Source organism: Leiobunum rupestre, chromosome 3 (genome assembly GCF_980474605.1).
Source record: "Leiobunum rupestre chromosome 3, qqLeiRupe1.1.hap1, whole genome shotgun sequence".
In the NCBI taxonomy this organism is placed as follows: Eukaryota; Metazoa; Arthropoda; class Arachnida; order Opiliones; family Sclerosomatidae; genus Leiobunum; species Leiobunum rupestre.
In genome coordinates, this window is record NC_143386.1 from 16201715 (window position 1) to 16267500 (window position 65786).

Consider the following 65786-nt stretch of genomic DNA (forward strand, 5'->3'; position numbering starts at 1 on the left):
TCGAGCCAAAAAAAAGCTGAGCTTCGTGAATGGAGATCACGTGATACGCCGGAGGGAAACCGTAACTGCAAGATAAAGAATATTTTAGGCTTTATATCCGACTGTTGGGCCGACAACCAAACGACTGTAGGCCGACATATCATTCGATAGTTGAGAAAGTAACGTTTTAAGGTCGGCCAACTGAAACATATTGCATAATCCCCTGTAGCATATGAAGTCGTTTTCGGGTCGGGGTACGGTCGAAAAGTCGCTTTATAGTCGACGACCAAATGCCGACCTAAAAACTTCCGAACGTTTTTCGACACTAAAACCGTAAAGCCTTTTTGGGACTAGTTATGGTCGGTATGCCGACCATTATCCAACTTCAAATAGACCTTACATTTAATTATTACCCCTGAAGCACTAAGAGTCGATTTAAGGTTGCGCTTTGCCAATTAATCGCTCAAAACTGTGAAACTTGGGCGACTTAATAAAACAAATTTAAATATTTTTCAAATAACTTCCTTTCTGTATTATATTTTTCGAAAAAGATTATATATTCAATCTGAAAATGTTTCCTTATTAAAAATCTCTCAGCTCAAGTAAGTTACATTCGTATAGCTAAATATGGTAGGCTTAGATAATATTAATGAAGATTTATTCGTTACTTTTACAAAGCCCCAAGAAACTCTAGAACTCTGTATTCTAGATTCAAGAGCTTTCCGATTGACGGAAATAAACTCATTGTTTCACTCCCGTTCATGGGACTTGACCAACTACATACATGTATATAGCTATTTATATAGCTATATTTACGGTTTTATTTGGTCATTTTCAGTCACTTAAAATCCATATCAAAAAGTAAGTCGTTTTGACTTAATTATATACAGTACATTCTAAGTCGGGATGACGTCGTTTCGGAGTCGGTTATTAGGTCTATTAAAAGGCGGTAAAGAGTCGACGTTTTATAGGCGGCTGACCTTTTTACCCCTAGGACATTTCACCCTAAATCCAAAAGTCGGCCGACGGTCGGCCGACTTTAGTGTTTAGTACCTTTTGCCGACGTCGGCCCGAATCTAATTTGCTACAGGGGATACCTATTGTAGGGCCGACTAAAAAAATTGATAATTTAAGAGGTTGACCGACTGGTAAATTATAAGTCGGGCCATGGTCGGGCAATGCGCAATTTATCAGTCGGCCAGCTTTACGACTAAATAAAACATGGCCGACTGCTTTTAGGGTAGGACATCCCGACTGAAAAAAGTGGTGTTGGTGCACATAACCTTCGACCGTGTTCCGACCTCGTCTCCCCCGACGAAAATCGCTGCCGTCGGGCCGACTGTTTTGTGATACATGGGAAATAGGGCCGACTGACATAGTCTTGATGTTTGGTCTACACCATTACTAAAATTTTTTGGTCAGGAAAGTGACCAAAAATTGGTAAGCCCGACTGATGTAGTCTTAATATTTTGCTAAGCAAAGTGACTCAATATAGGTAGGGCCGACTATTACACAGTCTTGGTTTCTGGGTCGAAAAAGTGATCGAAAATTGGTAGGGCCGACTGATATTTTGGTAAGCAAAGAGGTTCAATAAAGATAGGGCCGACTAATATTTTGGTAAGCAAAGAGGTTCAATAAAGATAGGGCCGACTAAATATTTTAGAAGAAAATGCGTCTGGAAAGTGGTAGCGCCGATCTATTGCCAGGCTAAATGTTAGAGATTTGGCGGGCTATACTATTTTGGGGTGGGCCATTTTTCTAAAAATTAGTCGGCGCCAGAGCGATGCACAGACTCTTAGCCAACCATAAAACACGCAGTCGGTGGACGGTGACATTTCGACCAGTTTGCCGACTACTACCAACCAGGGCAGCCGACTAAGACCCGACCATCGGGCCGACCAAATTTTGATACTGGGGAGCGTTGGCGGGCTTTATTATTTTAGGTGGCCCATCAGTTCGGAACTAAGTTGGGGTCGTAGCGATGCAAGTACTCGCGGCCGACTATAAAACTCACAGTCGGTGGACGGTGACATTTCGACCAGTTTGCCGACTACGGCCCGACAAAGACGGCCGACTACGACCCGACTTAGTGGACCGACTACGACCCGACCAAGTCGGCCGACTCGTCTTATACGTCCAACGGCCCGACCAAATTTTGCTACAGGGGTACAAGTATAGCATCGGCAATTTCTAAAGAAGGCAATCCATTTTTTGACGAAGATCTTCACAAATTGATGACATTTGCTGTACCGTCGTTGGAAATTGCCAATAACGTTTTGAATAGAGATAATTTAGGAAAGCAGCGTTTACCAAATTTTTACAAGAAAGACTTATTGACAGCTCCGTTTAAAGTATTCCACTTTTTCATTATCATTAAATTACTAAGATAATGCAGGAACGATTTAATAAAAAAAAACTTTTCCTAAGCAGACGATATTTCTGGAAATATTTCAAAGAACTCTGGGTAAAATGCGATTTCGCATGATTCTCGGAATAGTTTGAATTTATTTCACCAGGTGTCGTATTCAAACGATAAAGATCTATTACCAGTGTTTTGGTTCTGCGCGGAAATATCTATAGACTTTCAAAAATTATTTAATAAACATAATATATTTAATAAACATAATATATTTAATAAACATAATATATTTAATAAACATAATATATTTAATAAACATAATATATTTAATAAACATAATATATTTAATAAACATAATATATTTAATAAACATAATATATTTAATAAACATAATATATTTAATAAACATAATATATTTAATAAACATAATATATTTAATAAACATAATATATTTAATAAACATAATATATTTAATAAACATAATGTATTTAATAAACATAATAAACATATATTTAATAAACAATAATATTTTAATAAACATAATTTATTTAATTAACTATAATAATTTAATAAACATAATATATTTAATAAACATAATATATTTAATAAACATAATATATTTAATAAACATAATATATTTAATAAACATAATATATTTAATAAACATAATATATTTAATAAACATAATATATTTAATAAACATAATATATTTAATAAACATAATATATTTAATAAACATAATATATTTAATAAACAATAATAATTTAATAAACATAATATATTTAATATTTTAAAAATAAAAAACCCAATAAAACCCATAAATACCCAATAAAATCCGAAAAAACCCTAAAAACACACTAGGCTGGGTATTTAAAACAAAACCCCGGGTTTTTTTAAACCCCGCTTCTTGGGGCCTAAAATTCATTGAAAAGATGACAAGTTGACTACTAGTTTTTTTTTTCCTGAACGGCCGGTAATCTATGCTTTCCACTTTAATAAACAAACACCCTGAGTGGCCCCTGCAGCCTAAGCGGTTTTAACATTCCGAGTTTATTTGTAAAGGGGGGTCATTGTTGTCTCCTCCCACAAGATGAAAATCGAGAAAGGGGGCCCCGCACCTGACACCTGTTCGTCCAAGACCTACCGTGTTGTCAAGAATGTCGTTTGTTGATAAGCGCAATATCGTCCTAGAAGGGGTGGGCCTCCACCATGGGGGTAAAACTGGAAGGCTCCAGCTTTTTTGGCGGTTAGTGATTCGCCCACTGGGTCACGTGTTCGAAAGGCCGGTGGTCACTCTTATCATAACGAAGTTAAGACATTATTTTACCAGAGATTCATTTCATTTTGTGCGCTTCTTCAAAGCAGGTCTCTACATTTCGAGTCTTTCTCAGTCAGTTAATTTAGTGTCCTTTTTGTTTAAATATTTTTGGCAAGTGCCGACTTCTACCTCCTAGAGGTTTAAAGAATCCGTACTGCGCTTGTTTTAAATAAAAACATTTCGGGCTAGTTTATATAGTTAGTTGGCTTTTTTCAAGCTTTTTATTTAGTACCTATTTATTTTATAACAAAACTATATTAGTGGATTTGTAGAGACTACAGCGCTTTCCTAAACAACATTTGTTTAATAAGCATTTTCCAAAACAGCGCTTTTCAATTCAGCGTTTTGTCAAAATAGCGCTTTGTCATAACAGCGTTTCCCAAAACAACAAATTGTTCAAACGGCGCTTTGTCATAGCGGCGGTTCTCAAAACCGTATTTTGTCGAAACAGCGTTTCCCAAAACGGCGCTGCTTTCTATAGCACTAATAATATAGGCCTATTGTAATACATATTTTCTGGAATTTCGGCAAAATTCATTACCTAATGGTTTCTGCCGATAGTTAGTATTGCAAACTTACCTAACCTAACCTAACCTGACCCCTGAAGTTCATATGTATGTTATACAATTTCCATCGTCAATTCATATAAATTTTAAGAAACCGCTGTCTTGACCAAAACCGCTGTTTCAAAATCGCTAATTTGAGAAACGCTATATTCAGAAACGCTGTTTATGGAAAACGCTGTTTTGACAAACCGCTCTACTGAGAAACGGTTAACCAAAAAACGCTGACTAAACAAAACGCTCTTTCGACAAACCGCGGTATTGAGAAACGCTATTTCAACAACCGCTGTTTTAACAAAGCGCCGTTGCAACAAAATGCTGTTTTGAAAAACGCGCTTTTGAAAACGCTTATTTAACAAATGCTATTTTAATCAAGCGCTCTATTCTCTTCATACCATATTAGTGGTGTCGGTTTTGTTTTAATATTTTTGGCAATAGCCGACTTCTACCTCCTAGAGGTTTAAAGAAGCCGTACTGCGCTTGTTTTAAATAAAAACATTTTGGGCTAGTTTATAAAGTTAGTTGGCTTTTTTCAAGCTTTTAAAAGCTAGATATTTTGAACCAAACTATTGGTGGTGCCGATGGTTTTTTAAGACTATAGTGGTACCATTTTTAAAAGGCGTAATATCTGGAGTTTTTACTTTAAAAACTAAAATCAGAATGAGTTCCCGAAAGTTTATGTCGGGGGCCCAAAAACGCCAAAAATGTAAGAGAGAAGCGAGCATAGTTAGTAGTCAGAAAGACGCAATGGAACGATTTCTTCAATCGTTAGTTAAAATAAATAAACTGAATTCAGAGGAGACTCTAGGTATTAGAGAGACTGAAAACAGATAAAAAAATGTTGTTGACTTTTTACCCAAAGTCGATGTCAGTCCGGCTAAGAAGGTAGTTCTAAATTCTGAGTTATCGGAAATTTGGGTTGAATCCTCTTATAGAGCCTCGAGCGCAAAGATAGACAATTCAAAAGTAAGACGATTAATTGCTTTAGATATAAGTTAAGATAAGGATTGTCTGCCCGTTCAACCTAACCTCGCGTCTTTCCCAAAACCCTAATGGGTGGTTAAAACCAAGGCTTCAATTCTTCTTGGTACACCAAATACCAAATAATCGACATTTTTCTTTTTCTCCTTTGGGTACTAGTGACCACGGTATTATTTTCTTCAATTTTGCACTGCTTTGTATGGCTCCCATTTTTAGACCTAAACCTAATTTCTACAAAGGGAACTATCACGCTTTTAATGACTTTCTTTCGCGTATTGATTGGTCTCTGACGCTTTCCCGTGATTCCCTCGCTGACTCTTGGGTTGCCTTTCATACCCTCTAAACTGCCGGGATTTCCTCCTTTGTCCCATTTAGTAAGCCGAAGCAACTAACCGCCGCTCTGCCTTAAGCAAAAAAGCTAAATCTATAGCCAGGTGTCGCCTAAATCAATCTAATTAACGACACGCTTCCCAGTCAGTTATCTCTGGACATGTTGCCTCTTATCGTAAGGCTCGCAAAGGCCACACTAATCACTCGCGTAATTTGAGGAAAAAATCTGAGGCAGCTCGTTCCAGTCTTGTAAAGGTCAACCTTAAAGCTTTCTATTCTCACGTCAATCGATTTCGCGTTTCTCGCGATAAAATAATTGAAATGAAAAAATCTGGTGGCTCCTCTACGACTTCTTCCTTGGAGGCCACCAATGTTTTTAATCAGTATTTTGCCTCTGCTATTCAACCTCTGCCCTTTGTCCCGTCTCCTTCTTGCGCTGCCTCCCTCTCTACTTTTGACAAATTTACCTGTACGCCAGCTGATATTAGTCGTATACTTGGAAAACTAAAAATTGACAAGTATCCGGGCTCCGACGGTATTCATCCACTCTTATTTTAAAATAGTAAAAAGTCAAATGAAGAATAACTATATAGTCTTTTTTGGAATATTAGATTTGTTGTTTCGTTAAATTTAATGTCTATATTAATATTTAGTATAGCAATTTACTCTTAATATAATAGTATTAATAAGAATGTTTTTCCTCCCTGTATCTCTTTTGCTTGTGGAGTTTGAGATCAAGTTTTGAAATAAATAAATCATTAGGTTATCTATATTTTGCTTTCAAAGCAAATTGCTTTTACTTAGCTAAATGATTAGTTTAGTCTATTATCTTGAGTTTTTATAGCTAGGGGGTTTAATAAGAAGTAGGCGAAGTATGCAATTGTAAAAACTTGTCCTAAATTGAGATAAGGTTCCTCAATCGGGGAGGCTCCAATTCATGTTAATAGATTAACTAGGGTAAGAAAACTGTTTTTAAGAATTTGGATATGGTGAAAAATTGACTGTCTATCCTTCTCTGAAATTCTCGAGTCATTCTAAGAAAATTCGCTCCATTAATGGTGTTGACGGTCGCAGTATTTTCTTCCGCTCTCCTAGGCTAATTCGTACCCTATAATAATAATAATAATAATAATAATCAGCTAGGCTAATACCCAGGCAGCAAGGGCAACGTTTCAGATTGGTAGATTTTTCATGTTTAAGTAGAATAAACGTTTAAGGTTTTATATTAACTACCAAACTACGTTGATATTTATAGGGAGCAAACTACCAATTCCATATCACTTAAGTTTTTTAAGAATACCTACGTTGAAAAAACGTTTAAAATAATTTTGTTAACGGTATAGGGAATTTATTTGTATTTAATCAACGTTTATTTATTCTTGTTTAATCAACTAATATTTTAATTGTTATTTGTTTATAATTTTGTTTAATTTTTACGATGGCGACAGACGAACTGTTCTTTTATACAGCCTTGATTTTGTTATTGACTATTTCATTTTAAACTTTTCTATTTATATCCAGTATTTTTTATTGAATGTTTAGTGTATAAAGGTTAAGCTTATTTGTATCTACGTTGTGCGAGCACAAGTTGGCCGTGGTTTATGAGTCTGGCAGCTACTAGAGATGAGTCGGGCCGGCTATTTTTAAAACCCGACCCGACCCGGCCCGTCAAAATTCTTTAAAACTGAACCCCGACCCGGCCCGGCCCGATAAAATTGAAACCCGACCCGGCCCGGCCCGATAAAATTTGTAAAATTTTAAACCCGACCCGCCAAGGCCCGATAAAATTGAAACCCAACTTGCACTTTTTACCTCTCCGAGGGGACAAAGTCCCCTAGGAGGGGTTATACAACGACCGTGTCTGTCTGTGGGTGGGTCTGTGGGTGTGTCTGTCTGTCAGGACTGCGAACGCGTTCGCATTTTCGGTGCAAAGTGTAATCACTGCGTACGCAGTTTCTCAAAGGGTTGGCAAAACCACCGTGTGACGGTGAGCGTTAACGGATGCATTTGCGGTTTGGTTTGGATGGTGTTTTTTCGCTCACCGTCGTGACGGTTTGGTGTATTACGGTTTTTGTAATGTTTATGCGTAAGTTGTGAGTGTTGAATTTGTTGTGTTTGTGTTCTGATGGATGTGCATGTTGAGTCTGTTGTGTTTATATGGGCGTTTTCTCTCCAACTTCTTCTTAATGACTTTGGGACGGACCGAGTGCTGAGTGTAATGCTACCTCTCAACGTCCAATGGCAGGGTTTCCACCAGTTGTACACGGTATTCGTCTTAGTATCAATTTGCGATCGCATCGGGCGGGATTTGAACCCGAGACCTCCTGATTGACAGGCGGACGTTCTACCACAGAACCACCGACACTTGTTACGCCTTATTGAAAATTAGACCTTCAGCTTTATCGGAAGCGTATTTAATAGAGTACGAAATTTTGGTTTAATTGAAATAGAATTGAAATTGAAATTATTGCATCGAAGAAATTCTAATTTAGCGTTTCTCTATTGATTAAAAACAAATGCGCCACCCAAGTTTCGAACCCAGACCATTCGGCTTGGCAGTCGAGCGCTCTACCACAGAACCACCGATAGCTGCTTAGAGTCACTGAAATTAAGACAGGCATCGTAAGCATAATAGGTAATAAAGTCTTTTTTTATTAATGAATTTATGAAGGCCTAATCTGGTATTTTTTAAAGGTTAAATCTTGTTTTAGCGCAGTCAGCCGAGATTAGAGGGTTAAAGGGTAGACCCTGTGGGTGGTCCACTTTCTTAACGACCTATATATAGTTCTGTTAATTCAAAGGAGATAATTTAACGTTAATTGCTTTAAGAGGTGGCGGTTAGTCAAGTGGCTCTCTGTGCTTTGTTGATGGTAAGGTTTTTGCTTCTTGTAAATACATTTGGTGTGGATATTTGGATATCTACGATTTCTAACGCAGTCAATGATTTCTTGGGTGTGCGAGTCATTATATGATATTGGAAATTGGACGGCATTGGTCTTTTTCATGTGGTATGCGTCACAACGTCAACAGGAAGTGAACGAGTCGTCCACTACCAGATATCTACGGTATCTTCATCAAGGGCGAGTGTTGAAATAAAATGAGCGTTAAAGATGCGGCAAGTATTTCGTAAGCGAGTAATTCCAAAAAGCCTCTGTAGATATTTCTTTCATTAAAATTTGCTTCGTATTATATTTAACTGATAAACTTGTTCTGTAAAAGGGTTTAATTCAATTGTGCATTGTTATAGTACGTCTAACTTACTGTTGTAACTACTTAACTTATGATATTCTGAATAAATTAAAATTGGTCGTTTCGTCTCAATTATTTTAATTATAATTAAAATTTTATACCGGGCGGGATAGAAATGGGTTAATATTTTTAACAAATAACTCTAAATTGCGGAGATATATCTTTAAGGGTTATCTCGAGAAATTAATACCACTAGGGACAATTCTACCGAGGAGAGGTATATTTTGGCTTGCCAACTTGTTATGGTTATAGTATAAGCTTGTACTATATGCTAGAGCAAGCTCCCGAATTCAAAATTTCAATTGCTATGCCTAGTTGACTACCTAAAGGCTTTCAAAACTCATTTAATTAAGTTTTAGCGAAAAATATAACAAAAATATATCGATTCTACGTACAGGTTATTTAACCAAATAGTTCTTGTGTTCAAATGTTAAGGACGAAAGGGTTGAACCTTTCAAATTAGTTCTGCGTGGCCCGAGAGTTTCGCCAGTTGTCGAAAAAACTCGTTCGTCAGTAGCTTCTGATGCCGGAATTCCCAAAACTCTTTGCGCAACTATTTTCAAAGCAGGATACTGATTTGCGCATCGCCAAAAATCCAGTAGCTGTAGATTAGTATCTAAAATAATTTCTATAATAAATTTATCATCAAATTATTTAAGGTTGCAAGTTATTTCTTACTTGAATTAAATTTAAATTTCATTTTCATGTACTTTTCAAACTCGGCTTCAGCTTTTTGTTCGCTTGATTCGTCTTCTGTTTCCATTTCATCATCCGAAGTATCTTCCAAATCGGCTAACTTGGACACCTTAGGCTTGTATCTTCCATAGCTAGATGTACTGGAAACCGAAGGGGTTCTGCTTCTAATCGTCGCGGCGCTACTTGATTTGAAATTGTCGTACTCCTTGATTAATAATGTTTTTACGGTGGAATAAGCTTTTTCTCTGAGATTCGAAGTTGCAAATTTCAATTTACGATATCTAGTTAAGAAAAATGTAACGTTATAGCTTCTCTTGCAATTCGCAAAAAGTCATTCTTACTCAGTGGCGTAACAGAAATTCGACAAGGAGGGTGGTCGAAGTATATGAATGTTAAGAGGGAGGCAGAGAATGGGGTGAAAATTTAGTACAATCAAAGGTAGGCCAAAGGGGAGTTTGACCCGGAACCTCCCCCCTTGCCTACACCACTGTTCTTACTTTGGATTAAGCATGCAGGCTACGTAATGGAAGACGTCAATACAACAATATTCCTCGTAACAAACTCTCGCTTGGAATTTGAGATTTTTCATTTCTTCGGAATCTAAATCATTTACTGTAATATGATCCTTTATTTTGTGCCACCACGGTGCTACTTCGTTAATAGTTTGCACCTTTTCTTGACTAAAAGCGTCAGTCGCATCTTTAAATGGTTTTAGGAACTTCACAAACGTTTCAAGGGTGTCGTCGTTAATTGTCGCTAATCTTTGTAGCTGGTTACTTTGCAGCAAAATTTCTTTCACTTGCTTTGCGGATCTAAGATACGACTCTAACATCTATAGTTGACTGTTCCAGTGTGTAGCCACTTCTTGTTTTAAAGTATGTTCCAATTTAGAATTAAGTCCAGATCTTTTAAAATATGCTACAATTGTCTTTACACCTTGTAAGGTTTGGTTAATGTTTGGACATTTTACTGCAAGAACAAAAGTTTTCTTATTGGGCATAGATTTTTCTGCCTGGTCCTGTACCTTTTTAACTTTTTCTGAGTCCAAAGCTGTATTATTGAGCATCCACGTAATCATGAGGTTCAATTTATGGCATTGGCAATTAAGTTGGTTTTCCAATGGAAATATTTTTATCATGTTTGATCCACCATCTGTAACGAGCCACGAGGAATTAATTACCTCACTTGTGAGATCATGGAAATGTATCTTTAAAATCTCAGTTAACTGAAATCTGATGTTGTCCGTTGTCTTCTTTTCAAAGTTGAATTCATCTACCGCCAGCATTTGGCAGACTAGATTCCAGTTGCAATCGATGTAATGAATGCAAAAGGAAATAAAGCTACGTTGTTTAAACTTGTCGGACCACATGTCTGTTGTAAATGAGAAGCAGGGAGTTTGTGGTGCGACGTGTAATTCAGCAGCAATCTCCTGTTGTTTCTCTCTAACTAATGATGGAAGAATGTCTTTTTTTAAGGTTGTTCGGTGGAATATTAATTTACTCGCGTCTTGGTGACCATACTTTGCACCAAAGTCTATTAGAGATTGACTAATATCTAATATAACGAAATCCTACGCACTCGAATGATCTCAGAGGACGAAGATCTTTTGCTAGTCCAATAGTTATATTTCTGTTTAGCGATCGTATTTGTTCTAACGGTACTTTTTTCAAATAAAAATTTGACATAGTCGGTTGGTTAGAACCGGGATTTTCGTATTTCCTAGAAGTAGTTTTCCTACAATCATTGCTTTGATGTCACCGTTGGCTAGATGTTCCCCCCGTTTTCACTTGATAAGAAATTATTGTTTGGCATTTGATACACTGAGCGAATGGTTGTTCTTTCTTGTCGACTTTTACAATGTTGAAAGTACTCCAAATTGCAGACTTCCTACGTGGCGATTGGTTTTCTTGAAGGTCAACTCGAGAACTATTATGTGATATTAACAGTTCAATAACGTTTTTTGTCAATGGTTCTAAAAAAGGAAAAAATAACTTGATAAAGATTAAATTAAATTATAATTAAAAGCCTAGCCCCATTGACTAAGATTTGACATATGGAAATAAAACGATTATTATTCAACAGCGAAGCAAAGCGTGTCCTGGCTCTACTCTGCGAGAAAATTATCTCTAAAACAGCCTTTTAGAAAATTACTAAGGAAATCCTTTGTGCCAAAATGAGTAATATGCACTTTATGCAGAGTAGACACACCATTATGATGTATTAAATAGCCAAACAAAGGCGACCTTACTTATTTTGATATTGTGCCATTTCAATATAAAAATGCTAACTAAAATTTCAAATGAACGAAAGAACGTTAAATAATTAGAAATCAAATTTTTCAAAATACCTTGTTTGTTACTGGTTGTAATGTCTTCAATTATTTCATGACTATCGTCCATGATTGACTTGCTTCAATCAATACATGATGAAAACGAACGAACTCTCTGAATGCCGCGTCGACTAAACCAAAACTAAAACTTGAAGTGATAAATTTGAATACCGCATGAACTGTGAACCTCTCAGTTTCCCACAACAACGCTTGTCACGAAGTGAAAAGATAGAGTCACGTGGGAGACTCGGGAGAGGGGGGAATCTTAGGTAAACCAAATTTAAATTTTGGTCCACTTGAGCGCCGCCAAGTGAGGCGTTTTAGAACGTATGTCTCGCTACGGGCGAGTCAATCTAAAAGTGAAAAGGCGCCAGGGTATATAGACCAAATATTAAGCATTTTTTCCAATTATAAACTGGTTCACTTTTCGTCAAAATAGGATTCTAGCGGCATTTTGGGTAACATTTGGCCAAATGAGTTTTTTTTACTAATTCGGACCTCCTGAACATGGATTTCGATGTTGGCACTCCCGATTTTGGACCGGAAGCTCAGAATTCAAGATGGCGCCCAATATGGCGGATGTTATTCCGTAAATGCCGTTTTCAGGGTTATTTACGTCATAGAATGCGAAAATAATTGTTATAGACTGTTCAAGCAATTTATAAGCCCTGGTCCGAAACTTAAAATTCAAGATGGCGTCCATGATGGTGAACATTTTCTCAATTTTAGGACTCGGAGCCAATTTTTTTCGTTTTTTATTGTTAATCGGGTTATATTTTTCAAATAGTAAATAAGTAAACCACGCTGTCTGAAGGTAATGACGAATAAAATAGACTAGAAATTATACAATCATTTAATCATCATCCTCATCATCATCATATTTTTATTATCACCGTGTAGATTTAGTTGCGATTCATCGTTTTGAAATACAGTATTTCACATTTCGGGGGTCATGAGGCGTGGCACTCTTTTTGAAACCACAATCTGGCTCATTTAGCTATTAACTTTTCCTATTAGTTTTTTTAATCTAATAGGCCTGTGATTGCATCTAGTCGTATTCAAAACCTATTTTAACCCTTATAGTAGTAGGCTATGTAGTCTGTACTCTGTTGTGAAACTAGCTCTCAGTAAAAAAAATTGTGATGGCAACGTTTTTGAGTCTTATCATGTCGCTTTTGTTAACAAGCAATAATGAAATAATTCGCTTTCTGCATGTAGAGATTAGCGGTTGCGAATAGAATAGAAACTCGGAAAGCCCGATCATTAATATATAAAAGCCCGACCCGAGCTACTGAGTTTCATGTAAAGAGCCCGGCCCGAATAGACCCGTAAAAAAAAGACCGACCTGACGCGGCCCGAAAAAAGAAATATAAAATGAAACCCGACCCGACCCGACCCGCCAAAATCTTCCATATCGAAAACCCGGCCCGCCCCAAGGCGGGCTCGGGTCGGGTCGGGTCGGGTCGGGTCGGGTCGGGTAAGCCCGCCTTTAGCGGGCCCAAGACTCATCTCTAGCAGCTACGCACCGCGCACGTGGTCATCGGCTTTCTCCGACGAGTTTTCGGTTGACTCAGAGAGTGTGATGTGACAGTAATTGTTTTGTTTAACGTGTGTAGGCAAAATTAAGTTTATTTGAAAAAATTCGAAGTATACAATATGACAAGTATAATGTACTATGTTATTATTTAATATCAGGTTAATCATAAGGCTAATAAATGATGTACACATCTATTTTTTGGTCAAAATTAAGCCTACACAACCTTGGATTTAAAATTTTACGCGCTTAATAGTTTAGCCTTGGCATAATCAAACTGGATTCCGAAGTGACATTTTTGTGAAAAAATGTTTGAAATGACCTCCCCCAGCCACTTCTTAGCGTTTTTAGGTGGAAATGTATTACCACCAATAATTCTGAGGTTCAGTCGAGTGTGAATTCTGATTCCAGAGTGGGTCTTTGCGAATAAATGTTTGAAATGACCTCCCCCAGCCACTTTTTAGGTGGCAATGTAATTCCACTAATAATTCTGAGGCTCAGTCGAGTGTGAATTTTGATTCCAGAGTGGGTCTTTGCGAATAAATGTTTGAAATGACCTCCCCCAGCCACTTTTTAGGGTTTTTAGGTGGAAATGTAATTCCACCAATAATTCTGAGGTTCAGTCGAGTGGAAATTCTGATTCCAGAGTGGGTCTTTGCGATTAAATGTTTGAAATGACCTCATCCAGTCACTTTTTAGGTGGCAATGTAATTCCACCAATAATTCTGAGGTTCAGTCGAGTGTGAATTCTGATTCCAGAGTGGGTCTTTGGGAATAGATGTTTGAAATGACCTCCCTCAGCCGCTTTTTATGTTTTCTAGGTGGAAATGTAATTCCACCAATAATTCTGAGGTTCAGTCGAGTGGAAATTCTGATTCCAGAGTGATGTCGTTGCCACTTTTAAGGTTTTTTTAGTAGAAATAGATGATTTATTATTTAACTCTGGCAAAATGATTCCAGTATATTTACAATTCTTTTGCCAAAATCTAAAATTATTAACTATTTGTGACATATATGGTAAATAGAAATGATAATTTTTATTAGTTTTGTGCACATTTATGCTAAATATTACCACTTGATCCAGTATAGGAAATTTTAGTTAATTTTTTTTGGCAGCCACCCTATATAAATTTTTAGGAAATTTTAAATTTTTTTTATTTGCAATCACAATTTAATCATAAATTAAACCAACTTGGGTGATTCTTCAAAGCTTAACATTCTTGATAACAAGCTTTTTTAATTTTTGAGTAAAATATTTGGGATCTTAAATGAAAATTTAATATATTGAAGTCATTGCTTTGAAGCTACGCTTTAGTTTTCCTAGAGTGAAAGTTGTATTGAAATTTTAATTGAAATAATTTTTAAAGATATAGTGTCAGAATGGAAAATTTTGAAGAATCAGAGCGTCAGAAAAGGCGACGTGTTTCTAGGACAGTGAACTCGCAAATGCTAGATATATTTGCTGCACAGATTGAACAAAATGTAGACAATACAGACAATGTTTTACCAGAAGCACCATTAGTTGAACCACGGCCGTCTCGAGATCTGCTTCGCGCTCATAGCGGCCCAGGCAAAGATTTCCTCTCCTATGTATTTCCGCGAATACCTTCTTTTAACACTAGGAGCGCTGTCTGAGCCCCCCCTTAAATGTAAAAAATTAGCGGGATATTTAATAGTTTTCTATGGCGGTAAATTCAACTAGTTAATCCTTTTTGCATTGTTGTTCAAAAACTTCTGGAAAGTTTGGGATATACATCTTATGATTTGATCTTTATCTAATAAGTTTTCATTTAAAACATTTATTTAATTAAAGTAATATGCTTATATTGAGTTTTATTAGTTAATTGCTAAGAATAACCAAAGTTTCTTTTGTTTTTCACAATTTTCAAACCAGTATTCGCATTTTTTATCAGAATTTTAAATAAATAACCACAATATTATTCATATTATTTAATAAATACCTTTATTATTCTTTAAATTAAGTTCACATTTCTCAAACTTAAGTTTTAAAATATTGCCTATTTTTAATTTGCAAAAATGCCCACCACAAAAATTTGTTGTGTTCCATTCTGTGAATCTAAGAAGAATATCAATGTATAATTTCATCAGTTTCCAGTTGATGAAAGTTTATGCAAATTATGGACTAAGAACATATCTAGAAAAGATTTTGGGGTCAATGAAGCTTACGCATCACGCAAGATTTGTTTGTAGTGGGACATTTTAAGGAAAGTGATTACTATCAAGGTCTAAAGATCCGCAAATTAAAGAAAATATTGACAAAGGAAACATATGAATCTATAATATCTATTAGAATAACTTCATTGTCTACAATATCTTGGGTGTCATACCTCCTTAAATCTGGTTTCCAGTTTGTCTTGACAAGAAATTTAACGAGCAATGCTATTGAAATGTTTTTCAGCATTCTCAGGAAAATGGCTGGAGGGAATGACATGCTTGATGCAAGATAAACTATATTCAGTTTGGAATACTACCTTAAGAGAGGCACTATATCATTAACAAAACCTAAAACATCTAACGTTCCCCAAGACAGCTTCACAGATCTATCAGCCATGATTGATACTAGACTCGATGGATTTTCAACTATTTTTAACGGCAATGAAGTTACGTTACCATCTGAAGTTATGAGTACCCAGATACACAGAGATGCACCTTACGGCTAGCAAGTATCGCATACTTGGCTGGTTATGTAGTACAAATCCTAGAGGAAAAACATTTTTGCGAATTGTGCCTTGAAAATGTATCACAGCCTAATTCTGACTCACCATTAGTTGGATTGATAAAATTGTCCGACAGAGGAAACCTTAGGTATCCGCAGCAAAGCTTTATCATGTTAATGGCTATAGTAACAACATTCACCTGCCATTTTAAAAAAACATTGAAATCCACTTGTGGCCAAAAATTGCTCTATGCCCTTACATCCAATGTGATTTGAATAATAATCACCGAATGAAATTGCTGATTTAATTTGTTGAAAGGTCGTACTTCCAATTATCACAAATATTACAAAAACTCTGTCCGCAAAATTTGAGAAAGTGAAAGAACTTGTGCATAAGCCTCTTTCTTGAAAAGTACTCAAGTTGTAAATTTTAGTTTTCTAAATTTTTAGTTGTGTATCATTCAGTGGGAAATTCACATTGGTTTATTATATTTATCAGATTTAAATACCTTCCAAGTTTCCATCACTATTTTCATTCATAGTGATCTTCCAAGTGTCAGTTAGTTAATTAAAATTCATTTATTTCACTACTTTAATTAAAATAAATTTTTAAACATTAATACAAAACAAAGGCCTCTGGAAGTTACTACATAGCAAAAATACAGCTGTAAGGAGAACCACGTGTTTATGTTTACATTTATACAGAAAACGTCGACGGCGACTTCTGGCTCCAGAATGACCAAATTTTAATAACGTTTTTCAAAACTTTACTTTGCGTTAAAAAATCTCAAGAGGTGTTTAACTTTTTTATTATTAATTAACTTAAATATTACTAAAAAAATATTTTACAAAAAATTACACATTACGCGATAATAATTGAAATTCCAAAGTTCCGCGCAGTTCCTCCCATTCGATAACATGGCTGCGAATTTTCTCAAGGGGGGGCTAGACTAGCGCCAGAAAACGATGTGAGACGTTTTTGAACTAATTTCCCATACGCGATTTTCGTACGATCACCTGGGCCGCTATGAGCGCGAAGCAGATCTCGAGACGGCCGTGGTTGAACCAAATATAGTAGATCTAAATTTTCCATTGGAACCATTCGGTAGCCCCGTAAATCCAGAATTAACTTCAGATTTTAGAAATTCCAGTAGCTCTTCGGAGGATAGTATAGAAGCTGGAGACCAGTAACTAGTCAATGACCTTTTTCCAGTGGAAGATGAAAATTTGGAAAACCAAAATCAACCTCAATCATTAAGGAATGATTTGCAGAAATGGGCTCTCGAACATAAAATCAGTCACGAAGGGTTAAATGACTTGCTCAGTATTCTTAAACCTCATTACCCTAATCTTCCGCTTAATTCAAGAACATTATTAAAACATAACCCCTTATCCGCATTAACTGTAGATGTTTTAAATAATGGGGAGTATCACCATTTGGGAGTAAGAAATGAGCTTATTACAAAGATTGAATCTGGCCTGATTAATCCGGAGTCAGATCAAATAACAATCTCGATTAATATTGATGGGTTACCCATTTATAAAAGTGTCAGAGGAGAGTTTTGGCCCATTCTTGTCCGTACTACTGATACAGTTGACTCTACACCCTTTCCAGTTGGAATATTTTAAGGTCCTGGAAAACCTGATCCACTCGAGAAATTTCTTCGTAAATTTATTGAAGAAACTCTCGATATACTAATTAATGGAATTTATGTTCAAGATAAGATTTTTACTGTGAAAGTGGAAGCCATTATATGTGATGCTCCTGCACGAGCATATTTAAAATGTATAAGTACCACAGCGGATACTGGGGGTGTGATTTTTGTGAAACAAAAGGTCAATACTTAGATAAAGTTATTTTCGATGAATTTGATGCTCCCCTTAGAACTGATCTAAGCTTTCGTAATAAAACTCAAATGGAACAACACACGCCTCAACAAGATTCGCCATTTTTGGAATTACCAATCGATATGATTTATAACTTTCCCCTTGACTATATGCACCTTGTGTGCATTGGTTGTGTTAAGCGGATAATCAAGAGTTTATCACAAGCCAAATCTAAAGTAAAACAGCCATCTCATGTAATCACTGAACTCTCCCTCAAACTTTTCGAATTTTCTCACCACACACCAGTAGAATTTTCTCGTAAACCTCGTAACCTTAAAGACATTGACATTTGGAAAGCCACGGAGCTCAGACATTTTTTATTGTATACTGGTGTTTTGGTTTTCAAGTCAATTCTACCTGACAACTTGGTGCAACATTTTCAACTTTTGCATTGCGCTATTTATATTCTATGTATGCCATCTCCGGAAGATGAATTTATTACCTACGCTGAATCGCTTTTAGAACAGTTTGTCGCGAGTGCGCACAATTTTTATGGCCGGGGCATTTATGTGTATAATATACATAATTTGGTGCATATTGCTAAGCACGCTAGAATATATGGTAGCTTAGATAATTTCTCCTCGTTTCCATATGAGTCTTATTTGGGAAGACTAAAAAAACTTATACGAAGGCCCCATAAGCCTTTGCAACAGGTCGTAAACCGTTTAACTGAATTGAGCCAAGTGAAATTTGAAATTTCCTCCAAGAAGAAAATTGAGCCGAAAATAGAGCATAATAATGGCCCACTAGTTGATAATATTCGGGGTAAACAATATAGAAAACTATTACTCAATGGCTTTGTCTTTTCTATTAAAAATGGTGACAATTGTTGCAAAATGCAAGATGGAACTATAATTTTACTTGAAAATATAGTCAAAGAGCATACCAAATATTTTTTATTGGGAGGTCTTTTAAAGATGTTGCTGATGCATATACATATCCGTGCAATTCTTCTAAACTGGGAATTCTGAAAGTTGAAAGACTATCTAGTTTGAGGTCTTGGCCATTAGAATTGGTTGACCAAAAATGTTATTTTTTGCCTCTTGGAAATTCATGTGGAGTCTCAATACCTTTATTACACACCTTCTGACTATTGCATCAATCTATCATATATGTTATGATATTCCAATTATCAGTGGTAAGGAAATTTTCTAGATTGCTATTTAACTTAGACAACCCCAGCTGCACGGGCTTGAAAGTATTGTTTCAGGTTTGCGGTACATTATGTTCTATGGACAAGATACACTTGCTAGCCCGTGCAGCTACAGAGACAACTACCAATTAAAAAAACTTTATCCTAGAATAGAGTAATTAATAAAAGTTTCCTGTAATCTTAGTGGTTTTTTTTAGCTTTCCAGTGTGATTCATTTCATTAAATAATTATGTTTTGGATTTAGAAACAGTTTTTGGTCGTTGAGTTTAGGGAGCTGTCCGATACGGGTGAAAAATAAATAAGTATTATACGTTCTTCGTGGTATAATCCTGTAAAAAACAATGTTTTTGGCCACCATTTGTATCAAACCAGAAAATGGTAAAAGCATTGTTAAATAATGAAAAACCAACTTCAAGATGGAGTATATGATATCACAAGAATGTTTTACGAAACGGGTAGGTCTGTTTATCTACGTTAATTGCTAATATTATTGTAACCAGGCCAAATGTTTAAATTGCAGATGACTTTAAAATAGCCAAAGACAAAATGATTAAATTTGAAACACAGTCAGACGTAGGCACAGAAAATGAAGGTGTTGATGTAGAGACAGGAAATAAGAGAAAGCCCAAAGTTCCTGATAGGTATGGTAGGGAAGAAACGGACGAGGACTCCAGTGATAATGGTAAATTTGCCAAAAAAACTAACCACAATGACATTTCAATATTTCAATTTTATGGGCTTTTACCAAGGCAAACAAAAACACAAGAATAAAAGATTATCGAAGACTACACCCTAGAAGAAAACAGTAAAGGACACTACACCGACTAAGCATCTTCCATTAGTTCCGGAGTTCCCAACGTTAGGTAAGTACTGGTATCATTAATTTTATACATTTTCCAACACATAACAATGTTATTTTGGGAGGAAAAGGGAAAAACTTAATAGATTGTACATGCTTAGTATTAGGGCTACATGTAGCTGTACTGTTTCATCTGCCTGTAATCGGTGTAAGGGAATTCCATAGACTAGTACCCCTGAATCGCGGGCTTTGTTTGCGGATCGTAGCCGAAATATTTTCAAGGTAAAACGAAATAGCACTCGCGCGAGTCGAATAGTCATGTACGGTAGAGACACGATGAAAATGATTAGTGACATACGGCGGCACTTGATGAGCGTGAACCTTAAACATGAAGATTAAAAGATTGAAAACATAGCGTTGCTTTAAGGCCAGCCACCTCGCAGTATCCCGGGCTAATGTAGCGGAGGAACGACGATTAGCACCAAGTATAGTTTTGGCTGCCCTATTTTGGAGAACTTGTAGAGACTTGAGATGGCATTCCGACGCGGCGTGGTAGAAAATGTCCCCATAATCAAACAGTGGTTGTACCAAAGACTTGTATAAAGTATTTAATAGTTTGACATCCAAAGCGGGTTTCAACGAGCGAATGCACCATAGGCGCTGGTTCACCTTCTTCAAGACATAGTCAGTATGGGCGACAAAGCTGAGTCCTTCGTCGAGGTGCACTCCCAAATACTTGACGGAAGCAACGCGAGAAACCGAGGGGTCGGACACTTGCCATTATTTTGTACGGGATTTCGGGATTTCGTAGAGATTTTGGCGATTTTATCATTACTTTTTGAAGTGATTTTGGGATTTCAATGTTAAATTACCATAGAGAGAGTTAAACGATTTCGCGATTTTAGACAAAGTGTACGGGATTTTGGTAAATGTCCGACCCCTCGCGAGAAACGCCACTTTCGGGTAGCTCTTTGATGTTTTGAAAGTGTGAAAGTCGGAACGAAGAGCCAAACAACACGAACACTGATTTTAAGACCTTTTAACCAGTGCCTATGGATTATAATGCGTAGGAGGGTGGTGGCAAGCCCTACATGCCACTAACTATTACCGTTAACCTCATATAGTTTTTATAGAAAGGGGAAACCCAAGATCTTTGGGGGAAAACCCTTAAACCAGTGGGGAGAGAACTTGCAATCTCTACTCAGGAGTTGTTCTGAATTTTCATCCTGTTCCACTAACTGGGTTCGAACCGGGCTCCTTTTGCTGCAAGGCGAAAGTGCGAACCACTACGCCACCTTATATTCATGGTCATAGGTGTGCCCAACTTTTTCATTTTGTGCCCTCTAATTTTTAATTTTTACCCCCTTATAATTATAATTTTGCACTCTTGTAATAAACCCTTATTCCAGATACCGTGAAACGGCGAGTTTACAACGTTTTATATTTATGATATAACCGTTAACAATGGGTTCTACACTATAAGTTAGCGGTCTCCATCTCTAATCAAGGCGACTCCAATAATTATAATAATCTACTTCCTATAATTATTGCACCTCCTATAATTAAAATTTAATATGATTTTGTAAGATGTGAAATTTTATCAATTTATCTACCAGGCATATTTAGGGAATTTTTCTACCCCTTTCCCTTACTTGGCAACCTAGTTTTCTCAAATTTTGTGTTCCTCTGTTAAATTTTATTTTAGGCCCACCTAGCCCTATCCGTGCGCGGATCTATGTTTATGGTGCATTGTTTCCCTTATAGAATCAACTTGTTTTAATGAGATTCAAAGTTCGGATTCTGAATCTGATGATGCTCTTCTTACCCAAAACCGAATTCGAAAAGACGTTCCAAAAATGGCTGATTTCAATGGTAAGAATATACTAGACAAAACATCACGCAACACATTTTCAAATTCATTTGCTGAGTCTCATATCATTTTCAAATGTATATAATTATAGTTAAGAAGAACTCTGCATCTTCTCTTGCTGCCCCAAATTTTTCAAGCAACTCCAACTGTGATCCTACTGTTAGTAAGAAAGGTAAACCAAACTTTATATTCTGACTTGGACTACCGTGAAAAAAGTTTTGAAAACCGGCTGGATAAGTCAGGGCAATTGAAAATTAAATCTTAAAGTAAGGAAAATTTATTATTCAATAGAATATATCGACTTTTATTTGTTTATTATTATCAACATAAATTACCCAAAAATTGTAATAAATTACTATAGTTTACTTAATGTTATCTTATTATCAAATACCAGGTGTACAAAATCTGTACCAGATACTATCCCTTATTATTAGTTAAGTTTCAACCAATTTGTTTGGTGTCTGGTTTTTTAATATAGCCTGAGAGTATATACATGTACTGTGCTGCATTTTTAAAAATTCTCTGAATTGGTTTGTTTGTACAAATGTAGTAACATTTACTATTTTTTTCTAAACAGTTATAGAACAAATTCTGAAAAATCAAGAGTATATTAAACATCAAGTTGATTTAATCGCCCAAATGCTGAATAAAACTCTTATAGAGAAGTGTACCATTTCGAAATACGAACTGCAGATACCGGCAAACACTATTGAGGATTTGGATGCCATTGAAAGGTTTGCCAGTTCTGGAGTCAATAAAGATACATTGGTAATAAACTTTCAAGATTAACGTAAAAATGTTTTATTGAAAGATTATCTTTGGGGTAGATATCGTATTTAGGAGGTCTTGGGGGCAAATCAGTTGGTGATTACACGATTAAAGTAATGTCATCACTACTGTCTGACAACCTTGGTATTAATTTAAATTGGGCGGGGCGTAACAAAAAAGGATTTAAATCTCTAATTCTGAAAGACGTCATTATTGGTAATTTCAAGCTATTTGTAGTTGTGAAATCATTAATTAAAATTCAAATGGTTATAGCTGCAGTACGTTCAAATAAAATTTTTAATAATGCTGAAGAGCTTCAAATTGCCAATGCAGTAAAAGATTGGCTGAAGTTTTCAAAGACAAGGTTGAGAAGTAGGAAGCAGTTGAATTCAGATGTTTCTTCTGAAATATCTCCAGCCGTTTCTACTGGACAAAATAGCTGTGATGATTTAGAAGCGTATACACTTCTGACAAATATGTCACAGTAGAATTCCAAGATAGTATAAACTACCTTACGTGCCTTCAATACTTTTTACATGGTTACTTTAAAATACTTGTTCATTGTAAGCCAAGTAGTGTTCATACAAAATTTATTTTCCATTTTTCTTTATAATTGAAATCCTGTTAACATCTACAAATGCATGTCACAGTATAATTCCAAGATGGGATAATTAATTCTACTACTTAAAGTTCCTTCAATACTTTGTACATCGTTACTTCAAAAAGATTTGTGATAAATAAAGTACCCGATTTTAATTTTTTATCCATTGTAAGGCAACAATGTGTTAAAATAAAGTTTTAAATATTTTAATTTTTTTATAATTGAAATAGACGTTAGTGTTCATGCGTAGTATAAAAATAGTGAATCACTCTAACATGCAATTATAGTGCATGAAACCATCGTATACTGTCAACTAATTTAAAAAACTATTTAAAAACGTTGAATGAAGGTTTTATATATATTCATACACAAGTATATAAATGTTTATTAATCGTTAATTAACCGTTTCAACAACGTTTTCCTAATAACGATATAAAAGCGTTGTTTATAATAAAGTTAGTATTTGGAAGATTATTATGGGAAACATAACGTTTTTTATACGTTGCCAGACTCGTTCTTTCACCGGGCATCGTCAACGTCGCACTCAACGTTTAATCTCAACTTAAAATTAACCGTTATTGAACGGTTAATCAACGAGTTTTTGCTACATGGGTAATTCCCTTATTCTTCCCCACCACTTGGATTTCCAATCGGATATCCTTGCTCTCCAACAAGCTCAAAATGCCTTCGCTAAGCTTCCCCACAACATTTCGTCTCTCCCTGCCCCATCTCGCTTGCAGTACCTTCACATTGATCCGGTACGTCTTCGACACCGTGTTAATGATCTCTGTTTGCTCCACGTTTTTTTCTATAATAACTTAACTCTAAATTTTGACGATTTCTTCTCTCTTAGTTCCTCCCAAACTCGGGGCCATTTACTCGAACTCTCCAAGCCCCGAGTTCGCACCGCTCAGCGTCTTAATCATTTTTCCTGTAGTGTTGTTAATGACTGGAATTCCCTTCCCCAAGAGATTTTTTCTATCCCCAATCGCCACACGTTTCGCCGCCACGTCTCTGCCTTTTTAGTTTTAAAGATTCCTCTCGCGTTACTTGATTCTTAACCTCTATTTCCTAATTTACTCATTTGTTTTCGTCTCTCCCTTTATTTTTTTTTCGCATTCTCAAAATCCCATGTCTTTTTGTCATAATTTTTATTTTATATCGGTCTGGTTTATTTTGCGTCTTTCTGTAAAGATGCTCAAACAAAAGCCCACCTGAGGCTTATTGAGCAATTATTTTGGTCATAAATAAATAGCCATGAGCATATCGCCATCTAACTATTGGTTTCAGTTAAAGTAAATAGTAAAAGGAGTCATTATTTAGTCAAAAGGTACAATCATCGCGACTAATAAATGTGTATTGACCAACTGTTACATTTTGACCAGTCATTGCCACTAGTTTGATGGCTGTTGGACGTCAGCCTGACGTCGTCACCGCCGCCCTCATGGGATCGACGCCACTGTGGCAAAGGAGGTTAATAAGTGGAAATTGTCCGTAAGTCCATTGGTATGCCCATCGTTTAAATTTAGTTTTGGTTGAATGCTGCTCCAATATAGTCGCGGTTAGGGAATTACTCGTACTAGTTCAAGCGATTTATAATTTCCAAAGCAATTCAGTTATTAGGAGTTAATGTTTTGTTAATTCTCAAAAAGAGCTGGGCTACGAAATAGTTCTTAAAATGCCGCAAAGCTGCGACACTAGGTGGTGGAGCAAAATAAAGGTCTTCATTACTTTAGAAGTAGATTTGATTCTGTTCTATTAGCATTGGAGAACTTGGTAGAAAATGGTAAGCATGAAGAAGCTGCCGAGTGTCGAGGGTACATATTGCAATTACAAAACTTCACTAACTTGATTTTGATTACGGCTTTAGATGAAATATTAGATATTACCATCTCCTTGTCGGAATATTTACAAAGTTCGAGAATTGTTCTAACTGAAGATATCGCTATTTGCAAAGCTACCATAGCTACCTTAGAGGAAGTAAGGAACCCCGAAAAATTCGACTTTATTTGGGACGAAGCTTCTAAGTTAGCAGAATCCGTTTTTATCACGGTGCCCGATCGCAATTTTGCACCTTTAGCTTTAAGAAATCGAAAAATAATCCCTAATCAAAGACTTAAGCATAGTGTGGTAACGTGTACAACAGGAAACCGAGACACTGAAGCAAAGACCTTAATTGAACAGTTGATATCAACTTACTACCAAATAATCTATAAATTTACATCAGAAATGAAAAACCCATTTTTAGAAAATAATAGCCTAATTAAAGGAATAACTGCGTCTGACCCCGAGTCGGAAAACTTTCTCGTAGAAAATGACGTCCTATAGCCCACTGCCAAATATACACTCGCTTTAATTTCGACCTAGATTCATTGAAAGATCAAATTAAAATAGCCAGAAATTTAATAAAATCGAAAAATTTGAAAAGCGTAACCGACTGTTATCACTAGCTAATGACGATAGAAGGTGGCTTTCCCGACTTAGTTAAGTACTATAAAGTTGTTCTGTGTATTGCCGTGGCCAATACTATTTCTGAAAGGAGTTTCAGTTCCTTGAATAGAATTGAAACGTGTCTACGGACAACAATGCGAGAGGATAGACTTTCCAACCTGGCCACATTATCCATTAATCGAGATTTATTGAATCATTTAAAAGAACATCCGATGTTAGTGGTTGAGGAATTTGGAAAGATCTCTAATCGCAGTGTCATTCATTGAGTAAAACGACTTTAATATTTAAAATAAGGGATTATTGGAATTGGGGATATTGGATATCTAAATGTTGGTTAAACTGGGGGACAAGTGAAAAAATTAATTTAATTTTAGCTTCACATATTTTTGCAATAAGAAACACGGTGAACTCTTTCAAAACGGAGAGTTTAGTTAAAAGAAAAAACGTGAAATTATCGATTGAAATTATTACGTAGAGGGGGCCTCTGAATTCATTGGTACCTACTTGGGAAAAAATCCTGGCGGCGCTACTGGTGTGTCAGAATTTATAGCCCGGTGTACCTAGTAACAGAGACCATATCACCGGAGGTCTATCATCATAGTGCCCACAAGCCCGGACAGGTGACAAATCCAGCATGGGTAGCAGTACCCCACTACTGATGGTCTCCCCTTCGACGCAAGCCACGCAACCAAGCAGAATTGGTGGACCATTTTCCACTTCGCACACAGCAGTGGATGATGTAGCAACTCCAGCCGACACCCTACCTACGGAGGTAAAGAGTCAAACCCTTTGGAGAGAGCTCCTAAAGGGGAACGATGAGCACAGAGCAGTCCAAGTAACCCGGCACAGCTGGCACCGGATATCCCGGTGGGACTCCAAAACGCCGGGAAACAGGACCGCCGTGCCCTTATACGGAGGTTCGCTGCCCCACAGCAGGCTACCCAATCCGCCGAGGCGGCCAGTTTGCACGGACCCTCCCCGTTAGCCTGAGCCGAAACTCAGTATCCAGCCCCTACCTGACCGAAGTCGGAGTTGGAGATAGGACCATTTGACCAGAGCTAACATCTCCCAGTGCGCCACCACCCTAATGGGTTACAAGAGCCGGACCCCGACTCCCCGGTAAAGCCACCAGTTATTGCACACTCTGACCCATTAAGGGCCCGGCGCTACTGGTGGTAGAGTGAGTGAGATTTTCCAACAACGTCACCCGGATAGAAGACCGTCCGTATCTTCTATGAGGGAAGCTGCCAATGACTCTCTGCAGTATGGTAGTTTAGAACCTAGACTTCGAGGTGTTGGTCAGCGTAATAAAGACTTGGAGAACACGGTGTTGGAGTACTTTGTCGCGTACTCGCGTAAAAGGTGTTCCGCGGCAAGTTCTGATTTAGGGTGTAGTAAAACACGTATATGGAAAATATTACGTGCACAGAAGTACTATCCTTACAGAGCTATGCTTCACCAAGGTTTAGTAGATGGAGACGCTTAAAGACGGCTTTACTTCTGCAACTGACTGCTGAATTCTGTGGATAACAAATCTCAATTTATCCGCAACCTTTTCTTCTCTGATGAAGCCTCGTTTTCGAGAGATGGGCCTTACAATCACCAGAATAATCGCTTTTGGCAAGACAAAAATCCACACTGGGGGTTTGAACACCATCATCAATTTCGGTTTGGACGCTTGAACGTTTTGGTTGGTTTAGTAGGAAACCGTCTTATTGGTCCTGTATTTCTGCCACAAAATCTAAATGAGCAGAATTATTTACATTTCCTACAAAACGAACTAGCAGAGCAGCTCGACGAACTTCCATTAGCCCAACGAGCCAGGTTGTGGTTTCAACAAGACTGAGCCCCGCCTCATTACCACAGAGAAATGAGCGCGTTTCTAGACAAAGAACTTCAGCAACGGTGGATAGGGAGAAACGGACGGATACTTTGGCCACCAAGGTTACCAGACCTTACGCCGTTGGATTTCCTTTTTTGGGGCTACATTAAGTATAAGGTCTGCGCCACTCCCTTTGAATCGCAAGAAGAACTTGGTCAACGAATTATAAGCGCCTGCCGGAATATCACCGCAGAAATGATTTAACATGCTTTTGTCTACTTGATTGTTCGCGCTCAAGCTTGTATCGCAGCTGATGGACTAATATTTGAACCATTCTTATCATTTTCGTCGCATTCTGTTAAATAAATTTATTTTCCTGATCTTTTTTGGAAATTATTTATGGTACGTATTTGGAAAAACGATATCTTCTTTAATAATTGGCTCTTCCCTACCTTGAACTTAAACAAGTATCCGACTTTTTCCAACAAACGTAAATTTAATTTATGACACTATGCGAATACAGTTTTAGCTAACCCAACTTGTCACATTTTCAAGCCGTGTTTTTCAGTGAAAAGTTCGTTTAATTTTTTCAAACCAACGATATTAATTAATTTCAGCGCCTAACGGTGAAAAATTAAGTTTGGGAAAAACGTGACAATAATTTCCGAAATCGATGAAATTTTGTCAACGAGTGTGCCCCGGCATATATAACTTACCATTAAAATGTTATCTTTCTAGAAAACATGTTTTTTTTTTAAATAACTATTTCGAGCCAAAAAACACCCCGTATAAACATGGAAACACACAAATTAAGACAAATTTCGAAATATATTTAAAAAAATACGACTAATATTAGATACACTTAATTTGAGCATTAATACAAAATTTTAGGTATGATTAATTGATATAGAACTAAATTAAATCAGTTGTTTCAAATTTATAGGTTAGACAAAAATGGGGTTACAATAAAATATCAAACAACAATAAAATCAAAATACAGACAATACAACGCAATTTATTAAATTTTCACAATTGCTAATCATCATTTCCTATTTGAATTTCTAGGGGATACAAAAGTTGAATAGGTCTCTTAAGAATCTTATTATTTGACGCTCTAATCATACACGAACTAACCTTATTGGCTCGATTAAATGTTTTGGCATTATCCGAGTATATTAGACCTAATGTGGTGCCTTGGGTATTAGCCTAGCTGATTATTATTATTTTCCGGGGGATGCCTCTCCTTGATATCATTCTTTTCAGGTGGTTAATACCAAATACACCGCTCTTGCTTGTCACGGCGCACGTGAAGAGACTAATATACACTTTTTCGGTGGAGGTACCGAGTTTCACGTGCAAGGGCCGGCGAAATCGATCCCGACTATTTAGAATGGTTGAGCTCATAGGCGTAGCTAGGGGGGGGGCAGGGTGGGCCGGGCCCACCCTAAAAAGCTTTGGGCCCACCCTAGAAAAATACCCTTCCTCATTCTGTTTGTCTCTGGGAAAGTAAAAAGGTTAGAGGTGATAGGTTTTATTTTCACTTTCATTTCGAAAATTCTAGAACGTGCGATTTCGATAGGCTAATCCAACCGGGCGAATCTTATCTTTTAAGATCTAAAACAAAGTCCTGGATGACCAAGTCTACAAAAAAAGAAGCGTCAGTTCCATCTTGCTTTTAATAAAATAAAAATAAAATACGAATTTTGCTTCATCAGTCCGACGGCTACTAACGTAGCAATAACCATGAGGTAGACCGTAGAAGTCCGTTTTATCCGAGTGTGTTCAGTCTGAATATTACCCCTAATGAAATCGGATTATAACGTAAGTTCTTTTTTTTCTGTTTTTATTTCACACATATTGTAATTGGTTAACAAATTTAACAACCTGAATTAACCGTTTAAAATCGAAAGATCCAACCAGGGTTGAAATTAAATAATACAAAGTGAAACTATAACTATCGTTTCCCTCGAGCGTTCGATATTTTTCTTATGTAGTAGGGTGAACGACCACCGAAGATAAAATAAAAATTTGTTTAGGTAATACTAATATACCGTTGTATATAATCAGTGTTTGTTCTCAATAATGCTAAGTATCTAAGTAGGATAAGATGGGAAAATATAATTTTGAAATCTTTATAGTTATTCGGAAGAAAGTCCGTTCATGTGCGTGTTTTTGAGAATTGATTAGTTTAATTAGCTACTTATCTAATTATTTTCCAAAACCTGTACATATTCTAAGAAGGTAAAAATTAGGAAGTTACGCATGCGCTGATAGTCAGTGACCACCTTGCGGTGGCCGGCCGATTATGGCCCCCCTAGGAAAAATCCCTAGCTACGCCAATGGTTGAGCTTGATCTAGCCTGTCTTTTGGAAGGGGGGCTGTCTCGGTCTCTCCTGGTCCAAATCGCACGGTGACTTTTCTACATTTCAAACAGTTCTTTAGCGATTTTCGCCCTAATTGTCTTTCGGCCGTGATCCAATATCGTTCTCGTGACTGCGTCAATGTACTCTGAACTCCACCCTGACTATTTTCTTCGTGACAACGATTAATTATTAATTTTGAGAGTCTAGCATCTTTATTGAGGATGATAGGGTGTTTGATTTCTGTAGGAAATTCCGATTCGGCTAACCTTCCTCCCACGTCAATAATGTTATCTTGATTTAGAAATGGCTTGAATTCCGCGATTCTCGACGAGGATTTAATTTTCGATTGGTTTTTCTAAAGCTTCTATTTCTTCCGGACAATCCTTTCTTTGCGCGCATTTTATATGGATTTTCCTTGAAATAGCATCTTGACAATTCAACCTTTCTTAATTGGGGCATTTCCCACTTTTTCGGGGAATTTTGCTCGTATGGTATACGGCGCCAAGATTCCCACGGGGTTGAAATTTTGCGACACCGCGCTGAAAACGTTTCGCTTCGTATTCTGGACATCCTTTAGGACTTATATTCTGGATCAATACTCTGAGAACTAGTGTAATATGATGGATCAAGTAAAAACTCTACAACGATTATTTGTACAATATAAAAATTTAATGAATCCCGCCCGCCACGTAATACCGGAAATAGGTGATTTAATGCTGTTACACGGCTACCAGATTTTATCGGGTAGTTGTACAGCCAACCCTCTTTGAAACAGCCAACTTCAATCCAAGATTTCGCTTTAAAATGTTATCCTCGGCACACGTGTTAGAGGCGTTATCGTTCTCTGTGGTCCTTCGTTAAGATATTTAACGTTGGGTAAGTTAAAATTTTAATTAAATGAAATAAATCTAATGTAAATAACTTAATAATTTCTAGTTATCAGTTAAATAGAGACGATATCGAGCCACTAGACGGTAATAAAACCCCAAAACCAGAAAAAGTACAGTATATATTGAAGGAAAATTCAAAACGAGAAAAACTTATCCCCTTAGAACTGAACGTATTACTTTCACAATCCGGCGTGAATCAAGGGTTTCCTTTTACCCACGTAGCTTTTTTAGGCATTTTAGAATAATGAAATCCCGACTTTTTATCTATATCTATGATCCCGAATTCCAACTTAGGCCAAACGTTTACAGCGTTAAAAATATTTCCTTATTTCAGGCACCAAGCGACCACAAGTGACAAAGACTATACAAAAAGGAATCTGTTAGTCCAGGCGCGGAATGTTAATACTCCTTGGCGAGTGCTGAACAGGTTTCATTGAAAGGCCTATTGTTGTGTACGCCGCATTCTCAAACGCTATAAAAAGTCTAATAAACAAAAGGTTAAAAACATCAAATGACTACAACTACGGGGGGAGGGGTGATAGAGCGCAGGGTAATTATAGCAAGTGTATATACACATATGGGGAATATAGGATTTTTAAATTTAAATATCGAAATTAATATGGAAGTTAGGCATTCCAGAAATTGATCATTGGCCATAATCTCTGTTTAGCATCACGCTGCTGTGTTTTTTAATATTGTAGGATTCCACGATGTCGAGGTGTAAGCTAATTTTCGATTTGAATAGAAGGGTTGTCTCTTCCCATTCCTTTAGGAAGTTTATTAAACTTGAGAGTTCGGAAGATAAACTATCGGATTGCGGGTCCCATAATAGCCCTAAAATCTTCTGACTTTTGACTTCTTCTATTTCGAATTTGACCTTGACGTTCGGGTTCTCCGCTTCTTGGCCCTACATTCTACGCAATTCGGCAAAATTCGTCTGCCACTTTCTCAGGTGCATTTTAGCGTCGCTTAGTATTTCGGACGTTTTTCTTTAGAACCCGTTTATATAACTAGCTATGCATCCGTACTTACATCGTATAATAATCCGAATTCCGAGGAGTAAGGAACTCGGGGATCCTAATTTAATAAAAATTCAGATTTCTATGGTAAACTTTGTAGCACGCCTTAAACAAATAGGATTGTGCCACCACGTACGAAACAGCAGATGAAGCAGTTTTTATTTAGAATTTAAGGGTATATTAGTCTTTCGCAGTACAATTACGACCGGTGAACGCATCGATGTTGAGCCGGTACTTTTTCAATATATTTTGATATAACTGAAAACACTTTAAAGTATATATTTTTTATTTTATCAATACGTGATATCAGTAATCTAATTTAAAAGGGTTTATTGCACATTATTTTTCCATTGAGATATTTTGTACGCTTTATGTTAAGAACAATTCGTCTTATTATTTAAATGATATTTACAAGGCACTGGGCACATGTCCCCCGTTAATTTATTAAATTTTGGACAGCCAAAATCTTCCACTTTAATTACATCTTTCGCAAAACATTTTGATAGAAAGTTTCTTTTCACCAGTCCTTTGGTATAAAATAATAAACTTTTTCCTGCTATATTCGAAATGATATCACGGAAACCTTCAATGTCATAATTAGCTTCGCTCCAATGAATTCCAGCTAATACTGCGGGAAATCCATGAGCAGAATCTTTTGTCGCGGACTTAGTTGGTTATAGGGAAATGGTGGATTAAAAGTGAAACTGTTTCTATGACAATACCCCGTGAATAACCTATGGAGAAATCGATACCCCGTCAATACCCTATGGAGAAATCGATACCCCGGGAATAACCTATGGAGAAATCGATACCCCGTGAATAACCTATGGAGAAATCGATACCCCGTCAATACCCTATGGAGAAATCGATACCCCGTCAATACCCTATGGAGAAATCGATACCCCGTGAATAACCCGTAGACGGAATAGTTAGTGCGACACCTTACCATTAACAAACAGGAATTTTCGACGTTATTATAATGAAACCGGATAAGCTAAACATTACGACGTACACACTATAAAGTCTCCTCCAAAACTGGACGTTTTCGTGGACAAAAAATAATCTCAAAAAGCAAAAGATAAAAATATAAGATCAAAGAATAGTCAAAAACAACATTATCTCGATCAGTAAAAATAACATACGACCCTTACTTTGCCTAAAACCCAGATACATATTAAATTAAAAAAAAGTGTATCCAAAAAAACTAAACCTACTGACAATTAAAGACTTTAACAACGTTATTGAATAATATATTACAGATTTATAACACAACGTAAAAGGAATCAATAACACAGCGGCAACGAATCAAAGTCCTAAAACCGCGCTCCCGGTTCAATTCCCGACAAAATAAAAACAAGTTCACATAAATTAAAAAACAAAATTCCATAAAAAATATCCACAGATATTGTATTCATCCGTTTAGTAGCAAAACCCGCCTTATCATAATGGTTCCTTTACTCTAATATTTTCGGCGGTGAACTATCCGCATGGTAACAATGCGACCCGAGTTCAATTCCTGATCACGATCAAATTTTACATTAAAATACTTAAATATTTAATTAAATATAAGATTAATATAATTTATAAATATTTAAATAAATATAAGATTAATATAATTTATAAATATTTAATTAAATATAAGATTAATATAATTTATAAATATTTAATTAAATAAAAGATTAATATAATTTATAAATATAAGATTAAATATAAGATTAAATATAAGATTAAATATAAGATTAAATATAAGATTAAATATAAGATTAAATATAAGATTAAATATAAGATTAAATATAAGATTAAATATAAGATTAAATATAAGATTAAATATAAGATTAAATATAAGATTAAATATAAGATTAAATATAAGATTAAATATTAAATATAAGATTAAATATAAGATTAAATATAAGATTAAATATAAGATTAAATATAAGATTAAATATACGATTAAATATACGATTAAATATACGATTAAATATACGATTAAATATAAGATTAAATATAAGATTAAATATAAGATTAAATATAAGATTAAATATAAGATTAAATATAAGATTAAATATAAGATTAAATATAAGATTAAATATAAGATTAAATATAAGATTAAATATACGATTAAATATACGATTAAATATACGATTAAATATACGATTAAATATACGATTAAATATACGATTAAATATACGATTAAATATACGATTAAATATACGATTAAATATACGATTAAATATACGATTAAATATACGATTAAATATACGATTAAATATAAGATTAAATATAAGATTAAATATAAGATTAAATATAAGATTAAATATAAGATTAAATATAAGATTAAATATAAGATTAAATATAAGATTAAATATAAGATTAAATATAAGATTAAATATAAGATTAAATATAAGATTAAATATAAGATTAAATATAAGATTAAATATAAGATTAAATATAAGATTAAATATAAGATTAAATATAAGATTAAATATAAGATTAAATATAAGATTAAATATAAGATTAAATATAAGATTAAATATAAGATTAAATATAAGATTAAATATAAGATTAAATATAAGATTAAATATAAGATTAAATATAAGATTAAATATAAGATTAAATATAAGATTAAATATAAGATTAAATATAAGATTAAATATAAGATTAAATATAAGATTAAATATAAGATTAAATATAAGATTAAATATAAGATTAAATATAAGATTAAATATAAGATTAAATATAAGATTAAATATAAGATTAAATATAAGATTAAATATAAGATTAAATATAAGATTAAATATAAGATTAAATATAAGATTAAATATAAGATTAAATATAAGATTAAATATAAGATTAAATATAAGATTAAATATAAGATTAAATATAAGATTAAATATAAGATTAAATATAAGATTAAATATAAGATTAAATATAAGATTAAATATAAGATTAAATATAAGATTAAATATAAGATTAAATATAAGATTAAATATAAGATTAAATATAAGATTAAATATAAGATTAAATATAAGATTAAATATAAGATTAAATATAAGATTAAATATAAGATTAAATATAAGATTAAATATAAGATTAAATATAAGATTAAATATAAGATTAAATATAAGATTAAATATAAGATTAAATATAAGATTAAATATAAGATTAAATATAAGATTAAATATAAGATTAAATATAAGATTAAATATAAGATTAAATATAAGATTAAATATAAGATTAAATATAAGATTAAATATAAGATTAAATATAAGATTAAATATAAGATTAAATATAAGATTAAATATAAGATTAAATATAAGATTAAATATAAGATTAAATATAAGATTAAATATAAGATTAAATATAAGATTAAATATAAGATTAAATATAAGATTAAATATAAGATTAAATATAAGATTAAATATAAGATTAAATATAAGATTAAATATAAGATTAAATATAAGATTAAATATAAGATTAAATATAAGATTAAATATAAGATTAAATATAAGATTAAATATAAGATTAAATATAAGATTAAATATAAGATTAAATATAAGATTAAATATAAGATTAAATATAAGATTAAATATAAGATTAAATATAAGATTAAATATAAGATTAAATATAAGATTAAATATAAGATTAAATATAAGATTAAATATAAGATTAAATATAAGATTAAATATAAGATTAAATATAAGATTAAATATAAGATTAAATATAAGATTAAATATAAGATTAAATATAAGATTAAATATAAGATTAAATATAAGATTAAATATAAGATTAAATATAAGATTAAATATAAGATTAAATATAAGATTAAATATAAGATTAAATATAAGATTAAATATAAGATTAAATATAAGATTAAATATAAGATTAAATATAAGATTAAATATAAGATTAAATATAAGATTAAATATAAGATTAAATATAAGATTAAATATAAGATTAAATATAAGATTAAATATAAGATTAAATATAAGATTAAATATAAGATTAAATATAAGATTAAATATAAGATTAAATATAAGATTAAATATAAGATTAAATATAAGATTAAATATAAGATTAAATATAAGATTAAATATAAGATTAAATATAAGATTAAATATAAGATTAAATATAAGATTAAATATAAGATTAAATATAAGATTAAATATAAGATTAAATATAAGATTAAATATAAGATTAAATATAAGATTAAATATAAGATTAAATATAAGATTAAATATAAGATTAAATATAAGATTAAATATAAGATTAAATATAAGATTAAATATAAGATTAAATATAAGATTAAATATAAGATTAAATATAAGATTAAATATAAGATTAAATATAAGATTAAATATAAGATTAAATATAAGATTAAATATAAGATTAAATATAAGATTAAATATAAGATTAAATATAAGATTAAATATAAGATTAAATATAAGATTAAATATAAGATTAAATATAAGATTAAATATAAGATTAAATATAAGATTAAATATAAGATTAAATATAAGATTAAATATAAGATTAAATATAAGATTAAATATAAGATTAAATATAAGATTAAATATAAGATTAAATATAAGATTAAATATAAGATTAAATATAAGATTAAATATAAGATTAAATATAAGATTAAATATAAGATTAAATATAAGATTAAATATAAGATTAAATATAAGATTAAATATAAGATTAAATATAAGATTAAATATAAGATTAAATATAAGATTAAATATAAGATTAAATATAAGATTAAATATAAGATTAAATATAAGATTAAATATAAGATTAAATATAAGATTAAATATAAGATTAAATATAAGATTAAATATAAGATTAAATATAAGATTAAATATAAGATTAAATATAAGATTAAATATAAGATTAAATATAAGATTAAATATAAGATTAAATATAAGATTAAATATAAGATTAAATATAAGATTAAATATAAGATTAAATATAAGATTAAATATAAGATTAAATATAAGATTAAATATAAGATTAAATATAAGATTAAATATAAGATTAAATATAAGATTAAATATAAGATTAAATATAAGATTAAATATAAGATTAAATATAAGATTAAATATAAGATTAAATATAAGATTAAATATAAGATTAAATATAAGATTAAATATAAGATTAAATATAAGATTAAATATAAGATTAAATATAAGATTAAATATAAGATTAAATATAAGATTAAATATAAGATTAAATATAAGATTAAATATAAGATTAAATATAAGATTAAATATAAGATTAAATATAAGATTAAATATAAGATTAAATATAAGATTAAATATAAGATTAAATATAAGATTAAATATAAGATTAAATATAAGATTAAATATAAGATTAAATATAAGATTAAATATAAGATTAAATATAAGATTAAATATAAGATTAAATATAAGATTAAATATAAGATTAAATATAAGATTAAATATAAGATTAAATATAAGATTAAATATAAGATTAAATATAAGATTAAATATAAGATTAAATATAAGATTAAATATAAGATTAAATATAAGATTAAATATAAGATTAAATATAAGATTAAATATAAGATTAAATATAAGATTAAATATAAGATTAAATATAAGATTAAATATAAGATTAAATATAAGATTAAATATAAGATTAAATATAAGATTAAATATAAGATTAAATATAAGATTAAATATAAGATTAAATATAAGATTAAATATAAGATTAAATATAAGATTAAATATAAGATTAAATATAAGATTAAATATAAGATTAAATATAAGATTAAATATAAGATTAAATATAAGATTAAATATAAGATTAAATATAAGATTAAATATAAGATTAAATATAAGATTAAATATAAGATTAAATATAAGATTAAATATAAGATTAAATATAAGATTAAATATAAGATTAAATATAAGATTAAATATAAGATTAAATATAAGATTAAATATAAGATTAAATATAAGATTAAATATAAGATTAAATATAAGATTAAATATAAGATTAAATATAAGATTAAATATAAGATTAAATATAAGATTAAATATAAGATTAAATATAAGATTAAATATAAGATTAAATATAAGATTAAATATAAGATTAAATATAAGATTAAATATAAGATTAAATATAAGATTAAATATAAGATTAAATATAAGATTAAATATAAGATTAAATATAAGATTAAATATAAGATTAAATATAAGATTAAATATAAGATTAAATATAAGATTAAATATAAGATTAAATATAAGATTAAATATAAGATTAAATATAAGATTAAATATAAGATTAAATATAAGATTAAATATAAGATTAAATATAAGATTAAATATAAGATTAAATATAAGATTAAATATAAGATTAAATATAAGATTAAATATAAGATTAAATATAAGATTAAATATAAGATTAAATATAAGATTAAATATAAGATTAAATATAAGATTAAATATAAGATTAAATATAAGATTAAATATAAGATTAAATATAAGATTAAATATAAGATTAAATATAAGATTAAATATAAGATTAAATATAAGATTAAATATAAGATTAAATATAAGATTAAATATAAGATTAAATATAAGATTAAATATAAGATTAAATATAAGATTAAATATAAGATTAAATATAAGATTAAATATAAGATTAAATATAAGATTAAATATAAGATTAAATATAAGATTAAATATAAGATTAAATATAAGATTAAATATAAGATTAAATATAAGATTAAATATAAGATTAAATATAAGATTAAATATAAGATTAAATATAAGATTAAATATAAGATTAAATATAAGATTAAATATAAGATTAAATATAAGATTAAATATAAGATTAAATATAAGATTAAATATAAGATTAAATATAAGATTAAATATAAGATTAAATATAAGATTAAATATAAGATTAAATATAAGATTAAATATAAGATTAAATATAAGATTAAATATAAGATTAAATATAAGATTAAATATAAGATTAAATATAAGATTAAATATAAGATTAAATATAAGATTAAATATAAGATTAAATATAAGATTAAATATAAGATTAAATATAAGATTAAATATAAGATTAAATATAAGATTAAATATAAGATTAAATATAAGATTAAATATAAGATTAAATATAAGATTAAATATAAGATTAAATATAAGATTAAATATAAGATTAAATATAAGATTAAATATAAGATTAAATATAAGATTAAATATAAGATTAAATATAAGATTAAATATAAGATTAAATATAAGATTAAATATAAGATTAAATATAAGATTAAATATAAGATTAAATATAAGATTAAATATAAGATTAAATATAAGATTAAATATAAGATTAAATATAAGATTAAATATAAGATTAAATATAAGATTAAATATAAGATTAAATATAAGATTAAATATAAGATTAAATATAAGATTAAATATAAGATTAAATATAAGATTAAATATAAGATTAAATATAAGATTAAATATAAGATTAAATATAAGATTAAATATAAGATTAAATATAAGATTAAATATAAGATTAAATATAAGATTAAATATAAGATTAAATATAAGATTAAATATAAGATTAAATATAAGATTAAATATAAGATTAAATATAAGATTAAATATAAGATTAAATATAAGATTAAATATAAGATTAAATATAAGATTAAATATAAGATTAAATATAAGATTAAATATAAGATTAAATATAAGATTAAATATAAGATTAAATATAAGATTAAATATAAGATTAAATATAAGATTAAATATAAGATTAAATATAAGATTAAATATAAGATTAAATATAAGATTAAATATAAGATTAAATATAAGATTAAATATAAGATTAAATATAAGATTAAATATAAGATTAAATATAAGATTAAATATAAGATTAAATATAAGATTAAATATAAGATTAAATATAAGATTAAATATAAGATTAAATATAAGATTAAATATAAGATTAAATATAAGATTAAATATAAGATTAAATATAAGATTAAATATAAGATTAAATATAAGATTAAATATAAGATTAAATATAAGATTAAATATAAGATTAAATATAAGATTAAATATAAGATTAAATATAAGATTAAATATAAGATTAAATATAAGATTAAATATAAGATTAAATATAAGATTAAATATAAGATTAAATATAAGATTAAATATAAGATTAAATATAAGATTAAATATAAGATTAAATATAAGATTAAATATAAGATTAAATATAAGATTAAATATAAGATTAAATATAAGATTAAATATAAGATTAAATATAAGATTAAATATAAGATTAAATATAAGATTAAATATAAGATTAAATATAAGATTAAATATAAGATTAAATATAAGATTAAATATAAGATTAAATATAAGATTAAATATAAGATTAAATATAAGATTAAATATAAGATTAAATATAAGATTAAATATAAGATTAAATATAAGATTAAATATAAGATTAAATATAAGATTAAATATAAGATTAAATATAAGATTAAATATAAGATTAAATATAAGATTAAATATAAGATTAAATATAAGATTAAATATAAGATTAAATATAAGATTAAATATAAGATTAAATATAAGATTAAATATAAGATTAAATATAAGATTAAATATAAGATTAAATATAAGATTAAATATAAGATTAAATATAAGATTAAATATAAGATTAAATATAAGATTAAATATAAGATTAAATATAAGATTAAATATAAGATTAAATATAAGATTAAATATAAGATTAAATATAAGATTAAATATAAGATTAAATATAAGATTAAATATAATTTATAAATATATAAAATGATGTAGAATAAATTATAGACATTCGCCAAAGCTGTTTTTTAGAAAAACAAAGTAGCTTAACAAGCGTCGGTGGCTCAGTGGTTAGAGTAAATCTCTTGCACAGCCGACTCGGGTTCGATTCCCGGCCGGTGCCAAGAAATCGCAAATTGATATTAAGACGAATACCGTGAACAATTGGTGGAAACCCTGCCATAGGACATTGAGAGGTTGCATAACACTCAGCACTTCGGTCCGTCCCAAAAGTCAATAAGAAGAAGAACAAACACAACAAACACAACAGACTCAACACCCACCACCGTCATAACACAAACTGAACATTCACACCCTACACATAAACAATACAACAATCAAACTGAATTAAAACGGAAAAACACCATCCAAACCCGACCACAAATTAATCCGTTAACGCTCACCGTCAGGCGGTGGTTTTGCCAACCCTTCGAGAAACTGCGAACTGTTGAAGATAAGGAACAATATCGATTTTTTTCCCGTTCCGTTTTTTTCTAACAGGTTAAAATGTTCAAGTGTAAATAAGATATTTCTTAATCACGTTTACAATTTTTTAACCTTGTATATTTATTCGCTCACGGCGCGTATAAAGGGGGTCACTTTAATTATGCCTTCCATCTTGTACAGTATTCATTATTAATATGTTTTAATTAATAAACGTTCGTTATTTTAATTACTGCATTATGACTTCTTACTAGTTTCATTAGTTAGTTAGTGTAGGGTAGCTTTGTTGTTATTATTGGAGTTAAATCTCCAATAGGTTATGGGCCCAGCACGCTCCCACTGCGCCTTCACGACAACACTGATGATCTAGTGTACTACCTGCTGTATCCTGTATCCTGTTTCCAGTTACCCGTCATAGCAATCCATATCCTGTTCAACGATTCCCGCATGCAAACATGGATAGTCTATTTCGTCAAGACGTCGAAAAGCTATCAGGTCCAGAGAATTGGAGGAGTTGGAAAAGACAAATAGTCGACATCCTTACCGTTCGAGACGTATACGAGATTCTTACTGGCGAATGGATTGAACCTACGGAACCGGTACCTGGAGCAACAGCAGCAGAGAAGTCTGAATATACTTCAAACAAGAAGAAGTACCGAGTGGCGTTCAGCACGGTCCGTGGTATCCTCTGGTCAACCTTATCCAAAAAGGTCCAAAACATGATCACAAATTGCAAGACACCAAAAGAAATGTGGGACAAGCTGCTCGAAATCTTCGAGCAGAAGTCTTCAAATCGTCTTCGAAAGCTTCTGGCGCAGCTCATGCGAACTACGAAGTCACCGGACGTCGACATGGCCACCCACATTGCCCAGATGTGTTCTGTCTGGACAAATATCTTGTCAACGGCAAAGACAGAAAAGGACGTAACGTTCGACGATTGCATCCTTAATGCATGTATTTTCGAGTCCCTACCGCAGGACGAATACCGAGAATTTGGTATGCTTTGGGATACGATGCCTACAGAGAAACAGACTGTCGCAGAATTAGAACGTCTGTTAATCGGCCGTGCAACTCGAGAGGGCGACGCGTTTGGAGATTCCTCTGGTCTTATGGTAAAACGCAGTAACGGAAGTTACTCTGGCACCTCAAATGAGAAGAAAACCGTAAGACGTAAGCAAAAATGTACTAATTGCCGGAAGCTTGGTCACATTGCTGAAGACTGTCGGGGACAGAAATGAGCCTCTAGAAAGAACGACGCCACGAAGTTCCTGAATTTCCGAAGGTTTGCTACACCAGCAACTCTCCAGATCGGAAACAAAATGCAGATGACAGCGGATGGTGAAGGAGACATCAAGTTTCACTTCCGGATCGGAAAGAAACTATATCAAGATGTCGTCCACAATGTCTGGCACATTCCCGATTTCGCCTGCAACGTTTTCTCATTAAAAAGCGCCATGAAGAGAAACAAGAATCTGGAGTTCAAAGTTACAGCAAATTCTTGTGGTCTCTATGAAGTCCTCGGGGGTAAGAGAAACCTCTGTGTCCCTGGTAGGGTCGAGCACTTGTATCGTCTGGACGTCATGGTCAAGCAGCCATCCCAATCAGCTTACATCGCAGCAGATCCTCGAAATGACCGAAAAGCAGATTTACAAGTCTGGCACGAGCGGATGGGTCATCAGGATAAACGTCATGTAGCAGCAACCTTGAGAAGACTCGGATATGCAGTCCTCAACCAGAGCTCTGATAAGCTCTGCGAAGGGTGCATCTACGGCAAGATGACGAGGCACAGCTTCGGCACTCGGCTGGAAAAGGCAACGAAACCGGGTGAAAGGATTCACTCAGATCTCTGGGGACCATCACCGACGCCGTCCATGAAGGGGAAGAGATATTACGTCCTATTCAAAAACGAGTATTCCAGTATTCGAGCCGTATTCTTCCTAACGAAGAAATCCGAAGTCATTGACTGTTTCAAAGAATTCCTTGTTTTCTGTCGAACCCGAAACCCCACAGTACAAGAGCTGATCACTGACAATGGAACCGAATATGTCAATGAAGAGTTTCATCGTTGGACTTCCAAAGAAGGTCTCAACCATCGCAAGTCAATGCCATATACGCCAGAACAAAACGGGGTTGCTATAAGAGAGAACAGGACAATTATGGAATCCGTACGAGCCATGTTGCACTCCAGATCAGACCTACCACCGAAACTCTGGGCTGAAGCGGTAAACACGACTGTCTAGGTCCTGAATAGAACAGCTCCGACTTGCATTACTGGGAGGACCCCATACGAGTTATGGACAGGGAAGTCAAATCCATCGATCCAGCATCTGCGTGTCTTTGGCACTGAGTGCTTTGTCCACATACCCAAAGAGAAGCGGAAGAAGCTGTCTCGGAAGGCGTATAAAGGTTTCCTTGTTGGCTATGAAGACAATGCAGACGGATATCGAGTTTATGTTCCAGAGCTGGACGATGTACTAAGATCTCGAGATGTCAAATTCAATCCCGAGACGTTCGTTCCTGATTCCTGGATTCCTGTCTCTGAGGAGTTGTCCAGCCAGGGCGAGCAATTGACCGACGATTTCGTTTGCGAAAACTGGCCAACCAGAGCCACCAACTCATCAAAAGACGGACCAACCAGAGCCACTAATGCACTCTGAGAAGAGTGGTCCGGTACTCAGAGATCGCTCAACTCTCAAGAAAGTTCAGTCGTGTCATACCTGTCATCCAACAAATAAAGCCTTCCTGATCTGCGACACATTACCACAGACTGCCAGCGAAGCACGTTCCAGTAACGAGACCACTGAATGGCAGGAGGCAATGGCAGACGAGCTTACAGCGATGAAGAAACACGACGTCTACGAAATGGTCGATCCTCCACTTGGTCGAAAAATCATTGGAAACCGTTGGATTTTTCGTACGAAGCATGATGAAGATGGCACAGTTGTCAAGTACAAAGCTAGACTCGTAGCTAAAGGCTTTACGCAACGAGAGGGTGTCGATTACGACGAGACTTTCGCTCCGGTCGCTCGATTCGAGACTCTACGAATATTCTTCAGCCTAGTCGCCCAGAAAAAACTTCATCTACGGCAATTCGACGTGAAGACGGCTTTTCTCTATGGCAAGCTATCTGAAGAAATATACCTACGTCAACCCGAAGGTTTCAACGATGGCAGCGGAGAAGTCTGGAAGTTACGGAAAAGTCTTTATGGTCTCAAGCAATCCCCACGGTGCTGGAATGAACGAGTCGACAAGTCCTTACGTGACCATGGTTTCAAAAACGCTGATGGAGACCGATGCCTGTACATGCTGTCCACCAACGCCATTTTCTTGGTTCTCGTCCTCTATGTCGATGATGGTCTTATTGCTGGAAATACTACCGAAGCTGTAGACGAGTTCCTTTCCAACTTCAGTGATGAATTTGAAATCATCACAGGAAGAGCGTCAACCTATCTTGGGCTGAAAATTGATACGTTGAAAGACGGGTCTATATTTCTACACCAGAGCACCTATGTCGAAAAAATCCTGGAGAGGTTTAACATGTAGAACTGCAAACCAGTAAAAACTCCCACCAGCAGTCCAGACACTACCGATCAGAGCAGAGAGTTTTTCGAGTCAACGACCGTATATGCCTCAGCTATCGGAAGTCTCAGATACGCAGCCAGAGGAACACGACCTGATATAGAGTACGCTGTTAATCGAGCGTCACAAGCTATGGCCAACCCCACAGTCGCCGACTGGAACTGGGTGAAAAGGATCTTTCTATATCTTAGAGGGACCTCTACACTTGGTCTCCTATTCAAGGCAGGCGATTCTATGACAACAAATCCTTACAGCGACTCTGACTACGCCGGCTGTGAAAAAACGAGACGTTCAACATCTGGAATCGTATGCTTAATTGGTACCACTCCAGTCACATGGGCGAGTAGAAAGCAACAATCCACCACCTTATCAACCACGGAGGCCGAGCTGGTTGCTGCCACTGAAGCAGTCAAGGACGTCGTCTGGATTGAACGAATCAAGTCATTCCTAGGTGTCAGAGACAATGTTGTACCGACACTTCGAGTTGACAACGTATGAGCCATCAAACTCATTAAAAATCCTGAGTTCCATCGCCGAACGAAACATATCAGTATTCGTCAATACTACGTCCGTGAGCTAGTTGAAGAGGGCGTGATCAACGTTATGTATGTTCCAAGTGAAGAGCAACTGGCCGACATATTCACCAAGTCGCTGTCAGCAGAAATCTTCATTCATCTGCGTCACAAACTCAACCTTCGTCACCTTGAAAAAATCTACAACGAGGGCGAGTGTTGAAGATAAGGAACGTTATCGGTTTTTTTTTCCCGTTCCGTTTTTTTCTAACAGGTTAAAATGTTCAAGTGTAAATAAGATATTTTTTAATCACGTTTACAATTTTTTAACCTTGTATATGTATTCGCTCACGGCGCGTATAAAGGGGGTCACTTTAATTATGCCTTCCATCTTGTACAGTATTCATTATTAATATGTTTTAATTAATAAACGTTCGTTATTTTAATTACTGCATTATGACTTCTTACTAGTTTCATTAGTTAGTTAGTGTAGGGTAGCTTTGCTGTTATTATTGGAGTTAAATCTCAGAGATTTCGAGAAACTGCGTACGCAATGATTACCTTTTGCCCCGAAAATGCGAACGTTTTCGCAGGCCTGACAGACAGACCCTCAGACAGACAGACTGACACGGTGGTTGTATAACCCCTCCTAGGGTACAAAGTCCCCTCGGAGAGGTAAAAACGTTTAATTTCAGCGCAAATTTTGTAATGCACAATCCTACAGCAGATCCAGTATGTAAAATTTGTTCACTGCAGCCACAGCTAAGTCGTGTAGACAGTAATTTAATATTTGAAATCCGGTATCAGCTATTCGAAACTGAAAACTATTATTACGCCCCCTTCGATTATCCATTAAAAGCTATATAGGTTGAGGCTAAAGCAGACTGTATTAGTTTTTACTCGTTGTTATTCGTCAATTTGACTTTATAAATATACATGCATTTAATATAGTCTTTTGCTTATATTTTGATAAATAAAAAACGTTCTTATGACATCTTAATTTGTCTCTATCAGACAATAGATCATAGGCGCCTAGAGACTCGTTTCAGTCGCGAATATGTATTTCCAGTTCCGTAACTAGCTTTTCTTCGACCCTATGCAAAGTTCAATTTTTGGGCCCCATATTTTTTGAGTAAATTACTTAGGCATTCACAGAACGAATTGTTCAGGGGAAAATATTAGATCTGAAATTTTATGGTACAAGTTTGTGAGAGTGATGTTTGACGGTGAGAATAATGGTTGTTCTAAGCATACACATTTTAAATTGTAATGTCATTTTTAACCGAGCTCCAGGTCATTTGGCGTCTATAAATTCAAATTATAGAGGGTAATATTTCTATTTACTAATTTCATTGCCCTTTTTGGATATTTAGTAAGTAATTGACGAAGCGAGCCAGGTGTTAGGCTTAAATAATATTCGTAATGGATTTTCAAAGGCCCCATCGATGTTTAGAAAAATCTGGGTAAAAATTCAGTAATTCTTGTGTATTTTCGCACTTTTTCAGAACTATTTCCAAAGGGAAACCGGAGGAGCAGAGAACTTCCTTGATTATAGGACAGCCTCACATGACTAAATCATGATTAAATATAGTTAAAATAAAGTTTAGCCTGTACAAAAAATAAAAATTATTAATACATTATTAAATTTTTAATCATGATTATTAGGACACCTTGCAACAGAGTGACCATCTCCGGAAACCTCTAAAATTCAAACGACAGCGTTCCACTTTAATAGCCGCCGTCAATTCCGTTAATTTAGTTTGCTTAAAATTCATTGAAATGTTTAGCATAGGAAAAATCTAAGATGACCATCAGCCACGTATAAATTGAATTTCACAGACTTAGTTATGAATGTGGTGCGGGTTCTAGGATAAATTTAAATTATTTTATTTTAAACTCGGAAATCGAATCCAACAGATTTTGGGCACACCTCAAATGATAAGGGCCCTCTTACTTCAAAGGCCTGCTGTACAGTCGCTACACCACTCATCAATTGGATACCAAGGATCCGGTATCTAACAAAACAATAATACATTCGACGATCAAGGAAAGTTTAATTGAATCGAAAGAAATATTCAAGGGCTTAATTATGTCTAATGCAGAGCTGAATTTGCTGTGCTACCTGAACATTGTGATTCGTAAATTACATGATATGTAATAGATCGCTTTAAAGGAAATATAACCTCAGGTATTTGGTGAGGAAAACCAACATTTCTATCCAACATTAAGTGTTGGGGAAGCCAACGTCCTCTGGGATCGAAAAAGGCGGAGAATCGTTTAAGGCCAACGTTCGCGAGGGCTGAAACGTCGTCATAACGAAGAATCGCACCGTCGACGGTTTTGAGAAAAGGCGAATTTACGAACGGAACATTTAAGCATTTGGAACGGGAAGAGAGGGTGGGTTGAATACGAAGCGGCATACGAAACCAAGACGAAAGGGCCGAAGAACAAAAAGGAATATCAGCATTTTGAGTAGAAGCGTCCGAGAGGATAGCTTCCGGAGACGGGAAACCTGAGAGGAAATGATAAAAAATGGCGGTAGAACACTTAATGTTCGGAGAGTCGCGATCGGTTGAATTTAGAAAATCGGAGGTTTGCTGGACTCTGAAAGCCTGAATTTTAAGATTAATATTGACGAGAAAAATACCACCGGTGATAGCCTGGGGATACAAATAATGTGATGAAACCCAGTGGGTTCCCGCCCAAAAAAGATTAGCTAATTTAGACTGCCAATCGTGAATAAAAGAAGGAGGGGGTGAGATAATTTTGAGCCGATGCCAAAGAATAGAGGAAGCGAGCTGATTAGCGAGTAGCGTTCGTCCCGAAATGGAACAAAGGTGTTTAAAATGGAGCCAGCGACCAAAAACGCGACTAAGGTACGTGGTAAGCTCAGGCCAATTTCGAAATGCATACTCGGGCGAGATAGACACCGAGAAACTTTCCACCGTCAACATTGGTAGGAAAGGGAATGGTGGCACCACACCAAAGAACGAAGGACTTATTATTAACTATAGCTCCGGAAGATATGGAGAAAGTGTCGAGACACCAACTCATGACGGCGATTTCTGATTCGTTTCGAAGAAGACCATTAACGTCATCAGCGAAAGTGGTATTAGTGATGTCAAAATAACCAGGGCCAGAAGGCCTACGTAAAGTAGCGCGCAGGTGGCATAAGAGCGGCTCAAGAGAAAAAACGAAAAGCTGCCCGGAAAGAGGACAGCCTTGTCGAATGCCTCTCGCGAATGGAATTTCACGGGTGAGCGTGTTATTAACACAAACGCGAAAGATAGGGTCCGTGTAAACCACGTTCAGAAAATTAATGAAATTAGTCGGTATGCCGAAGCGAGCGAGCGGCTTAAAAAGGTACGCGTGATTAACGCGGTCGAAAGCCTTGCGAAAATCAACGTTAACAATGGCAAGTTTCTCATTTTTCAACTTTGCGAGAATAATAAGGTCACGCAAAACCGGGAGCGAGTGATAAATACACCTCCCAGGAATTGGATAAGTTTGGGAAGGGTGAATTAACTTCGAAATGACAGAATTTAGACGGTTTGCCAAAACTTTAGCGTATAGCTTATAATCAGAATTTGTTAGGGAAATAGGGCGCCAATTAGCCAGGTTCATAAGGTCTCCCGTCTTCGGAAGGAGGGCGACGAAAGAGCATGATAATTTTTTTCAAAAATTGGGACAAGTAAGAAGACCGTTAAATACATCGATTAAAATGGGCCCAAGAAAGTCCCAAAACGCGATGTAATACTCAACAGGGATCCCGTCGAAACCGCAGGCCTTTCCGCGAGATAACCCTTTTAAGGCGCTGGTAATTTCCGAGAGGGAGAAAGTACCAGAAATGGTGGTAGCGTCATCAGCCTCAAGGGCTGGCAGGCTGCCCGAAAGGTAGTTATCGATGGTAGAGTCGCGAATATCGGTTGGCTTTGTATAAAGGCTCTCGTGATAGTTAGCGACTACTTCGCGGATAGTATCAGGGTCCGAGACGGTGATACCATGCGGGTCGTAAACGGAATTGATAATATTCACGGCGTGAGCCTTTTTTTCAAGCTTATAGAAGTCGCGGGAAAGGGTATCTATACAATTGAAAAACGATTCTCTCGCGCGAAGTAGAGAATCGTTGGAGCGGTCTAATAGAAAAGATTTGAGACTCTCGCTATCTTCCTGGTTCTCGGGAGAACTGGGAGGACAAGCGGTCACCATTGCTTCGTGGTGGTGAATGGCAGCGATATCGCGAACATTGCGACGGTGCCAAAACAGCATGGAGAAGGACTTAATTTCGGACTTCAGGACGCGAAACCACTACGAGGTCCAAGACTCCATGAGCGGCTTAGCACGAAGAAAGCCCAAAAGCATATCGCGAGACTGCGAAAGAAAAACGTGGTCTTTTAAGCACCGCGGGTTCATACGCTAAAACGACGGCGACCGGGGCATCGTGTAAGTGTCAAAAAATTGACACGAAATCGCGTCGTGGTCCGAAAAAAATGACGGGATATGACGAACGTTTTTAGGCGGAAATTGGAATGAACGTACATTCGGTCTAAACGAGCGGAAGGTAGTTTTTGGTCATTTTTAGCACGCCAGGAGAAACTTTTTTAAATGGGTGTCTGAATTTAGATGACGAAAATCGTCAATAAAATCGAAATCAGTAACGAGATCGTTTAAATTTTGACAAAGGGGAAATCGATACTCAGTACAATTATTACGATCGATAGGGGATAAACAACAATTGAAATGGCCGAAAAGAATAACAGTGTCAACGGGATCAATTTTGTCAACGATATTCCGAATATAGTTCAGGGTGTCAATCGCGATATTATCATTTGAAGACGAAATGTAAACACAAAAAAGATGAATTGGACTCTCCGAAGAGAAAATCACCGCGTTAAATTTCATATATAAGCAAACATCGCGGAAAGAATCAAAAGAATTTACATAAGGACGAAGAGAAGGATGAATCGCGATTGACACACCTGAACTGCGTGGCGCCAAGGAGGGCGCGTGATAAAACACATAAGGCCATTTAACCAAATATAAGAATTAGCGAAATTAGAATTTACGAAAGTAGAAGGAAAGTGAGGGCGAGACGCCGATTCCGGGATCGGGATCGTCGGGATCCGGGATTTAAGGGGTGAAATGGGGGTAAAATCGTCAAAAAGTCAATGTATTTATGATATTTCTCGCGACGATTTGTTTTTTCGTATATCAACATATTGTGTTCAGGCCAGCTTGTTCATTTATCTCTGCTTATCGCGAATGACACTTGAACGTATATCTTATCAAGTTTTATCGTACGTAGTAAGATGAAATGATGTAAAAATTGATAACCTAGGCGGCGCGCGCGCGGATTACCCGAGGGACGCGGTTAATTTGAATTTAAAACATGGATTTGAGTGTTTTGACGTCATGGAATATTCGTTGTTAAAATGACGTAGAAAGGAAATATTTTTAAACTTCATTTTAATATCATTGTAGTACTTAAATATGCTTGACACTTGAACCTTTCTCACGAGTATTTCAAACGAATATCTAAAGTTTAAGTATGAGAAACGTATCGTTCTCTAGTATTGTAATTGTACACGTGATTCCGTATGAGGACCGGGTAAATTCCTATATACGTAACGCGATACACTTCAAAATGCGTATACGTAAAATGGAATTAATTTTAAACTCCATTTTAATAAATAAGATATCGAAGATAAATAATTTCACAGTATAAAAAGGGAAAACCGTATAATAGTAAGACCATATTTAGAAAGTTCACCATCTGAATTGTATTGGAAGTGACTCCGAGGAACCTTAAAATGTAAGTAGGAATACTCAGTGATAATTATTAACTTTGTCTTAATGTATTTATTTTATAGGAATTGTTCATTTCCTGTGTCTGCTGACAAAGGGTTAATCGTTTATGCAGATGAAACCATCTACTGCGGTCTATTAGATTTAACAAAGGGTATCAAACTAACAGGAGCGGAACTGCAAGAGCTATGGACAAAGAAAGATGCCATTGAAGCTTATTTCAATAACGAAGCTGAAACTTCGTGGGTCTTCACAGGTTCTGAAACCAAACGGTTTTCGGTTCATAGATTTGCCGAACAAAAGGTTTTAGATGTTAGACAAATGTACCATGGTTATGGAGTAAACTATGGAAAACTGTTACCGACTAAAGAGGGGGTAGCTTTCGCTCAATCTTCTTGGTTGAATTTCCTCGACCAGTACAAGTCTATTCAGAAGTGTTTAAAGAAAATCAAGGAAATAAAGGAGGCGATGACTAACGTTGTAATTAAACAATTACACGAAGCTCTTAAGAAAGCGTGCAATGGCTGTCAAATTGATCATCCATCTCAACTCCAGCATGATTGTATCATGACGGATTATTCTAAGCGCGTAGATTTGCATTTTTATGAAATAATTATGTCGGTAGATTGTGAAAATATTATTGAAATGTTTACTTTTCGCTGTGAATTGTCGAAAGAAATTTTAAATAATATAATGTCACTAATAATATGCAATGCTAAAAACTTGTTAAAAAACTAATAAAATTGATTGCACTAATGTTCCGATTCTCATTTACCATTATGGATTTAAGCTTACAACATCCAATGAATGGGCTTGTAGCCGGGTTCACCCAATGCGGAAAGTCATTCCTGGTGGGACGGTTGATTCAATATAAGAAGACCTGTATATCCCCTCCTCCGGAGAGGATAATATGGTGTTATACCGAGCATCAGCCGAAACTATTTCAATCAATATTAGAACACACACCTTCAGTCGAGTTTCACGAAGGGTTACTCGATGTTAATATATTAAACCCGCAAATTAGGAATTTAGTTATTTTAGACGATTTGTTATGCGAGATATCTAATAATAAAGATGTAACTAATTTATTTATTAGTGGATCTCATCACAGAAACACCTCCGTACTAATTTTAATGCAAAACCTTTATTACCCCGGAAAAGAAATAAGAACTTTAAATTTAAATGCTCATTATCTATTTATTTTTAAATCACCACGAGATAAATCAACAATTTATCATCTCGCGAGGCAGATATCTCCAACCAATAGCAAATACGTTATTGATGCGTTTCAACAAGCTACGTCACGGAAGTTTGGGTATTTATTAGTTGACTTGGAACCTCACACCCCAGATCAGTATTTACTACGAACAGGTTTAATACCGGGTGAAGAATCGGTTGTCTTTATTCCAAAATGAAGTGTATTATAGAAGGGAATTTTTTTAGGGTTAATCGAGAGTGGATTATTAAAGAATTAGCTTACGTAGTATTAGAAACTGAAGAATCGGAAGTGTTTACTTTCAAATCTCCATGCCCTTTCAAACAGCTTTCAAACGAAAATAAAAGACAATGCAGATGGATATATCATAACATTTGTCATCTTCGATGGGATGACGGCGAACGTCCTTACAGAACGAGACGTGACATTTGCAATCAGATAGCGGAAAAAGCTACTTCGTTTTTCACCAAAGGTTTAGAAAAAGCTGCAGTATTATCGACACTCCTCGGTGTTCCAGTAACTAACATCGAAGATATCGGCTGTCCTAAATTATCAGAACTAGAAGACGTTGAATTAAACTGCCCTTTTCATTCCGAAACTGTTCATTGCGCTTTAAGAAAGGCTAAGAAAATCTCTAAATGGATGTCTCAAAACGAGTAAAGGAAAACCTAGACTTTCTACGTTTCCTGACATCCTGTAATCTAAATCAAAGAAAGACAGCTATTAAATACGCTAGCAAGGAAGCTATACTGGCTCTCGTTGAATGTTGTATAAATATATTACACGGAACAATTGAACTGTCAGAACGTCATCGTAAGCGGTTAAAGAAACATAGCGCGGTTATACGAAACGTGTCGAAGAAGAACCCTATATCAAAACGACGAAAGATACTGGTACAAAAAGGTGGTTTTCTTCCATTTTTATTAGCGCCACTGCTATCTATCGTTAGCTCAGTCGCCGGAAGTGCAATAAGCCGAGCTATAAACCGATGATGGCTCGAAAAATGCTTCTAGTACCTGAAGATGTAATGGAGAGATTAAAAAACACTCCACCTTCCAAAACAGAAGAAACACCTGAACTTCATTATACCGAGCGACTACGGAAGATCCAAGATATATTAGATGGGCTAACTCAGGAGAGCTTTCTATTCGAGGACAAGTGATTGGAGGATCTAATATAATCGATCTTTTGTATGACGCTGTGAGAAAAACGCCTGGAACAGCGATTGATCCTATAGGAGTTACAGAGTTTTACGAGGGCATTCATAAGTCGAATATTTCAAAACGTTTAATTAAAAATCCTGTAAGATTGACACTGTTAAAAACATTCGTTGTATTTCATACACCACCAAGTTGTTCAATGTTATCATCATCTTCACCTAGTCCTCTAAGATCTTGGATACATACTAAATAAAATATATTAACCTGATAATTTTGTTCTCATTTCACAGTATAAGCCCACAATGGAAGGTGGTACAGAAACGGTCTCTTTAGGACTTTTAGCCTATTTATCACAATCATTTTCAAAATCACCGAAAATTATCACAGCTGTATTAATTATCATAGTTATTATAATATTAGAATTATTTAATTTCCTTTTTTGGCGTTACATGCCATTACATCAAAATATTACCCAATATGGAGAAAGAACTTGAGCAGATCTATACTAACCCCGCAGACCCAGGGTCATTCGCTGGAGTTCGAGCGCTCTATAATTCAGCTCGACATAAAGGTTTAAAGGTTTCATTGGAAAAAGTAAAACAATTTCTAATAAAGCAGGATACATATACGCTGCATAAACCTGCTAGAAGACGATTCAAACGAAATCGAACTATTGTTTATGGAATTGACGAACAGTGGCAAGCGGACTTGGCAGATTTTCAGAAGCTGTCTAAATATAATTCAGGATCTCGCTATGTATTATGTATTATCGACATATTTAGCAAATACGCTATGGCTGTAGCGGTTAAAAATAAGAAAGGTGTAACAATTTTAGAAGCGTTACGTAACGTTTTTGAAAAAGGCCGTCAACCGAAAAGAATTCAAAGTGATCTTGGAAACGAATTTGTCTGTCAAGAAGTGCAGAGTGAATTAGAAAGAAGGAACATTAAATTTTTCGCTACCCGATCGGAAATGAAAGCGTCCATTATTGAAAGATTCATTAGAAGTTTTAAATCTCGTTTATATCGCTATTTCACGCAGAATAACACCCTTAAATATATCGGCATTTTAGATGATATTATAAACGCTTATAACAATAGTTATCACAGATCAATTAAATGTAAGCCTGTGGAAGTTACTCTAGATAACTCTGCAAAAATATGGAAAAATCTCTACGGTTCGGTAAATTTTTCTCCTCCGTTAACATACGCGTTTGAAATTGGAGATATTTGTAGAATAAGTAGAAATTTATCAATTTTCGATAAGAAATATAACCCGAATTTTACTACAGAATTGTTTAAAATAGCTGAGAGACTACCACGTGACCCACCTGTATATAAGCTGATGGCTTTAAATTCTAACCCCATTTTAGGAGTATTCTATCGAGAAGAGGTTCAGATTGTTTGTCGAGATTTAAAAGACTGTTACTTCATAATCGAAAAAGTAATAAAAAAGAGGAAAAAATCGGACGGCCGCGTAGAACTGTATGTAAAGTGGCAAGATTACGACCCTATATTTAATTCTTGGATACAAGAAGTGGATTTAAAATGAGTTTTTACGTAACGCTACCTTTAGATTCCTCGTCATTATATTACCAAGATAATAGCGTTGGTAAATTTCGAACGTATTTAGCTGAACCGTTCAGATTTGAGGAACAGTACGAAGTTGGGTTAGCGGAAATAAGCTATCCTCGGACATGGCATAACGTTCGAAAACCTAATCTATTGGTTATTAAAGACCCTCTCGAATATGATAAAATGACTGATAACCCTGTAGTTAAAGACCCTCTCGAATATGATAAAATATTTGAAGTTCCCGCGGGTTTTTATAAAACTCCGGAAGAACTATTACATGTTATGAACGTCCACAACCAAGAAGAACAAGTTACATTCGCTTATTTAAATTATTCTAATCGAATTAAAGTTAAATTGCAACCGAAAATCAGAGCTGTAATTGGTCCCGATCTATCGATTTTACTAGGTTTTAAGGATAGAAGAGATAATGATTTCACCATTTTAAATTCAATGATAACCCCCTACCCAGTTGATATGAACGCTGGGCTACATTCCTTATTCGTTTATTCAGATCTGGTTGAAAATAGCGTTGTTGGGGATAGTTTAGCACCTCTATTAAGAATCATAAGCGTCGAAGAGAAAGCCGAGTCTAATGGGAAAACGGCTACAAAAATATTTTCACAACCTCATTACCTACCAGTCGTGTGTAATAATATTAAGACTATAGAGATTAATATAACAGATGATTTAGGTGAGCCAATACAGTTTCATAGTGGAAAAGCTCACGTTGTATTACATTTTAAACCCCGTAAAATGTGGACTTCACTATAAACCTTTAATCATTCAGGACACACCCTCATTCTAGCTTAAGAGAGCGAACAGTTAACATCATGAGGTCTGAATATTCGCCTTCAAGAACCGATTATGAAAGTTACTATTTAAACCAGGTTGGTTTCGGTGGAATACCTGTATATAGAGGTTTAGCTGTGCAAAGAGGACATGGACTAGGAAATATATTATCTTCAGCGTTTAGATTCGCGGTACCTTTACTGAAGAAAGGTGCTTCTTACTTGGGGAAAAAACTTTTAAGTACCGGAGGGAAAGTAGCGACCGATGTTGTTAGCGGAGTCCCAATTAAAACAGCGCTTAAATCGCATTCTATTAACGCTGGAAGGGAAACTTTAGCTTCAGTAGCTGATGAAGCCATGAGACTAACATCTTCAGCTACGGATCATATTAAAAGAATGACGGGTTCCGGAAATAAAAAGAAACGAACTCAGTCGAAAAGCGCCATTTCAACAGCAGGCAGGATAGCGAAAGGACGGTTCCCTAATCGTTCCGATATATTCTCATAATGTCCCTTTTACACCCGCACTCAGTTGAGTGTATAAATTCCGAGCTAGATTTGTTTCAAGTACCTATGACACAATCTTCGATTATTGGTGGAGAATGGGTTGAGTATAATCCAATATCAAATATAGTTGATAACGCATCAATTACATTTTCTGTCAACGGTAACTCTGAAACGTATATAGACCTTTCGCAAACTTTGTTGCACGTTCGAGTTAAGGTAACTAAAGGTAATGGTCAACTACCGCAACCCGCGGTTCCAGGTGTTGCGGGTGGGGCCGCCGGAACTCCAGCCGACAATATCGCCCCCGAGAATTTGTTTCTTCATTCGCTTTTTAGGTACGTCCACGTATTTCTTAATGAAAGATCAGTAACACCTTCCAGTCAAAATTACGCTTATAAAAGTATGATACAAACTTTATTAACGTTCGGAGATTCTGCGAAAAAAAGATATTTAACGAGTTCACTTTTCTATCGGGATACGCCTGGGAAGTTCGATTCATTTTTCGATAACGATGGTTTCTCTAAACGAGCGAGTTTAGCGCAAAAAGGGGCGATTGACTTGTTAGGCGTAGTCCATACTGATTTATGTCAACAACCACGCTTTTTATTAAATATGGTTGATTTGAAATTTAAATTCGATAAAAATAGAGCAGCTTTTTGCGTTCACTCCGACGTAAAATGTAAAGTGGAGATTTTATCAGCTTCCCTTTATCTGAGGAAAGTTAAAGTGATACCGGAACTATCGCTCGCTCAAGCCAAGGCGCTACAATATGGAACCGCTAAATATCCTGTAACTCGTTCGGAGTGCACCTCATTTTCTATACCCGCTGGTCTTATGACTAGTGTGCAAGATCATTTATTTACCGGACAAGCACCCTAGAAAGTTGTTATCGGGTTTGTGGAACAAAAAGCGTTTCTAGGAGATTTGAAAAAATCACCGTACAACTTTCAACATTTCGATTTATCAAGCATTGGATTGTACATTGACGGTAGCAGCGTCCCTCATAAGGCGTTATCTCTAAACTTTGAGGAAAATCAATATATTCAAGCGTATTGCAATCTTTTCATTCAAACTAATCAGTGGAACGTAGATGAAGGGAATCAGATAAGTCGGGAAGATTACCCTAACGGAAATTGTTTATTCGCGTACAATTTAACCTCGGATCTTAATAACAACGCTAATCACTTGCATCTTGTAAAAAACAGTAACCTGAGATTAGAATAAAAATTTGCAAAACCGTTACCGGAGACGATTTCCATTCTAATTTACACTGAGTTTCAAAATTTGATTTAAATTGATAAAAATCGAACCGTGATTTTCGATTACAGTAATTAATGGATTCGCTACAGATAACTAAAATTCTTGAAAAAGATTTAAGTACTAAAAGTATATTTCGAGGCGTGTTCGCGGCTGACAAGCTACCTAAATATGTAAAAATATTCCCTTCGCTATTTATTGTAAATACCGATACGAGTGCTGGCTCTGGAGAACACTGGGTTCTAATATATTTTTCTAAACATAAAAATAGTGAATTCATGGATTCCTTTGGAAACCCGCCAGATTATTTTAAATTTAATGACTTTATTGAACGAAACAGTAAAACTGTTAATTTTAATTTTAATCAATTACAGAGTAATTCTAGTAATACGTGTGGAGCATTCTGTATTTATTTTGCTATAAACAGGTGTAAAGGAATAGAAAGATAAAAATGTAAACGATAAAATGATTAAAGAGTTTATGTGCAAAATGTATTGAATAAAATAATTTTTTACAATTTATAGCAATAGCAGTTTTTTATATATACATAAATACAAGCATTCATTATCAATTTTCAATATCTTTATGACCGTGCGCTAATGTACGAACCCCGCAGGGTAGAATATATCTCTTATCATCATTTGGTGATAAACAAAGTTTTCTAGTATTTAAAGTAAATAGCTCATGCTTGAAACTAGCTATACGCATCATCTCGGCTGACATTTTTTCTTTATTAAAAAGACAACGTTCATAGTCTTCGTGGCGGATGACGTTTCTAATAACGTTCATGGCAACGCCCTTACAAACCTTTTTATGGTTTAAAATTGACTCTAAAGATTTCCCCAATCGCAACTCCTTTCCTATCTCTTCTAGACTTAGACTCCCCGTACAATTTAATAGAATAAAGCTTTGGACGAAGTCCTACAAAACTTTGAATTAACTGTGAATTTGTCTCGTCTTTAAAATAGCCGAGAGCTTTTTTATTCTGATTAGAATGAAGGAAATGCGAAAGTGGATAATCAGAGAAGTCAAAGCGGTTTTTATGAACTTCAAAGTCTTTATAAACATCATCCGTCTTAATGTTGTACGTTAAACTGTCTGTAAATATTTTATATATTAGTACTATTTAAATAAAAATAGTGATGCTTTGTTCCCGTACGTATTTTTTATGAATCCATAATGGAACCGATACATGAGCTCCTTGGATAAATCTAGAATGGTGAATCCGGTAAATATAGGCCGGTTAAGAACAATTTTAGCTCTCTTCTTATGAGCGCCGGCTAACTCTTCATTAAAGATGGTAAAGTGTTCAAACTGCGGGGAACTTGTAACTTTTAACATTCTTTCTGGTTTATGAATCAACTCGAAATTTATATGCTTCCGTAAATTTTCCATTGTTTTTCTAAAGAATTAAATGAAGTAAGGGAAAAAACAGCAATAAATTATTTAAATTGATTGACCCGAAAACAGAGTTAACCATAAGTTTCCAGAAATTCTTTTCAAATGAGCTCTTGGATAATTTCCTCTGTTCAGTGTTGAATCTAACATATTTTTCTAACCATTTTCCTTGAGTGAAGGTTAGAGCTCGATGAACCTTGGTTATTTTCAAACCTAATTCTACATAATGTTTTAAATTGCGGTAATGTACTATGTATTTCTCTTTATTATTCAAATTAGGAAGAAGTTTTGGTAGACTTTGATTCTCCTTAATATTTAATTTACCTAAGATATCTTTGGAGTATGGAGATAGCATATCATGTGTAATAACTTTAGATTCCGCCGCTACTGGGAGATCGTTATGTAAGTCATGCAACTCTGGAGGATATTCAAGATCCACCTGCAAAGGAAACAATTCTTTAAAAATATAATTCCATAATTATAACACTTGTTATTTACCTCTAAAATGTACCCGTTTTTAACGTTATTGGGAATACTCAGAATATTTTCACAGAGTGTTTGCAAATCATCCTCCTGAACCCATTGGAAGTCGCCTAGCGGTAGTGGTTCACACATAACAGCACCGTACAAATTATTCGCATCTTCAATTAAGTTAAATTAAGTTAATTAATATAATTAAAATTAAAATAATTAAAATTAAAAAAATTATTTTTTTTTTAAATGTAAATTACCTAAATAGCATATATAACTGCTCTCTTTAGACGAATCATATGTGTCGGGCATATATTTGTTATTCGCTTCAGAATAACGAGTTGAGATCATTGAAACACCGCCTCGAATTCCTAAAAATTCAATGTAAATACAATAATATTTAAAATATCAAAAAGCGTTACCCTTTTCAATAAATAAGTGTTGATCTATATCAAGTATGAGATCGAGGCGAACATCGGTCATCTTCAAAGCTGCTTGCCAGGCTAAACCTGGTGCGGTGTAAGCGTGAGCGGGATCTAATTTATAATGAGTTATAGATAATGTTCTAAAATTTTCAAAAACGTCGGCTAAGAGCAACGCATCGCTTTTCACATAGAGGTCGGTGTATTCCCCTACGAAAACCGAGGTTAAGAGATTTGAAATATTTATACTATAGTAATTTTACCTAATGTTTGAATATTAAACGCTGTCCAAACATTTTGGGCGTGTAAATAATCAGATTATAAAATATTTTGATTTTTCAATGAACTGAAAAACGCTTCTCTAGGTGGCAGCATCGCCTCGTCAAATTTCTTTTCATCGTCCATATACTCGTACGGGTAGACTCCCTTCCGCAAAAGCAGTTGAACTTTATCACTTTCAAAATATTTCTTAACAATCTGAAATTTACTGGCTCCTTCCAAAACGAGATTAGATACTAGAGCATCGAGGCTATCGCTTAGAAATCGATAAGAGTCTAAAAACCGAAATCTCCCTAAAAATAATAATAAAATTACTGTTAAGGTTAAATTCATAATTAAATATATTTTACCTAGTTTGAGTGAAATATAATTTTCGCTAGTGGAAGGAATACAGTCAAGTGTCTGTTCCTTAAAATGACCAATCTCCTGACATATAAGATGTAAATCGTATCTATGAAGATTTATTATTATTAGGTTTATTTCCTGGTTAATTAACTTAATAAATTCACCTGCTAAGGTTATGAAGGAAAATAGGGATAAATTCTGGAACTTTATTTTGAAGATTACAGAGGTTATGCGCTGGCCCCCTATATTTACCGCTGAAATGACAATGATCTCGAACAGCGGGCATATTTCCCTGATTTAGCTGTTTCTGACAAATGTAGCAATGCCTAGCAGCTTGAAACTGTTTCTCCTCCTCCAGGGTAATAATCATTGGTACATTGGTCTCAATGATTTCCATCAACTCCTTCTCTAATTCCAGAATAGACTCCAGAAATCTTCGAGTTGCATCTTGACCTCGATAGCAATCGGTTCGAACAGGGACACCTATAAGTCTTCTCTTATAATATATCTAAAAGGGAATTTTGCCAAATAACTTACCGTTAGGTCCAACAAGCACCCACGAATACGCGCAGCTGATGTGCATGTTTACTTTGCTGGTATTTAAATCGGGATCTAGATCACATCCTTGAACTCTCGGTAGGATTGCTTCAAACTCGGCGTAAAATACATACTGCATCTAATAATTTCATTTCATTAAGAGTTAAATTACATAAATTTTATTTTTACTTTTTCCGTCCACTCATATTTATCAAAATAAAGCGTCTTCTTCTTGGTAGGGAAAACTGTTTTTTGGACGCCGTGGGTGGCACATTCTTCGATATGCGCATCACGTCGCTGTTCAGCGTTGTTTCCGCTGAATCGGTGAAGACACATTCTAATGCAGAAAATAATTAGTAGATTGCAAACTAATATATTGGAAACTAAATTACCTGCAATAATAACTTGTACTTCTGTGTTTTGTTAGATGCTGTAACAGTTTTCCTAGGTCTCGTATAAGACAGTAATGTCTATTTCCATCGTCAATATCTTTAGTTTCATCGGTGATGTATAGTAAATCCACCACCCTTTCCTTACAACACTTGTTAGCGCTTACGTAAAGGGGGAATATATCTCCCGAGAAGCCAAACACAGATATTGATAAATTATTCATTAATTCAAATTTTTTAAGTTCCGTAGCGTTTAATTTGAAAGGAAAAGATATATCACTGGTATCAAGTTCGTTTTCATAAGGTGTATATTTGGAAACCCTGTTAGCGTGATGAAGCATAGAAACTGGGTGAAGTTTAGCGAGAATTGACCAGAGAAAACATTTCTCGTCATTTTCGTTTTTAATATTAAGAATCGCGTGACTTCGAGGTAGTTTTTCAGGTAGTTCCATATACGATGACCCTCGCAACGGTTGGTAAGATGCTACATTTAATTCTACATACAGAACACGGTCAATTACCCAACCCGATCCTATCAAAAATATAATGTCAGTTTCTCGAGACCTCTGCGTTCGCAGTTTCTCGAAGGGTTGGCAAAACCACCGTGTGACGGTGAGCGTTAACGGATTCATTTGCGGTTTGGTTTGGATGGTGTTTTTTCGCTCACCGTCGTGACGGTTGGTGTGTTACGTTTTTGTAATGTTTATGCGTAGGTTGTGAGTGTTGAGTTTGTGTTCTGATGGTTGTGCATGTTGAGTCTGTTGTGTTTGTATGGGCGTTTTCTCTCTAACTTCTTAATGACTTTGGGACGGACCGAGTGCTGAGTGTAATGCTACCTCTCAACGTCCAATGGCAGGGTTTCCACCAGTTGTACACGGTATTCGTCTTAGTATCAATTTTCGATCGCATCGGGCGGGATTTGAACCCGAGACCTCCTGCTTGACAGGCGGACGTTCTACCACAGAACCACCGACATTTGTTACGCCTTATTGAAAATTAGACCTTCAGCTTTATCGGAAGCGTATTTAATATTACGAAATTTTGGTTTAATTGAAATAGAATTGAAATTGAAATTTTTGCATCGAAGAAATTCTAATTTAGCGTTTCTCTATTGATTAAAAACAAATGCGCCAACCAGGTTTCGAACCCAGGCCATTCGGCTTGGCAGTCGAGTGCTCTACCACAGACCCACCGATAGCTGCTTGGGTTCACTGAAATTAAGACACGCATCGTAAGCATAATAGGTAATAAAGTCTTTTTTTATTAATGAATTTATGAAGGCCTAATCTGGTTTTTTTACGAATGAAATTTTATAGGTTGAATATTGTTTTAGCGCAGTCAGCCGAGATAAGAGGGTTAAAGGGTAGACCCTGTGGGTGGTCCACTTTGTTACTTTTTGTTATTTATTTACGGGTATTCTTAACGACCTATATATAGTTGTGTTAATTCAAAGTTGATAATTTAACGTTTATTGCTTTAAGAGCTGGCGGTTAGTCAAGTGGCTCTCTGTGCTTTGTTGATGGTAAGGTATTTGCTTCTTGTAAATATATTTGGTGTGGATATTTGGATATCTACGATTTCTAACGCAGTCAATGATTTCCTGGGTGTGCGAGTCATTATATGATATTGGAAATTGGACGGCATTGGTCTTTTTCATGCGGTATGTGTCACAACGTCAACTGGAAGTCTACATGTACGAGTGTTGAAATAAAATGAGCGTTAAAGATGCGGCAAGTATTTCGTAAGCGAGAAAAATACAAATACCATCTGTAGATATTTCTTTCATTAAAATTTGCTTAGTATTATATTCAACTGATAAACATGTACTGTAAAAAGGGTTAAATTCAATTGTGCATTGTTTTAGTAAATCTAACTCGCTGTTGTAACTACTTAATTTATAATATTCTGAATAAATTAAACTCGATTTTTTCGTCTCAATTATTTAAATTAAAATTTTATACCGGGCAGTCTAAACCGAGAATTCGTTTTTCGTAAATAACTCGGAATTGCGGAGATATCTTTGGGGGTCGTGTCGAGAAATTAATACCACTAGGGACCATTCTTCCGAGGATAGGTATATTTTGGCTTGCCAACTTGTTTCGAACCACTTTAACGGTGGGATCACTGTCAAAATCCATCTCGGCATCTGAGCCAGAGACGATCTGTGATGAGTCGAGTATAGGAGTGTCACTGGTAGTAGCCGGCTTCGTGACGATCACAGTTCCAGAAGCACTGGGAAATGCAGTGGTGTCGGTAGAGTTCGCGTCAGATTCCGTAAGAAGAGAAGAAGGCACAATGGATGGCGCTACAGATTTGACTATGGTAGTATCATCATTAGAGGTAGACGGATTTTGTGACGCAGAGGTTGGATTGATAAGGCTCCTTTGGCGGAACTTTTTTGCAATCGCGAACGATGTGACCAGTTTCCTTGCGGATGCACACATAGCCTTCGCGCGAAATTTCGCTAGCAAATCGCGTCGCGTCGCGTGACTTAAATAGAATGGAAGTCATTGCGCCTGGGCGCGTGCGCGAAAATTCGCAGGCGAAATCGCTTGCGAACCGTATGTGTGTTTGGGCCTTTAATCAAATCCATGGCGAAAGATTTGAAATTTTAATTAACACGCGCGCACGCGGAATTAAAATGAAAAGTTTCAAAAGGCACTCTGGCCTAAAAACTAAAAAACTGATTTTCGGAGAACCGAAAAACGGTTATAAAACCGAAAATATCGGTCGAACCGGAAAAATAACTATCAAATTCGATAGCAGGATAGTTCAAGCTTCAAAATAATATAAAAATCGCCGCCCTTAGGCACTTTTAACTGTCGAAATACTTAAAAAAACACGGAGCGCAATAAAACACGGTTTCCACGGGAAAGCCGAATAGGGGGAGAGTGGTGGAGATTAGTATATGCATTGTTAAGTTAAAAGGAACCATATATGGACTGCATTGTAAAGGATTATATAATTAGCGAATAAGTAAATTAGTCGAGTGAAGGCTGCTTTTTTTCCCGGATGACTTTTCCATGCCAAATTCTTAGCTTGCTTCTGTTCTTGATTTTATTTAATTGCTATGGTATTGATTTCATCAACTTTAACATTAATAGAGTTTTACATTTGTCAGCTTTCGACCGATTATCCCGATCAACTTTTAGTGTCTCATTTCCATGCACAGATCTGCTGTTTAATTTTTGCGTGAGTGTTCTATTTGTTGCTTTTTAGTGCATCATGCAAAACGCTTAGCTCGAGAAAATCATAAATAGTTCTTGGTGAGAACTATCTAATGATACATTAATATGTTTGAGTATTTTATTTATTAACACTGGAAATAATAAGTATTTCACTATAAAACAACAGTATTTAAACGGTTTTTTAGCTGCAAAATAAGAAAATGGGCTTGTTTGTACTCGATAAAAATCCCTTTAAACCAAGGATCGAACAAGGGTCGAAAAAAAAAGGGTTCAAAAATGCTCGGCCTCGGCAACGGTTAAATGGTCAACCGTCAAATGGATAAATAAAGCTTCCAAATAAAAGTTTTAATATCAAATATTGTAGATGTTTCGTCCCTCCAAGCAGCACGTTTCGCTTTTCGACGGTTCCCACGAAAAGAACCTAAAACAAAAGTTACAAAACTAAAAATAAAACTTTCGAGTATTGACTCCTCCTCCGCGCAAGACAGGGGAAAAAGCGTTCAAGGTGCCGGTAGCCGGACGATCGTCTCCACATATTCATTCTCCTTAGATGTAAATTTTTACGGTAGAAAATGGGCCAAAATTTCAGTTATTCATGTTTTTAATAAGAGCGAAAAAATCCTCGGTTCCTCGGCTATATTTAGACGACCCTCGGACCGAGGCCGAGGGTTTTCCAAATGGCCGAGGCTCGGTTCGATCCTTGCTTTAAACCAATTAAATTTTCAATTAAAGAAGTATTGGAAATAAAGATTTCAAATTTACTGACCTCCAATGGCTTAGAAGATGGTTATTTATCCGGGGTCCTAATTGAAACTAGTGTTTGGAAGAATTGCCCAGCATGTAGGACTTTTAAACCAGAGAGGCTATTCTGTAAACAATCCAAATCGTTTAGACCATTCCGAATCTAAATGATTTGGATCGGCTTCATTTGGATAAGGCGTAAAAAACCGTTTTCTCTAACCCAAATCCAAATCTTCATTTGGATCGCTCGAATTCCCTTTCCAAATCTAAATGAACGTCACTTCCTCTCACACTACGTCATGTTTTTATAAACGTTCTTTTGTATTCGTTATTTCATTTGGCGGGTTTTCAAATGTGTTTTTCTACACTGTCAAAGAATTTCTTTCCAAGAATTTCGTAATATTTCTCAACAATACTCATTATAAAAGAAAATTACATTCTTAGGTTTTTGCTCTTCAAAGCTAACGGTATTTTTTAGAGTTCTGGAGAAAATTTTGGTTTAGAATCTTTTATTTTACTTATTTAACTGAATAGTACCATGGGTGTTAAAGTACAAATACTAATTTTGTGCACATGAAATTCAACATGAATTTCACGAAGGCAAAATATGATGCAATGTGGATTCAATTGAACGGACAGCTCAATAGTTGCGGATTGGAACAAGCCATGGTTGTTGAAGAGCCGA

The 65786-nt window shown here is 34.4% G+C and overlaps 3 protein-coding genes and 1 pseudogene across 5 annotated transcripts; 2 read left to right on the forward strand and 2 right to left on the reverse strand.

Annotated features, from left to right (window-relative positions):
• Nucleotides 1-9177: 9177 nt before the first annotated feature.
• On the reverse strand, nucleotides 9178-10307 carry LOC149949682 (uncharacterized). Its single transcript, XM_090169453.1, has 3 exons — nucleotides 9973-10307; nucleotides 9458-9756; nucleotides 9178-9407 (listed from the first exon to the last, which is right to left on the reverse strand). The coding sequence occupies exons 1-3, from the start codon at nucleotides 10305-10307 to the stop codon at nucleotides 9178-9180; spliced, it is 864 nt and encodes a 287-aa protein (XP_090025579.1).
• A 6906-nt stretch (nucleotides 10308-17213) lies between these two features.
• On the forward strand, nucleotides 17214-18873 carry LOC149949683 (uncharacterized; annotated as a pseudogene).
• A 22516-nt stretch (nucleotides 18874-41389) lies between these two features.
• LOC149949684 (uncharacterized) lies at nucleotides 41390-42172 on the forward strand. The gene has a single exon (XM_090169454.1). It carries the CDS (start codon nucleotides 41390-41392, stop codon nucleotides 42170-42172), a length of 783 nt encoding a protein of 260 aa, XP_090025580.1.
• Nucleotides 42173-58347: 16175 nt separating this feature from the next.
• Nucleotides 58348-60048, reverse strand: LOC149949685 (uncharacterized). 3 transcript variants are annotated; one of them, XM_090169271.1, is made up of 7 exons: nucleotides 59623-60048; nucleotides 59461-59571; nucleotides 59228-59370; nucleotides 59054-59168; nucleotides 58792-58948; nucleotides 58491-58733; nucleotides 58348-58429 (listed from the first exon to the last, which is right to left on the reverse strand). In XM_090169271.1, exons 1-7 carry the CDS (start codon nucleotides 59681-59683, stop codon nucleotides 58408-58410), a joined length of 852 nt encoding a protein of 283 aa, XP_090025397.1. In that variant the 5' UTR covers nucleotides 59684-60048; the 3' UTR covers nucleotides 58348-58407. The 3 variants fall into 3 exon arrangements, with proteins under 3 accessions (XP_090025397.1, XP_090025396.1, XP_090025395.1); XM_090169270.1 differs by lacking the exon at nucleotides 58348-58429 and having other exon boundaries at nucleotides 58439-58733; nucleotides 59623-59832; nucleotides 59886-60048; XM_090169269.1 differs by lacking the exon at nucleotides 58348-58429 and having other exon boundaries at nucleotides 58439-58733.
• Nucleotides 60049-65786: the final 5738 nt, after the last annotated feature.

What these genes read in the sequence shown, in the direction of transcription:
- LOC149949682 (XM_090169453.1), bottom strand. Translation starts at nt 10,307, where the DNA reads ATGTTAGAGTCGTATCTTAGATCCGCAAAGCAAGTGAAAGAAATTTTG. An exon ending in GCCTGCATGCTTAATCCAAA is followed by an intron (nt 9,757 to 9,972) that starts GTAAGAACAGTG and finishes TTTCTTAACTAG; the next exon opens with ATATCGTAAATTGAAATTTG. An exon ending in GAAATTTAAATTTAATTCAA is followed by an intron (nt 9,408 to 9,457) that starts GTAAGAAATAAC and finishes AATTTATTATAG; the next exon opens with AAATTATTTTAGATACTAAT.
- LOC149949684 (XM_090169454.1), top strand. Translation starts at nt 41,390, where the DNA reads ATGGATAGTCTATTTCGTCAAGACGTCGAAAAGCTATCAGGTCCAGAG.
- LOC149949685 (XM_090169270.1), bottom strand. Translation starts at nt 59,683, where the DNA reads ATGACCGATGTTCGCCTCGATCTCATACTTGATATAGATCAACACTTA. An exon ending in CAGTTATATATGCTATTTAG is followed by an intron (nt 59,371 to 59,460) that starts GTAATTTACATT and finishes ACTTAATTGAAG; the next exon opens with ATGCGAATAATTTGTACGGT. An exon ending in AAAACGGGTACATTTTAGAG is followed by an intron (nt 59,169 to 59,227) that starts GTAAATAACAAG and finishes TTTCCTTTGCAG; the next exon opens with GTGGATCTTGAATATCCTCC.